The sequence below is a fragment of the Anoplophora glabripennis genome, unplaced genomic scaffold, assembly GCF_000390285.2.
Source record: "Anoplophora glabripennis isolate ALB-LARVAE unplaced genomic scaffold, Agla_2.0 scaffold819, whole genome shotgun sequence".
In the NCBI taxonomy this organism is placed as follows: Eukaryota; Metazoa; Arthropoda; class Insecta; order Coleoptera; family Cerambycidae; genus Anoplophora; species Anoplophora glabripennis.
The window spans coordinates 49,818-121,906 of record NW_019416922.1 but is presented as its reverse complement, the minus strand read 5'-3'; the positions used below and the strand labels follow the sequence as shown (position 1 = coordinate 121,906).

Sequence of the window (72,089 nt, the reverse complement as noted above, 5' to 3'; positions counted from 1 at the left end):
TGGGTCTGCCATCCCGGCGCTCAATATCCCCTGCAGCGACTCTCACAACCTGCAGACGAACTACGGCACTCTTCAGGGCAATATTTGGAAACAACCATCTAAATTTTTACTAACCTTTCGAATTGGTCCAAGGACGCTATCGTCAATAATTCGAAAAGTTATTGAGCGATTGGTGCCAAAATTTAATGCAGCACTCCTCAAGTCACTGTCATTATCCCCTTAAAGTCGGATGAGCCAAAACGCCGTTATACGGGGAAACGCGGATTTTACGTTTTCCGCGTTTTTAGCCGTTCTACTCATTCGATCTCGGCCGAACCTCAAAACCACACTAGAGCATCCCTTATCATATCCAAATTCGAGCCGAATCGTGCGACTACTAACGGCCAGCTAAGCCATCATAGGATTCCACGTTTTCCTAGCTGCCGCCGAAAGTGTCCGCGCGATCTCGGCCGAACCCTCCAACCACGGCACTACTTCGTGCCGTGCATCACCAGTCCACTGTTGAATCAGATCCATGCAGTATTAAGACCTCCGTAAGCCCTTTTACGAAGATGGGGAAAATTTCACCGATGTTTCCAATTTCCCCGTATTTGGGCTGAAAGAACCGTCTTCCGAAGGTCCCACCGCTCTGTCGGTCGAATACGATGCTCGGTAGCCTAAGCCGAGACCGCGGGTAGAGTTTTCTCAAAATGGGAGAAAACTCCAAAATCCCCGATGCCGACATCAACTATCTGGAGAGGCCAGAGGGGAACGAGATCCGACGTCGACGACGGCGACGGGCGCTTTTTACTGGAAATTTTGGCGGACGATTCACGAGCGTTCCGCCAAAAGTATGGAGATCAGAGAAAAGCGATCGAACGTCTACTTCCAGTTTGCAGTACTTCAGTGGGAGTGCATAGCGTGATTGAAGCGATACAGAGCAATATGTAACAATAAATATTCTATGGTAAATGTCTTGTCTGTGTTAATTAAGAGCACTTATTGTCTGTTAATTCTGTTCAATAAATCTTTTAACATATCTTCCACGGTTTGATTGGAAAAACCCTGTCATCAAACTCAAGAACTTTTGGAGCTCACAGTCTCGCTTCACGAGGCTTCCGTCAAGGCTGCCATACCTTCGACGAGGCAATTTATAGTGCTTAGCAACCACTACTCGCTTCACGAGACATACCACCCGAGGTAGCCTAATCTGAGGTGAAGACCCTGTTCGATAGCCCCCTGCATCGAAACAGTGGTAAACTCCAGGCTCCTTTTCTGAGACCTGCGATATCCTCCGAGACTGACCACCTCCGATGAAGATCCTGTTCGATAGCCTCCTGCATCGAAACAGTGATACACCAGGCTCCTTCAGAGACCTGCGTACCGCCCGAGGTAGCCCAACCTGAGGCGAAGATCCTGTTCGATAGCCCCCTGCATCGAAACAGCGATACATTTCAGGCTCCTTTAGAGACCTGCGTACCGTCCGAGGCTGAGAACCTCCGACGAAGACCCTGACTCCGATTGTGCCGGCTCCATCGAGAGACCCGCACCTCGGTACAGCGGTACCCACATAGGCTCCTACGAGTCCTATCATTCAGACTCTATGTAAATCCGAGGCAACTTTCCTCGTCAAATCTCTAGGCGGTCACTCGTCGAGGCAACCTTCCTCGTCATACCCCTACGAGGCATTTTCTTTGCGACCTACGGGTCCAAAGCAATAGTACTCACGTCATTGCGGCGGCGTACTCCAAATTTAGCAGAAGTTGTCCTTGCTTCTCAGGGCTTCTTCGTACGGGGTAAGATGTATCCCTGCGACGCGACATCCAGTGCTACGAAGATTGGTGTCCTCGAAGGTACAACAAATAAATCAGATCGTGATTCTATGATCAAGACTGAGCTGGACGAGACCTCATCACCCTCAAACGCTATCTCGGTGCTCCGTGAAGAGTCTGAGGATCCGAAGGTGGTAGCTCGTGGAAGCACGCGGTACGGCGACGCCACAGTGCCGTACAGGCTGAGGTCCGCAGCTGCGCGAGTTACCGATACCACCTCGAGTATCCCTCAAGACGTGCCTATGGAAACGAGTAGCTCTCAAGAGTTGCCACGAAGTGGGTCAACCACAAATACTCGGGGCGAGGTTATACCTACGCACCAACTGGTAGGGTCCGGGGAATCCCATGAGCCTGACCACACTTCGCGGTCCGGCCCCGATGTCGGCCTACCTCCGATATCGAGTGTCCCGGGACATGGAACCGTTGGTACCGGCGATACAGTACAATCAGCATTTTTACGAAATGGTACCCAGCGGGAGTAATGTGCATCTCGTTCGGGTGCCATAACATGCGAAAACCCCTTAGCCGACTTCGTCGTAGGTGACGTAGCCGACTCTTTCTATCTAAGCAATTTTGGTACATCGCCCGTCCACTCTCATGATTTCCCCCGAACATTCGATCACCGCCTAAGTGGTCCTTATTTAGAAAGTCTAACCCGACACGGCGCTCGACGTGGTGCTCGAACATCGTCTTCGAGATCTCCCCCACGAGCTCGTGTCCTAGACACAATGTCTGTAGGTCATATCCACCACAAGCTACAGTTGTTCGAGAATATAGCGCGACCTGGCGTCCAAAGTGACGATCCATTTGAACTTCTGGTGTCTCCACCGCGGACCCAGGTCGAGGAAACCAATACTTCCAATCATAGTTCACGACATGGCGCTCGACGCGGGGCTCGGAGCTCTGCTTCGACGTCTTCGCGACGTGCCCAGGTTGGCGAATCACCCCAAAATTCTCAATTATTAGGCACTTCAAATCATAAACCACGACATGGCGCCCAACGTGGGGCTCGATTAGAACTACCGATGTCCTCACCGAGGACCCATGTCGATGTTACAAACAATTCCGATCATAGATTACGACAATGTAAAGTTATGCCATAAAGTTGATTGTTACTTCAAGTCATATTTATAAATGAGTTAAATATATCGTATCTACGTATTGTGTTTTATTTATTTTTGTATAAAGTACTTATATTTACATAAATGGTGCAATTTAGTATTAACGATAAAAACAATTATCAAATATTCTACATAAAATATTAAATAAATGTAACTGTTTAGTGCATAGCGTCTTCTGCTTCACATGGATGGTCGACCAGAAAGTTTTTTTGAAACTCGAAATATATTCGGACTTGGAATACGACAACACATCAAAAATTCTTATTCTCTATTATAAAAATTTTATTCATTTTTATTTCGCTGTTATTTACAACTCGTCCACCAATCATCTACTAAATCCAATACGTCTAACCTGTGATGGATTGGTCATTAGGGATATTTTTGGTGGATTTTCACACATGTTTATATCATCAATCGATAGTCGTGCATCATTTTGATGAATTTACAAACAAATAAAATTTGTTTCAAGTAACAGGATTTACAGCACAAATTACCACTATCCAGAGTGTCCCAGTTTTAATATATCAATATATTTAATATTTTGTAAGTTTACCACTTACGTAGATATTCTGGTGTGCTTCAAGAATCCAAAAATGAACTACTATTTATTAACGATTTGCCCCTAAAATCATCTAAGATCTATCCTGTTCTTTTGGCGATGATTTAAAACTTTTTTTTAAATATATATTTTATTGATGATTGGTACTCGTAGGTAGCCAATTAATTTATCAATGTAAAATTTGTTCATTTACATTCAACCTCTTTTATTTAACTATAATCATAACGCTACAGCTCTCAAACTATGAATTAATGAAATTATGAATGAAAATGTTTCTATTTCTTCATCTTTCAACGATGTTGTTGCCCTATAATGTCTATTTTTCTCTAATTCAATTGAAACTGGAATATTCGATAGCATAAAACTATTCTAAAGGTATTCTTAAGATATGATATACCCCTATGTCCCAGAGATGTACGGTTTTGGCTATGCCATAGAATGTTCAAGAGAATGTTACAAATAAGGATGTTTTTCAGATATCTTACCATATGTCCTAGATACCTATCGTTTGAACAATATACAGGGTGATTCATTAACAATGGGAAAATCGAAAGCTGAAGATACTACACGTGAAATGGTGACCATTGGCGCAAACATGCCTTCTCCGAAAGTTGATAGTTTCGGAAATACAGGGCGTTGAAACTTTGAAAATTGAAAATTTTAAATAGTTTTTTTGCGATTATTCTGAAAATATGTAGGTTAGGAACTTGAAAATTTGTGAAACTATATTTTTTTAAGCGACGAATAAAATGCTTGTTGCAATTTCAGCGTTGCTAATAGAGGACGACTAATTTTAGCGAAACTTTAGTTAATAACTTTTTAGCCTGTATATCTAACATGAAACTTGTTAATTAATTACGACAATTAACAATAAAACAAATGAAATACGTAATAATGATTTAAAGTAATTGTTCGAAGAATACACCTTTACACAACGTTTACTGAGACAACTCTTCACGCGAACCAATAGATTTTTTGTGAACTATATCTTTCATTCGGGACCAAATAGAAAAATCAAAAGGATTGAAGTCCGGACTTCTGGGTGGCCAAGCAAAAATGTTTCCACAGCTTGACAGCTGAAAGAAGTTCCACTTTGTTTAAGAAGAGACATGTGGTTCATGCACGACGGAGCTCCACCACATTTTTCTCGGCCAGTGCGTGCATATTCAGATGCAATTTTTCCAAATCGCTGGATTGGCCATGTAAGCATTTTTGCTTGGCCACCCATTATTATAAATTTATTATTTATAACATTACGTTTTTGAACAAAAATTGTTCTAGGTCCAAAACGTCTCATTTCCGACTAGGGGTTTATATAAAAAAATTTTCTTCCGCAATGTCTTTTATAACGCTCTCAAGTTTGGCAAAACCTTTTTGCGAAACATCCCTGTATATATGAAAAATACATGTTAATTACTTTTAAGTAATTTTGCATATAGACACTTCTAATCTAATCTACTAATTGTAAGTGCCGAGTTCAATATAATATATTTTTTTTATTGGAGATAAAAAAAGTGTATATTTAATTAGTGGTAACTAAAAAATAAAAGTAATTTTAAAGATAAAATTAATTACAATAATTATTGTGCAATAGGTCAATCATTAATATATAAATAAGGCTAGACTTCATAATAATTATAACTTTTCATTACTAGTGCGTTAACATATCATAATTGATATAATAAATCCATTTTAAGACAGATTTTTGGAAAAAAGTAGATTCGTAAAAGTAGTGACAATTTTTATTTATAGGTAAGCTGTATTATAATATTTTTGCATGAAATATATATGTATGTAGGTGTGTCAATAATAAATTAATGTGCTGTTTTTTTAATTTATTTAATTAATTATTTATTATTATACATGGAGTTGGTTGCTCTTAGGTTTTTAGTGTGACTTGTACAAAATAATCTATTTTATTTGAAAAATAATCTTTGAAAAAGTTCCCGATCGGGAGCGAAACGTTAGAATTTAATAAAAAATTATTGCTACTGTTTTTTATCATTTTGACCAACGGTCAAACTAGAACCTGATACCTAAGAAAAATAATACCCAATTAGAAGACAAAAGGTTCAAGAAGTTTTCCATATTATATATAAATAATTTAAAATGGATTTTTATTTTTTAAGTAAGCTTTGATTTTAATTTCCAGGTATTGATAATAGTCAAATGTACTTTACTTAATAATGTTGTAGGAAATAACTATTATGTGGGCTACATGCTCCCAATATCTAGTATAAAACTAAAATTATTCGTCCCCGTTTGTAACTTATTAGTTCTCATTAGTATCTCACAAGTGTGACAATCTACGATTTGGTTGTCTATCTGCCAACAAGTCATGCTTTGATAGTACCTACAGATTAGCAGGTCACTGCTTACCAGTAGGTACAAAGTAACACTGTGCAAGTAGGCATTGAGTAGCAATGGCATTTAATGTACAGGGTGTTAAAAAAAGTGTAAAATATTTCAGGAGGTAATAGTATGAACTAAAATAAGCAGAAAAGTCTTAATAAACATGGGTCCGCAAAGTAACGGTTGCGGAGATATGGACCACTATTCGTTTTTAAAACATTTTATTTTATTAGGAATAAATCGACAAAGGAAGCTTTTAACAAACACACAGTGCCCTCCGTCCATTTCCAAGCAGGCACGATATCTTCGTCTCAACGATATTCGAACTCTTTCGAAAACATCCTCCTTAGTTTGGATTTCTTGACACTTTTGATTAATCCGTAGCTGCAGCTCTTCCAGGCTATTTACAGGAGTACCATGCACTAATGTCGTCAAATATCCCCAAACAAAGAAATCTAGAGGGTTCATATCAGGCGATCTTGGAGGCCATAAAACAGGTCCGGCCCTTCCTACCCATCTATGTGGAAAAGTTTGGTGTAAATGCTCTCTAACGGCCATGGAAAAATGAGCTGGGGCCTGTACTCATTGCACATGGTATGGATAAAGCAGTTGCTCGTGAAGGATTCTCCAAACAAGAGGACCACAAATTCCTACCTCGACTGATATTCTCCGCACACTCGTACCTGGATTCTGCTCTACCAGTGCTAGAATTTCTTCTTCTGCTCTGGGAGTGGATACCGACCTCGGTCTTTCGGATAAATGGCACTGTTTGCTCAAGGAACCGGTATCACGCAATTTTTGGTGAATTCTTCCAAACATGCGTTGTGAAGGAATCTGGCGATTTGGATAAGTGTCAACATAAAGACGTCGCGCTTCGGTGGCGTTCCCATTAGCACGACCATACATGAAATGCATGTCTGTTAATTCTGCGTTAGAGTAACCAGCCATAGCGAAAGAAAACTTGTGCACTGAGAACTACTGTCAAATATGTACTGTTTATTTCACTAAACATCAACACAAGAAAATACACAACGTTTTTGCAAAATAAAAAAAGGGCCCATGTTTATTGAGACTTTTCTGCTTATTTTGGTTCATACTATTACCTCCTTAAATATTTTACACTCTTTTTTTAACACCCTGTATATCACTTTTTAGGTTATATCTGACTCACACTTAACAGTAAAACATTTTCATAAACACATAAACAAATTTCTTTGATTTTTTAGATCCTATAAATACTACCTGTTGTTAATATTAACCCGTATAGCGCAACTAAATACAAGTGATTATATAAAGCAGTTAGTTGCAAAAACAAGTAATTATCTTCTTCATAATATGACTAACTGGAAACGGCCAGAAAATGTTCCATTTCCATCTATTTGGAGAACTTTTGAAAGAAAGGACTCTGCTGGAATTACCCGAAAATATTGGGTTCAGGATTTGACGCCTGAATATGAAGATATTTTTGTAGATAACTCGATAAAGGTTTTTTTAAAGGACGAACCTATATGCAAATATTCAAGTAAGTAATGTGAAAATTAAAAAAGTACCTTCAGTCATTTTTAGCGTAATAATGGGATCAAGACATTGGATGTACCTTCAATCTTTTTTAATAGCAGGAACATATTTTTTTGCTGATTATGGCACATTATTTGATTGGGGTAACCAAAACTTGTGAGAGAAAAAGTAAATCTTACTCTCGGCAACATGTGAACAAAGAATATTATTTATTTATTAAAGATAATTTTTCAAATATTAAAAAAATTCTGTTAAAAAATTTTCAATTCAATTCAATTTATTACAAACATGGGACACATGTAATATAATCATACATATACATATATACACGTACATAACCTAAACCTAACAAATAATCAATCAAATGAGTCACCTAGGCTTAGGTTGTTCTATGCATACATCTCAAATATGTATAAAATAACCTAATACGATATAATATGAGAGCAGTGATGAGAGACTGACAAATTAATCTTTCGTAGCTAGTACGTAATCAATTTTGTTATTTATGTATTATAAACTATTTTAAAATTATCGTATTTTTTTATATGTGGGGACAGATAATTCTTAATTCTCATTTCATTTAAAACAAATTAAAAAAATTTAAAATAAAAACGAATACCAGCTCTCTCTCTCTTGTAGCTTAAAAGTAAGTATAGTGGAAAATGTTCATTGTGACTTCTTGAATATCGAATTGAAGATACTGATACTCTAGGTTTAAAACATTGAATTTATTGCGTTGACATCTAATAATCATAATCAAAATTAACATTCTATTGATACATGTCTACTAATGTGAAATTCTTCTAATTGAATCCATATTTTCTATTGGAAAGGAATTATGAAGAACCAAAATTTCAATAATTTGTTTAAATACTATCAAAAAGTGAAATGTAAATAAATATTGATATAGGGCATTATTTTATCCATTTCAGATTTTGTGGAAGATCCACAGGCAGTGCAAGAATTTGCAGATTTATGGAGATATGCCTTTAGTCACAAATTGGGTATTATTTGCCTAACAGAAGATGAAAGTGGCAAAATAGAATTTGTAGGGGGTAATATGACTACCATAAGTGAAAATGGTGAAACAAGTGATTCAGAGGTGAGTCCTAAATCACTTTTAATTTACAATGTATTCTTCTTTCTACTTCAAAGTCTTCGCTCGGGCGAGTTTTCACAGTCGCAGGGTCTGCTATTATGAAAATATTTAGATTTAATATATACAAAATGTTCATATTTCTGAATTCTTCCAATTTCTCAATAATGTTAGTACTCGACTCGAAATAAAAAAGTTTCAAACGAATTACCGATTGTATTTGTAGTCATCCAAAAAGCGTGCATCATATAGGTATGTTTCTACATTTTTTTTTTTTTTTGGAAAATAAAAACAATTACAGCAATTCCTTGTGTCTGTTCAGACTGTACAAATATGACTAAATTCTAAAATATCTAAAAAAATCAATATACAAATTTTCCGTTCAAAATTAAAAGATCTTTTCTTTTGTGAGAATATTTTTGCGTGTTGGTCTTTGTCGTGATTAAATTATAACAAGTAATGCACCAATAAACTTGGAATTAAAAATATGTATTTCAAGAGACCAATTTTTTAAAAATTTTGTTGATGAGAGTAAGTCGAAATGTGAAACGTCAGACAGCAAAACAAGCATTTTCAAGAGAAAGCGCTGAAAAGATTATCTCGTTCTTCTTTTTGCTAGCTCTATAAAATATAACAGAAAACGGTAAAATAGATAATTATTTTTTTCAAAATCCCACATACATCGTATATCAGACATATTTAACAAAGTGCAAGTTTTACCACGCCAAACGTATTTGCGCGAACCATATTTTTGGCTCGCAAACCATGTCCTTCGGTTTGTACGACCATCCACACGCACGTACAGGCGTTTCACTATATTTTGACTTACCTTTAACTTTTTATTTATATTTTTAGAATTATAAAAAAATGTGAAATACAATAGTTGCACGATTTTTTATGAAGTTTCCGAAAATTAGAGTAGCAAATGAAGTCCAAACAAAATGGCCGCGGATATTAACTTTGTTAATTTAAATGGAGCACCCTGTATATTTTTTCATATTTGGATAGAACTTTTCCTATTATCGAGCACAGTCGTATCTATAGGGTTTGTTGGGCCCATCTCTATAGTGAATCACCCTGTACTTCTCGTTATGCGGCGGCTACACGACAGAGACTTGCCTGCACGGTATGGTTTGCGCAATAAACACGGAATACTGTGTTGGCCACACGATGCAGGTAAGACCGTGCAGGCAGCAATCAGTACGTTTCTCAGGAATATGTATCCAAGCGAAGAATTTTTGGTATTAGCCTCTTTCTATTTTATATTAGTAAAAAAAAATAATAAATAGACGTCATTGTTCAAGATGGTCAAAAAATGGCTTCTGAACAGAAATATACATTCACATGTAAATTTAATGGAGGATTTGAGAGAAGATCCCGACGATTGGCGTAATTATATGAGAATGGATGAAATGGCGTATACTGAATTACTAGGATTGGTGATCCCTTCATCAACCGACAAAATACTGTAATGCGCGAATCTATGTACAATGATGGGCAACTTAAAGTCCCCATCAGTTTGGTCGCTCTCATTCTATCGCACCCCACCACAAATAATTACGGAATGTTTCGGACTGAGAGTGGGGTGTGGAGATATACTACACCGTGGCACCAAAAACTCTGATAGTACAATAGGGTAAGTAATAATTATTAGTCTGATACCAGTTGCATTTGATATTTTTGAAAATTATTATTTTAGTGATTTGTAATGTAACATTTCCTTGGTTAGTTAAATCAGAATATTGAAAAAATTTATAAAAATAAAATGTTAAAAACCATTTACTCTTTTAACCATTGTTCACAACATTCACATACCTGCATATTTAATTTTTTTTCCTTTACTGGGGATATTCATTTATAAATATTGTCGTAAATTGAATACATACAGGGCGGGCCAATAGTGATTATATTACTCCTATGCCATGCGGATAGAAAATATTTTTTTGAGGCATTGAGAGGCGCCTTAAGGGGGACATTTTTAAAATGTTATGAAGTATACAGGGTGTTTCGGAAGGCCGCATCAAACATGGTTTTTAAACGCAATGGCCCCTTCTTTATATTTCATATTTTAATCATGATAATGAAATAATGATATATTTACAGGTATATACAAAGACTTTCAGATAAAATAAATAATGTTTTCGAAAATGAATCAATTATATACTACCTAAATTGCAAATAAAAACATAACATTTATTAATAATTTATACACCATAAACGTAAAAGATAAAGATGATTTTCTTAAAAAAGAAGCAATGTTGTTTATATTATACCACTTTGTTGTGTATTACAGTATGTAGATCAAACATCTCAACATCTAAATTCATTCATCATCTGCTATCTCTCTAACTATAAAACTAATATTAAAAATAATAAATGTAATTGTGCTTGGTGCATAAACAGCTAATATTTTTCAATTAATTTAGCTGTTAGTTATTAATAAAATAATGACACTTTTTTTATTCGATGTAAATAAAAACACATTTTTAACGAAGTATATACATAGATATATATTTTTTTAAAGAAAACAAATATTTAAACGAATCGATAATAAGTCGGTTGAAATTAGTAAATTAATCCCTGCAACTATTGAGTCATATTAGGCTGTTTGCAAATAAACTCAGTGATGTTTTACGAGCAACAGCAAAAAATCGAACAAAGTACCTGCGGGAACAATTGAAATTCACTTATGCGCGCATGCGCATGCGTTCTAAACTTCGAAGCACCTGCGGGAACAATTGAAATTCACGCATGCGCGCACGCGCATGCGTTCTAAAACTTCTAAATGCTACTACCATTTATTAGCCATTAGACAATACGTATTTGTCTATTACACGTGTTTCTGTCTAGATTGAGTTTTTTTATACAAATTTAAATTGTTGGTCAAATGGTAGTAGCATTTAGAACGCATGCGTGAATTTCAATTGTTCCCGCAAGTGCTTCGTTCGATTTTTTGCTGTTGCTCGTAAAACATCACTGAGTACTGAGCTTATTTGCAAACAGCCTAATATAACTCAATAGTTGCAGGGATTAATTTACTGATTTCAACCGACTTATTATCGTTCATTGCAATGGTCAGCTTAATTTTGAGTAAATTATAAACTTCATTAATTTGTGAATTTATATTATTATGATTATTATTATCTTTTATTATTATTATCGTCATTGTTAGTGTTACTGTTATTATTATATTCTTTTCGTTTAAATATTTATTTTCATTAAAAAAATATATATCTGTGTAGGTATATATTTTGTTAAAAACGTGTTTTTATTTACATCGAATACCAGTCATTGTTAATAACTAATATATCTAAATTAATTGAAAACTATTAGCTATTTATGCGCCAAGCACAATTACGTTTATTATTTTTGGTGGGGCGCGAGAGAATGAGAGCGACCCAACTAGTGGGGACATTAAGTTGCCCATCACTGTACATATGTACAGTGTGTTTCACTTAAAGTCGGGACACCTCCGTATTTAGGAAAAAGGCCTACTTTTTGATATTATACTTTTTGACATGTGATCTTTTCTACGGCCTACAATCATTAAGAAAAGACCCTCAAAAATTAAAAAACATATTAGGCATTTTTTTAAGAAAGAAATGGATAGCATTTTCGATTTGATCACACCTCAAAACTCTAAATACAAAATTTCATTATTATAGCTTTTACAGGGTGTTCACAAAATAGGTGCAAACTTCGAAAAATTCCACGTATTGCAGAGTATCCTGTATTAAGAGTGGAAAATATTTTCAAGATATTTTTCATAATTTTATTAACCGAAAGTATATCCATGCAGTTTCATTGATTTCACTCATACAGGATGCTCACAATAAGACAAGCAAATTATATATATATATTTTTTATTATACCAGAAATGAGTTTCACAACAAAATAATATTTAAATATTACTGTTTCCTGTTAGTCCACATAATTTGGTATGCACTGTTCAATTCGTCTCATCTTATTTCTAATAACTTTCCTCAACTGATGTGGTGTTATTTGTCGACATGTTTGTCTATTACATAAAAATCAAGTGGCGTCAAGTCTGCAGCTCTTGACGGCCACTCAGCTAACGAACTGTTGCGACCTATCCACTTTCTCGGGTAATACTCATTCAACCAATGACGTACTTACTATTACCGCATTATGAATAAGTACTCCATATAATTGAAGGTAGAGGTTCTGTCTTACATGATGAGGAAATACATGTACTGAACCCCAGAAATCATTGTTTAAAAAATTCATAAAAATCTCGCGTTTAGTTTAACGCAAAAAAGAAGGGCCTAATTATTTGATCACATAAAATCCTACAAAACACGTTAAATTTTTAATTAAGATTTATGTAATATAATTAGACAAGCATGTCGACAAATAACACTGCATCAGTTGACAAAAGTTATTAAAAATAAGAGGAGACGAATTGAAAAGTGCATGATGGACTAATAGAAAATAGTAATACATATTTAAATATTATTTCGTTGTGAAACTCATTTCTGGTACTTATAATAAAAAATATAGATAATTTGGCTGTCCTATTGTGAGCATCCTGTATGAGTGAAATCAATGAAACTGCATGGATATACCTTCGGTTAATAAAATTATGAAAAAATACCTTGAAAATATTTTTCACTGTTAATACAGGACACTTTGCAATAAGTGAAATGTTTCGAAGTTTGCACCTATTTTGTGAACACCCTGTAAAAGCTATAATAATGAAACTTTGTATTTAGGGTTTTGAGGTGTGATCAAATCGAAAATGCTATCCATTTTTTCTTAAAAAAATGCCTAATATGTTTTTTAATTTTTGAGGGTATTTTCTTAATGATATTAGGCCGTAGAAAAGATCACATGTCAAAAAATATAATATTAAAAATTAGGCCTTTGTGAGTACTACCACATAAAAAAAAGAATTTTGGAAATCGGCCAACGCCATCCTAAATACGGAGGTGTCCCGACTTTAAGTGAAACACACTGTATATATCTCCTCATGAAAGATTGAGTTGGTACTCTCAGATATTTGGCTACAGGGAGATCATATAGAGATTTAAGGTTTTCTGCCGCAATTTCTCTTAACTGAACACCGTGCGCCGTCCACACGCTCAAATTTTACCGTGCAAACCGAATTTGCACAAACAAAATCTTCAGCAAGTCGAAGTTTACGCAAGCCGCGCTTTTCAGTTTGTGCGAGATAACGTTTTGCCGGCCACACGTACGGGCTTCCCGATACAAACTGGTTTGTGCAGGCAAGCGCGCGGTAAAGCCTGTATGTGTGGCCGGCCCATTACAAACCGGTTTGTGCAAATAATCATTTGGTAAAGCCTGTACGTGTGGTAGGCCCATAAGACGATAATGTATCAATTATATCAGAATCATACTTATGAAATAATAAGTATTAGACACTAACAACTACCTGTCTTATTTTAGGGCAAATCTGAAACATATAGAAAAGGGTTATCAGTAATTATATACGTATCGAAAAAGAGGGATATATTCAGTGAATTAAATATTAACGAATATCTAACTGCTTTTGGTTTATACGTTCTGCCAAAATTTAGAGGGCAAGGAATAGGTACAGAAATTTTGAGAGCCAGGTAGGAAATCATGAAACAAATAATTTAGAAAATTGATTTATTAGTATTTTTGGTGTTATACCTAATTAAATTAGCATTTTATTTTTAGGCGTGAGTTATGTTTAGCGGTTGGAATCAAAACGTCAGCCACCGTATTTACATCTATTATATCCCAAAAGAATGCTAAGCAGGCAGGGTTTAAAGAGTTTGTTGAAATAGATTATGATAATCTGGAAAAGATCAACCCCATCTGGAATTTTCCCGGAATGACTTCCTTTACCAAATCTATAAAAAATATGTACATACAATATTCCTGAGATGTTATTAGTCTTTAAGAAAATCTGTTTATAATGCCTATTAAATGGTTAAATAAAGCAATTAAAATTTTTGTAGATACGGGTCCTTTTACAATGCAATCTTAACGGTTCAGAACCAAAAAGGTGAAGCCTAACTGACTTTAAACTATATCGATTTGACTGTTTAACGTTTTTATCATTAAGATTTTGTCATAAATTATTTTAGAAATATTATGATGACATAAACTTAATACTGCAAAGCTTAACAATGGAAGGCAAGAGTGAAGTTCAATTTGTTAGTCAAAGGCTTTGTCATTTTGGTGTTGTTCAAAAAAATTATAATTATAACATTATCAAACAAATAGCAATATTTAAAAGAAAGTTCCTAGTAATTCCATAACTAACTTTTAAGCAAAGTGTACAAAGCATATTTGAACATTACTAAGAAAGATTTTGAACGTTTTGAACAATTACCTCGTAAATAAAAGTTGTAGAGGCACACAAAAAAAAAATTATTTCAAGACCCAGAGGGTAGACCCCCCCCTTCCCCTCCGTTTTTAGGGTCGCTGAAACCGAATGACCATTAAAAAAAATTAACTAGCTATTTCCCCGTTACCACCCCCATACACCTCTTTCTGGGAGTTTAAATGTCAATTCTCATACAAAATCGAGTAGGGTCAGTATTCCTTTGTTTTCTGGGCCAATAAGAACGAAGAAGTCTACCAAAAATGAATAAGACCCCCACGTTACCCCCTAACGTCACTTTACCACCCCCATGCACCCCTTTATGCGAATTGAAGTGTCAATTTTCATACAAAGTCGACAGCGTGTCCCTGAAAAGTATGGACAACGCTTGACCACAGGTTCCTTGGATGAAAATAAGACTATTTAGCCTAACTTACCTATATACCAAAGTGGACGCCTACTGAGATATTAAAGATCTAGAGATCTATATTAAATATAGAATAGATAACCTATTTTTTTCAAATAATTTGAAAACTATTGGCGTATCATTTTTTTCTTTAAAAATATCTAAAGACGTGCCTGTGCGCACGGCACTGGTGAAATTAAAAACAATATTTTTATCGTAAAACATGTATTGTTGTTAATTGTCAAAGCTTGTAAAATTTCATTAATATTCTGAGCGGTTTCCGCAATATTTATAAATTTTAATTTTTTTATTATAACTTTATCACCCTGTAGATCAGAAACTAAGCGTTTTCGGAATATGGTATATTAAGAAAATATATCACACATCACTTACACTATAACCTCCTGCAAGCAATGCATCGACTTTCCAAACACCCTGTATATTTGTATATTTTTAACATTGGTATTTATCGAATTTAATTATTATCAGTTTGTTTTGTTTTAATTTAATCTAAATTTGATAATAATGACGTAGTGAATGAATGATAAGAACAAATATCAAATAAATATTCTATGTAAAATATTAAATAAATGTAACTGTTTAGTGTTTAGCGTCTTTTGCTTCACATGGATGGTCGACCAGAAAGTTTTTTTGAAACTCGAAATATATTCGGGACTTGGAATATAGTCCAGACGGTATCTGTTTCAAAAAGCCATATTTGGGTGAATCGTATATCCACGGAGATTTTTAGCTTTTTGGCTTTCGAATATCACTAGAAATTAAAATTTTTCTATGCGCATAAAAAAAACGTGGGCTTAACTTTTGGCGGCACGATATGTTAAAAAATTCGAAAAATGTCATGTTTTTCTTCCTATTTAATTATGTATCTTTTCAAGAGTTGATTTTAGGCGAAAATGGAAGAGGAAAAAAATGTTTGTAATTAATTTTTTTTACAAAACATGACTAGTTACAAATCGAATGAATCATGATTATTATGGTAAAAATCGAAAAAATCGCAAAAATGGGGTTAAAAAACAATATTTTTTAGGGAATTTTGCATAATAATTTTATAATTCAGATTTTGAAAAAAAAATTGCAAATTTTCAAAATTTTGCACAGCAAAAACCAAGGCCCTTAGATACTTGAAAATTTATTCACATATAGAAGGGCTCTCAAGCTTTCAAACGCTCTTTCAAAAATTCGAATCCGTCAATTAGGAGAGCTCTGGCGCTTGTTTAAACATTGGTCGAATTTTTGTACTTATAAACAATTAGAATAACTGTGAATATTCACTCAAATCAAATTTTTTAAAGCTGGTTTTAAAAGTTATCGGATAGACGTTTCTTTAAAAAAAAACAGATCGATTTGTCAATTAGCTACGTAGTTATGATCAAAGTTAACCGTCATTTACACTATTTTTTATTTAATTTTTATCTTAAAAGGAATTTTAATAATACTGCCATATTTAACTTTTCCAATGCCCTGCAAAATGAGGATTGGCAAAGTTTATACAACTTACACCAGATAAATGATGCATTCTCATTTTTTTATAATATATTTTTATACTATTTCAACCTCAATTTTCCAGTTAGAAGATATTGCAGCAATATACCTGTGAATAAAAAATGGATTAACGATAGTGTGAGAGCTTCTAGTTTGTATTTGAGAAATATTTATATATTACAAAAAACTTATCCGGTATTAATACCTTTTTACAAAATACAGAAAAAGAAACATCAGCACCTGGTTGAACAAACTAAACGAGCTTATTATCAAAATAAAATTATTTTCTCAGACAATAGATCAATTTCTACTTGGAAGGTTGTATCTGAACTTAGTAATAAAAATAAAGTTTACCCTAAAACTGAAATCACTATTGACGATGTTTCCTATAGAGAACCTGGGCTGGTGGCATCACTATTCAATGATTTTTTTGTAAATGCACCACAAAAGATTATTAGAGAAATACCCAGTACGATAAATAATTCCAGTTTTATTTCTTTGAAGGAAAACAACAATTCTCTTTATTTAAACCCCTACACTGCTGATGAAATTCTTAACTTATTGACAATAAAATTAAAAAATAAAAACTCATCTGGTGCTGATGATGTACCAATGTTCTTAATAAGACGTGTTATCGGTTGCATAATACAACCAATTACCTACCTACCTTGTTAACTTGTCCTTCGAATGTGGTACCTTTCCAGATGTTTTAAAATCTGGGAAAATTGTTCCTATTTTCAAGGAAGGAAATACCTCTTGTATAGAGAATTATAGACCTGTTACTCAGCCTGTTGTCTTTTCAAAAATATTTGAATATTGTTTTTTAAACCGATTAATAACCTTTTTAGAAAAATTTAACATTCTCTCAGTTAATCAACACGGTTTTTGCAAGGGAAGATCAACGGATACCGCTATGCATTCATTTTTGGAACGCGTCTACCATTTTCTTGACGTTGGTGAGTATCCAGTGGGTATCTTCTGTGATCTCAGTAAAGCTTTTGATTGTGCTGACCAGAAAAAATTAATATCTAAATTGTATGCATATGGTATTCGAGGCTTAGCTCTGGGCTGGGTAAAAACTTTTCTTGAAAATAGGACTCAATATGTTTCTATTAATAATAATAACTCTGAGTCACACCAAGTAAAACAAGGTGTCCCACAGGGCTCTGTTCAAGGTCCAGTGCTTTATCTATTGTATGCGAATGAGATAGATTCTCTCTCGAGTAGTACGCATTTTACAATTTATGCTGATGACACCTCCCTTATTACATCTAATATCAATGAGAATGCATTAGAAGCTGACTGTAATAGTTTATTAAGTAATTTGACAGAGTGGTTCTACCAAAATTCTCAACACATCAATATAAACAAAACCAAAATTTTGAGATTTCATGGTACTCAAAAAATTTGTAATAACCTTAATTTTACACCAAACAATGTTTGTTTGACTTCCAATGATGAAACAGTTAAATTTTTAGGTCTAAATATTGATAAAAACTTAAATTGGAAAACTCATTGTGAAATACTGTTGAGTAAACTATCTTCTTTCGCATACCTCTTTCGTAATTTAAGGACAGTACTTGATCAGGAACAGCTTGTGTGCGTATATTGCGTTCAAGTTTATTCTCGACTCAGATATGGTCTTTGTTTTTGGGGAAGTTCTACACTTTCCTCACAAGTTTTCATTGCCCAGAAAAGAATAATGAGATGTATGGTTAGGGTCACAAGTAATTATTCGTGTATAAATATTTTTAAGAGCCTTAATATTTTAACTTTACCCCTGTATGTTTGTCATTGAGTTGTGTTTGTATGTTTTCCAAAATATAAATAAATTTACATTAAATAGTTCGGTTCATCAGTGTAATACAAGGCAAAGTAAATAATTTCATGTTCCAGTTACTAGAAAAAAAGTAATTTTAAACTCTCCTAATTATTTAGGATTAAAAATGTATAATAAACTGCCTGACGAAATAAAAACGATTAATAATGTATTTGTATATAAGGGTGCATTAAAAGCGTATTTACTTGATAAGTGTTATTATTTTGTATCAGAATTTTTAACAGGTGTATCTTAGTGTGTAAGTATTTATGACAATTCCTATACATGTAATATGTCGAACGGAAATAAATTATTATTATTGTTATTGTTATTGTTATTCTTATTATTATTATCATTATCATTATCATTATCATTATCATTATCATTATTATTATTATTATTATTAAATTTGAAGAAAATCGTACGGGTGGTGGTGGTGGGGAAAACAGAGAACGCGGCCGCTTCGGCCTGCTCGAAATTGAATCGGCGAGTTCAAAACCGCGATGCGCTTAAAAATGTTTAATATCTCACCTTCTAGAGGTCCGATTTTGATGATTTTTTTTTAATTTTAGCATATTTTCAAATGCCTATCGTTAATATTTATTGGTCTTTCAACAGTCCGATAATTATTTATCTATAACTTCCTTTACTTATCAACTTTATATTTCTATTGTATCAAAGGTAAGTGCATAAACTTATATACTGTTTATCAAAGATCAAAATCAAATTTATGTAAATATTCTGAAATTGTTTAAACAACAATTATTTTCAAAATATGACGAAATTTAGTAATATAATGAGTTAATTTCTCATTTGCTTATATTTTAAACAATAAATAATATTTGAATTATACTTTAATCACAAAAAAAATTAATATTAAAAAAATATTCTTTCTTTCATTTCAATATATTATTTCGTATTCGAAAAATACGACCTTGAAAAAAATATAGATACACGTATATACCGTTAGGAAAAGAATCTTTACAACCTGTATACACAGTGTTTAATTTTTTTTAAATCTGACATAGGCCAACTTTTTTATTTGAAGTAATAGACTAGTACTTCCAAATGCAAAGTTGTAGGAAATAACTTGATTAAGAAAAATTTACAAATAATTTTTTCCGTTATTGCCAATTAGAAAAATATAGTTTTAGTAGCTACTGCAGAAATCTGGCACGTAACTAATTGACCAATCGATTTGTTTTTTTTTAAAGAAGCGTCTTTCCTAGAACTTTTAAAACCTGCTTTAAAAAATTTGATTTGATTGAATATTAACAAAGTTATTCTAATTGTTTATAGTATAAAAATTCGACCAATGTTTAAACAAGCGCCAGAGCTCTCCTAATTGACGGATTCGAATTTTCCAAAAAGCGTTTGAAAGCTTGAGAGCCCTTCTATATGTGATTAAATTTTCAAGTATCTAAGGGCCTTGGATTTTGCTGTGCAAAATTTTGAAAATTTGCAATTTTTTTTTCAAAATCTGGATTGCAAAATTATTATGCAAAATCTATCGAACCGATTTTGATGAAATTTGGTGTGATGATTCTATATATCATGAAGTTTTCTTGAGCCAAGGTCCTATAAAGGTCCTATACCCAATTTAAAACCCTAAAAAAATTCCCTAAAAGGTATTGTTTTTTAACCCCATTTTTGCGGTTTTTTCCATAATAATTATGATTCATTCGATTTGTAACTAGTCATGTTTTGTAAAAAATTTAATTACAAACATTTTTTCCTCTTCCATTTTCGCCTAAAATCAACTCCTGAGAAGATACATAATTAAATAGGAAAAAAATATGACATTTTTCGAATTTTTTTAACATATTGTGCCGCTAGTTAAGCTCACGTTTTTTTTATGCGCATAGAAAAATGTTCATTTCTAGTGATATTTGAAATCCAAAAAGCCAAAAATCTCCGTGGATATACGATTCACCCAAACCAAAACAGATACCGCCTAGTCTAATACGACACACATCAAAAATTACTATTCTCTATTATAAATATTTTATTCATTTTTATTTCGATGTCTTTACAACTCGTCCACCAACCGTCTACTAAAACCAATACGTCTAACCTATGATGGATTGGTCATCGGGGATATTTTTGGTTGATTTTCACACATGTTTATATCACCAATCGACAGTCGTGCATCATTTTGATGATTTTACAAACACATCAAATTTGTTTCAAGTAATAGGATTCAGCACAAATTACTACTATCCAGAGTGTCCCAGTTTTAGTGTATCAATATATTAAATATGTAGATATTTTGTAAGTTTGATTTTACATTTATCACTTATGTAGATACTTCTGGTGTGCCTCAAGAATTCGAAAATAGACTACTTCTTTTTATTTATTAACGATTTGCCCCTAAAATCATCTAAGATCTGTTTTTTTTGCCGATGATTTGATCAATGTAAAATTTGTTCATTTACATTCAACCTCTTTTATTTAATAACGCTACAGCTCTCAAACGATGAATTAATGAAAATATGGATGAAAATTTTTCTCTTTCTTCATCTTTCAACGATGTTGTTGCCCTAAAATGTCTATTTTTCTCTAGTTGAATTGAAACTTGAATGTTCAATAGCATATGCATATATATAATGTTCTAAAGATATTCTTAAGATATAGGATATACCCCCATGTCCTATAGGTGTACGATTTTGGCTATGGCATAGAATTTTCAAGGGATCTTATGTTAATAATATTCTCCAGATGTCTTACCATATGTCCCAGGTACATATCGTTTGGACAATACACAGGGTGATTCATTAACAATGGGAAAATCGAAAGCTGAAGATACTACACGTGAAATGGTGACAATTGGCGCAAACATGCCTTATCCAAAAGTTGATAGTTTCGGAAATACAGGGTGTTGAAAGTTAAAATTTTAAATCGTTTTTTTTGCGATTATTCTGAAAATATGTTGGTTAGGAACTTGAAAATTTGCGAAACTATATTTTTTTAAGCGACGAATAAAATGCGTGTTGCAATTTCAGCGTTGCTCATAGAGGGCGCTACTTACGACCAATTTTAGCGAAAATTTAGTTAATAACGTTTTACCCTGTATATTTAACATGAAACTTGATTCAAAACCTAAAAGAGCTATCATTTTTCCATTAATTATGTATCTTCTCTTGTTTTATCGATCGATTTAACGAACACCATGTTTTGATAATACGAGAAAATAAAGTGAAATAAACTAAGTGTTTCTTCATGTTATTACAACAATTAACAATAAAACAAATGAAATACGCAATAATGATTTAAAATAATTGTTCGAAGAATCCACCTTTACACAACATTTACCGAGACAACTTTTCACGCGAACCAATAGATTCTTTGTGAACTATATCTTTTATTCGGGACCAAATAGAAAAATCAAGAGGATGGAAGTCCGGACTTCTGGGTGGCCAAGAAAAAATGCTTCCGCGGCTTGAAGAAGTTCCACTTTATTTAAGAAGAGACATGCGGTTCATGCACGATGGAGCTCCCCCGCATTTTTCTCGGCCAGTGCGTGCATATTTAGATGCAGTTTTTCCAAAGAGCTGGATTGGCCATGTAAGCATTTTTACTCGGCCACCCATTATTATAAATTTATTATTTTTGTGTTATCCTTAATAAAAATTACTTAAATAGCGAAGCCTTTTGGGGTTAACGTCATCATAAACATTACGTTTTTGGACAAAAATTGTTCCATTTCCAAAACGGCTCACTTCCGACTAAGGGTTTATATACAGAAATTTTCTTCCGCAATGTCTTCTATAACCCTTTCAAGTTTGGCAACACCGTTTTGAAACATCATTGTATATATGAAAAATAGTTGTTAATTACTTTCAAGTAATCTCGTATATAGACACCGTTTTGGTTCAGTGAGCATTGTTTTTTTACCAAGTTTTTTTGTAATAAAAAATGCTTATTATAAAGATAGGAGGTATCTAGGGCTTAAGCACACATTCACCTATTGATTGAACTGTATTTTAAAATAAATATACAGGGTAGCCCATCGAAAACGTACCGCAAGGCATTACAAGGTAGTAAAGAACTTTTCGGCAAATTCCAAAAACAGGTCAAATTTGTTTCTGAGGGGGACAACTTTTGGCTCAAAAAGCATACCAAAATCTTCAACCCCCTAAGTGCTATCCCCTACATTTTTTCAAATGGGATGGGGGTCAAGTGGGGGGTCATTAGAAATGGCTTTTAATTCTCTATATGTCGATTCTTACTTTTTGAACATCGATTCATTATTTCAGAAAATATGCAGCTTTGAAAGTACGAACAATATTTTTGACGAGAATTGCGAAAATCGATTTAATTTTACTTCAAAATTTACGGTATTAGTCAAGTAAATGCTGGAAATGTTGTCCGCCAACTTGCGTACAATGATACAGGTTGTCTTCAAACCGTTGTCGAACATTCTGGAGCACTTGCGGTGTTACTTCGCGACATACATTAATGATTCGTCCTCGCAGATCTTCCAAGGTATCAGGTGGAGTGCTGTAAACTTTGCTTTTAATGTGCCCCCAGAGAAAGAAATCTAAAGGATTTAAGTCGGGTGACCGAGGGGGCCACTCAATTGCACCTCTTCGTCCTATCCAGCGTCCTGGAAACGTCTCATTTAGGTAATTGCGCACATTGAGCGAGTAATGTGGAGGAGCTCCGTCTTGCTGGAAAATCAGTTCGTGTTCATTGTAAGCAGGGTCGTCCTCTATGATATTTGTTAGAGCTGGGTCGATGACATTTTGTAGTAAATCCAAGTACATATCGCCTGTCAAATTTCCAGGAAGGAAAAAAGGACCTACAATGGAATTTCCAAAAATACCTGCCCATACATTCAACTTCTGGGGGTGTTGGGAGTGTGTCTCATGGAAAATCCTTGGATTGGTATCAGCCCAGTAACGACAATTATGGCGATTCACTAAACCATTCAAGAAGAACGTACACTCGTCCGAAAAACACACATTAAAGAGGAAATTATCGTTTATCGCTCGTTCAGTCATTATTTCGCAAAATTGCAAACGACGATCAAAATCGTCTTCATTTAGCTCTTGCACTAGCCGAATCTTATAAGGATGGAATTTGTATTTTTTTAATATTCGTTGGACACTTGTACGACTCACTCCTGTCGCAGTAGCCAATTGCATTGTACTCAGCGTACTATCCATTGCCACTTGCCCCAATACCGCTATTTCCGTAGGTTCATTTAGTACCGGATTTTCAACCTGCCTCTTTTTGTTATGAACGGAGCCAGTTTCGCGAAATTTGGCCACCAATTCGCGAACAATTTTTCCAGACGCATGTTTCTCAGGATGCCGTTGGTTGAACAGTTCGGCGACCCGATTTCCGCATTCATTGTTTTTGAAAAAAAGCTCAATAATTTCTACTCTTTCTGGAATTGAGTACACCATAATTAATCAATTTAAAAGACTCGGCAGTATTGGTACTCTTCAACTACAAGTCACAAGACAGTTATCTAGCAACTTCTTGTGGCCTATCTAAATACGAAACAAAAAGCGGACAATTTTTTGCTCACCAAAATCAGGCTAAAGAATTCGCAAATCAGAAAAAAAAACAGCGAATTCTTTTGAAGGAATTTACCAAGCTAATACCGTAAGTTTTGAAGTAAAATTAAATCGATTTTCGCATTTCTCGTCAAAAATATTGTTCGTATTTTCAAAGCTGCATATTTTCTAAAATAATGGATCGATTTTCAAAAAGTAAGAATCGATGTATAGAGAATTAAAAGCCCTTTCTAATGACCCCCCACTTGACCCCCATTCCCATTTAAAAAAATTTGGGGGATGGCACCCCCACTTAGGGGGTTGAAGATTTTGCTATGCTTTTTGCGCCAAAAGTTGTCCCCCTCAGAAGCAAACTTTACCTGTTTTTGGATTTTGCCGAAAAGTTCATTACTACCTTGTAATGCCTTGCGGTACGTTTTCGATGGGCTACCCTGTATTTAATTGTGCCTAACTCGAAAATCTTACATTTATCAAGATTAAGATAAGATTATTCAATTGACAGTATAAAATTGTATTAATAATAATAATACATATAAGAAAGAGCGAGACAGTGAGATGTTATTTTTTATAATTCCTAGTGGGAGGTCAAAAATAAGCCGTTGATAAGATGGTTACATCAGTTCAAATCTCTGTTCAAATGTAGAAATTTTAGTTGCCACTAGATAAATGACTATTTTGGATTCTTCTAATTGTAAGTGCTGAGTTCAATTTAATATATTTATTTATTGGAGATAAAAAAGTGTAAATTCATTTAGTGGTAACTGAAAAATAAAAGTTATTTTAAAAATAAAATTAGTTACAATAATTATTGTGCAATAGGTCAATCATTAATATATAAATAATGTTACACTTAATAATTGCAATTATTATAACTTTTCACTACTAGTGCGTTGGCATATCATAACTCATATTATAATAAATCTATTTTAAAACAGATTTTTTGAAAAGAAGATTCGTAAAAGTAGTGACAATTTTTATTTATAGGTAAGCAGTATTATATTTTGCATGAAATTTATAATATGTATGTAGGTGTGTCAATATTAAATTAATGTGCTGTTTTCTGAATTTATTTCATTAATTATTTTAATTGAAATTAGAACCATTGTAATAAGAAATTAGAAAATAAAATATCTAGCAGTTAGACAGGATGTATTTAAAATGCATAACTGAACATTATTGGCAGGTTATAAAATAACAAAAAATGTTGTATAAATGTGTAAATATAATACCTAATAATTTTGACTCGTTCTCAAATACATATACAATTTGAAGATAGATAAATAAATAAATAGATATTATTATTATATATGTTTCTTAAAACAGAAGTGATTTAATTCAAAGACGTAAAAGAATTTGATATAAATAGAGAAGCATAGTTCCAGGTGTGGACATTTTGAAATGCAAAAAAAATTACAAACCCTAAAATTCCAGTTTTTTGTGAATTTTCATTTTTGAAGAAATAAGACAATTATTTCGTTTTCGAGTGTTAAACTGTGTTACGACAAAACTACCACGGATTTGATAATTTTTTAAAATTTTATTTACTTTCTTAAGTTTGATTTTTACAGCAAATGGTTTTAAATGACACTACAAATAAAAGTCAACCAGATTACGCTCCGGAGATCGAGGTAGCCAAGTTTCTAGTCCCCTTGTCTCCTAAACCACCTCTCGAGATATCGCATATCTATGTATTATTGATATCCCCTAACAATAATTCTGTAATGTGTCGGGACATAACTCTATGCATAAATCAAACCTTCTTGGGGAACAAAAATAATCCGTATTATGTGACCACCAACAATACCAATATTCACATTGAACTGCTGATAATGCTTCTGTAAAACCGCCTCCTATTTTTTTTTGAGGTTTTCTTCTGGTTTAGAATTAAGCAGAGCGTACTTAAAAACATAAACTCGCAAAATTAGGTTCAATTTTAACTTACCGTTAGTGAGTAATTAATAAAGTTCTTTGCTTGTGCTTTTTTGGACGCAGAACAAAAAAGTCACTTTTTACCTGTACATTCCACCATTTAATTTTGTATAATTAGGCCTGAACATCCTGTATAAGTAGGTAATTATTGTTAAAAGTGCCATAATATCAAGTTGTTTTTAAAAATAATCAGTCATTTTTAGTCCTACTGAATAATAATAATATGTTTTCTCCAACCCCATAGAAGTCTTAGCCTCCTAGGCTATTCATTGCAACGAGTTGTTTTCGTGCGAGCTACCCTCTAGTATTAAGTATGTAGATACGAAATTTTTCATTTGCAACCTGCTAGCACTTACCACACTACCCAATTGTTCAGATCTCTTCTCGGACCGCAATGTCTTCTGAGGGATGTTGTCACGGTACATAACTGATTTCTGTAAAATTACAGAATTTCCTCAGTCTTCTTTTTTGTTAGTGGGCAAATTGTTCTAGTATCGGTTATATTGTACAGAGCTGGGTAATTACTTGTAATTTAAAAATAATTACAGTTACAAATTACTAAGTAGCGTGTTATATCTAAGAAATACTTTTTTAACCAATGGATAACTCTCTAGCATGGAAATACTTTGTGGTAACTCATATAAATACTGTAGTGCCTACTTTCAAATGTACCATGTACCCTATTTTTATTTTCTAAAAAAGGTGCTGCCTGTTCACTAAAATCGAGAAAATCTTCTCTAAAATCTTCATTAAATCATTTTTTAATGTTCACGAAGCATAAAGCTTTCTTTAAACGAAATAGAAACAAATAGGATGATGCAATTTCCAGAGACGGAAACTTACGCAAATCTGCAAGTCTGTTTTTGGCTCCAGTCTTAATTCTTCTAATAGTTTGACATGCGAAAAATTTTCCCTTTTTAAAAACCATTCCTTGCACCATTTAGAGCGGTACTTCTTCTTTTTAATTTTTCTTTCCTCCTTTTTAACAATAATAGCGCACGCCACTGCCACTAAACACATTTCTTCAGACATTATTTTCTAAAATTTGCACGACCGTGTGTATCCGTTGTTAATACAAAACTGCAATTAAGATTTAGAACATCTCTCATCGTCTGTGGTCAAAATTACGCTAACATTCATGCGCTACGTACATGAATGCGCGTTGAAACATTAAATCATGGACGTCCGTGTATGACGCCCTTTAAACCACATACGCTATTACGCAATTACGTAATACATATATTCTTAAAGTAATTGTTAGATAGTTCAAATAATATAATTACAAATTACAATTCCTATAACAGTTTTGCTGCAATTTACAATAAGAGAGAGGATGGGAGAAATATAAATTACAGGTAGAAATAGGTGCAATGAATTAATTTATTTCAGAAATATTTTTAATAAAACCGTTTTGTTACTTTATATTTTATTCTGATTCCAATTGATAAAAATTTAATTTTTTTAATTTAAAATTCCAGAGCTAAATACAAGGCAGATACTTCCCATACCCCACCCCCCTTGGCGACACACTTGACTGAATCTATAACACTTCATTAATTTTTAATATCTTGAAACTCGAGCACCAAGCGTTTCTGGAACCGTCATATTATTCTTATTTTTTTAATTAATTTTTAATATAGAATGTGCTATTAATGCAGTCAATGGGCATACACAGTATATAAATAACTACATTGTATCAAAAGGAAGAAGAATTTGCACCAATTTTTGCCTAATTGAAATATATGTTAGTATCAAAGAAGTTTAACAAAGTCAATTGTTATACTATTATCCAAGCACTATTCTTCTGTCATAACCGCTTATTGTGTTGAAATATTGACCAAAAATTATTTTAAGTTAATTTGAATTGAATACAGAGCATTAGCTAAATAAAAACAATAACATACCTACTTATTTATTTTTAGTTTAATATTGTGATTTATATTTTGATTTATGTAGATATCTATTTTATATCTGTAGGATTATATCTGATGTGAAAACACTTGATTAAAAAAATAAGTGATAATAGTATAATAGTAATAAGATAATGTTACCTTGAACCTGACATGGGTAGTTATCCTAATAATGAAAATATTATTTACAGCGGAAAAAAACGGGAAAGCATTTTAATTTTTCAGGTAAGCTTCGACTTTTTAATACATTGATTTCCATTGACTAAAAATGTGGAGGTATACACTTACACGGGTGGTTGTCCTAATAATGAATATAACGCATTAAATATATATTATATATATCGCAAAAAAAAATATATGTAATTTAAAATGGATTTTAATTTTTTAAGTAACCTTGATTTTAATTTCGAAGGGTTTATAATATCATCAGTATCTCACAAGTGCGACTAGCGCAAAACAATTCATAGCATTCCTTGCCAGTAGGTACAAAGTAACACTATGTGCAAGTAGACATTGAATAGCAATGACATTTAATATATAACACCACTTTGTAGGTTATATATGGTCCACACTCAATAGTCAAATATTTTCATAAACATAAAAACACATTTCTTTGATTTTTTAGCATCTCTAAATATTATAAATATTTATAATATCTTGTCAATATTAACCGGTATAGCGCAAATAAATAGAAGTATTAAATATAAATAGACCAGTTAGTTGCAAAAACAAGTAATTATATTCTGAAGAAGATGAGTAACTGGAAACGGCCAGAAAATGTTCTATTTCCATCTATTTGGAGAACTTTTGAAAGAAAGGACTCTGCTGGAATTACCCGAAAATATTGGGTTCAGGATTTGACGCCTGAATATGAAGATATTTTTGTAGATAACTCGATAAAGGTTTTTTTAAAGGACGAACCTACATGCAAATATTCAAGTAAGTAATGTGAAAATTAAGAAAAAATACCTTCGGACTAAGTCATTTTTAGCATAATGAAGGGATCAAGGCATCGGATGTACCTTCAATCTTTTTTAATAGCAGAAACATATATTTTTGCCGATTATGGCACATTGCACATTATTTGAATGGGGTTAACCAAAACTTGGGAGAGAAAAAGTAAATCTTACTCTCGGCAACATGTGAACAAAGAATATTATTTATTTATTAAAGATAATTTTTCAAATTTTTAAAAAATTCTGTTAAATAATTTTCAATTCAATTCAATTCAATTCAATTTATTACAAACATGGGACACATGTAATTTAATAATACATATACATATGTACACGTATACAGGGTGATTCATTAACAATGGGAAAGTCGAAAGCTGAAGATACTACACGTGAAATTGTGACCATTGGCGCAAACATGCCTTATCTAAAAGCTAATAGTTTCGGAAATACAGGGTAATGAAAGTTACAATTTTAAATCGTTTTTTTTGCGATTATTCTGAAAATATGTAGGTTAGAACTTGAAAATTTGTGAAACTATATTTTTTTAAGCGACGAATAAGATGCGTGTTGTAATTTCAGCATTGTTCATAGAGGGTGCCACTTACGACCAATTCTACCGAAAATTTAGTTAATAACTTTTTACCTTGTATATTTAACATGAACCTTGATTTAAAACCTGAAAGAGCTATTATTTTTTCATTAATTATGTACTCGATTCATTTCGGTATATCGATCCATTTTTGAGAAAAATCGATTTAACGAACACTATGTTTTGGTAATATGAGAAATTAAAAGCGAAACAAACCAAGTATTTCTTCGTGTTATTACAACAATTAACAGTAAAACAAATAAAATACGTAATTATGATTTAAAGTAGTTGTTCGAAGAATCCATCGTTGGCACTGATACACTTTACACGTTTTCTGAGAGATTTTCGAGTTTGTAACAACATATTGGCATTGCGTCTGACTTCGTTGGCAGCGATTTGTATTCTTTGCCCTTTGTACTCTTCACGCGAGCCAATAGATTATTTGTAAACTATATCTTTCATTCGAGACCAAATAGAAAAATCAAGAGAATTGAAGTCCGAACTTCTGGATAGCCAAACAAAAATGATTACATGACCAATCCAGTGATTTGGAAAAACTGCATCTAAATATGCACGCACTGACCAAGAAAAATGCGGTGGAGCTCCGTCGTGCATGAACCACATGTCTCTTCTTAAATAAAGTGAAACTTCTTCAAGCTGTGGAAGCATTTTTACTTGGCCACCCAGAAGTCCGGACATCAATGCTCTTCATTTTTCTATTTGGAAGAATCTATTGGTTCGTGTGAAGACTTATGGCAAATAATACAAATCGCTGCCAACGAAGTCAAACGCAATCATAATATGTCGACTTTAAATCATTATTACGAATTTCATTTGTTTTATTGTTAATTGTTGTAATAACATGAAGAAACACTTAGTTTGTTTCGCTTTTAATTTCTCGTATTAGCAAAACATAGTGTTCGTTAAATCAATTTTTCTCGAAAACGGATCGAAATACCGAAATGAAACAAGAATACACAATTAATGGAAAAATGATAGCTCTTACAAGCTTTGAATCAAGTTTCATGTTAGACATACAGGAAAAAAGTTATTAACTAAATTTTCGGTATTATTTGTCGTAAGTGGCGCCCTCTATGAGCAATTCTGAAAGTACAACACGCATCTTATTCGTCGCCTAAAAAAATATAATTTTACAAATTTTCAAGTTCCTAATATTTTCAGAATAACCGCAAAAAAACGATTTAAAATTTTAACTTACAACACCCTGTATTTCCGAAACTATCTACTTTCGGATAAGGCATATTTGCGCCATGGTCACCATTTCACGTGTAGTATCTTCAGCTTTTGATTTTCCCATTGTTAATGAATCACCCTGTATAACTTAAACCTAACAAATAATCAATCAAATGAGTCGCCTAAGCTTAGCTTATTCTGTGCATACATCTCAAATATGTATAAAATAACCTAATATGATATAATATGAGAATACATGTCTACTAATGTGAAATTCTTCTAATTCTCCATATTATCTATTGGAAAGGAATTATGAAGAACCAAAATTTCAATAATTTGTTTAAATACTATCAAAAAGTGAAATGTAAATAAATATTGATATAGGGAATTATTTTATTTCATTTCAGATTTTGTGGAAGATCCACAGGCAGTGCAAGAATTTGCAGATTTATGGAGATATGCCTTTAGTCACAAATTAGGTATTATTTGCCTAACAGAAGATGAAAATGGCAAAATAGAATTTGTAGGGGGTAATATGACTACCATAAGTGAAAAAGGTGATGCAAGCGATTTAGAGGTAAGTCCTAAATCACTTTTAATTTACAATGTATTCTTCTTTCTACTTCAAAGTACTTCGCTCGGGCGAGTTTTCACAGTCGCAGGGTCTGCTATTATGAAAATATTTAAATTTAATATATACAAAATGTTCATATTTCTGAATTAAGAAATAGATTCTTGCAATTTCTCAATAAAGTTAGTACTCCTATTAAAAACAGTTTCGAAAGAATTACCGATTGTATTTGTAGTCATATAAAAAGCATGCATCATATATGTTTTTACTATTTTTTTTTTTTTGAAAAACAAAAACAATTACAGCAATCCCTTGTGTCTGTTCAAAGACTGTACAAATATGACTAAATTATAAAATATCTAAAAAAAATTAATCAAATTTTCAGTTCAAAATTAAAATTTTTCTTTTATGAAAGTATTTTTGCGTGTTGGTCTTTGTCGTGATTAAATTATAACAAGTAAAACACCAATAAAAGGGGAATTAAAAATATGTATTTCAAGAGACCTTATTTTTAAAAAATTTTGTTGATGAGGGTAAGTCGAATTGTGAAACGTAGGACAGCAAAACTAGCATTTTCATAAGAAAGCGCAGAAAAGATTATCTCGTTCTTCTTTTTGCTAGCTCTGAAAATAACAGAAAACGGTAAAATAGATAATTATTTTTTTCAAAATCCCACATACATCGTATATCAGACATATTTAACAAACTGCAAGTTTTACCACGCCAAACGTATTTGCGCGAACCATATTTTTGGCTCTTCGGTTTGTGCGACCATCCACATGCACGTACAGGGCGATTCACTATATTTTGACCTCCCTTTAACTTTTTTATTTTTAGAATTATAAAAAAATGTGAAATACAAAAGTTGCACGATTTTTTATGAAGTTTCTGAAAATTAGAGTAGAAAAACAAATGAAGTCCAAACAAAATGGCCGCGGATATTAACTTTGTTAATTTTTCATATTTGGATAGAACTTTCCCTATCGAGCATAGTCATATAGGGTTTGTTGGGCCCATCTCTATAGTGAATCACCCTGTAGTTCTCGCTACAAGCCGATTTGTGCAAGTAATCATTTGGTAAAGCCTGTACGTGTGGTAGGCCCATAAGACGATAATGTATCAATTATATCAGAATCATACTTATGAAATAATAAGTATCAGACACTAACAACTACCTGTCTTATTTTAGGGCAAATCTGAAACATATAAAAAAGTGTTATCAGCAATTATATACACATCGAAAAAGAGGGATATATTCAGTGAATTAAATATTAACGAATATCTAACTGCTTTTGGTTTATATGTTCTGCCAAAATTTAGAGGGCAAGGAATAGGTACAGAAATTTTGAGAGCCAGGTAGGAAATAATGAAACGAATAATTTAGAAAATAGATTGCTTAGTATTTTTGGTGTTATAATTAAATTAGCATTTTATTTTTAGACGTGAGTTATGTTTAGCAGTTGGAATCAAAACCTCAGCCACCGTATTTACATCTATTATATCCCAAAAGAATGCTAAGCAGGCAGGGTTTAAAGAGTTTGTTGAAATAGATTATGATGATCTGGAAAAGATAAACCCCATCTGGAATTTTCCGGGAATTACTTCCTTTACCAAATCTATAAAAAATATGTACATACAATATTCCTGAGATGTTATTAGCCTTTAAGCAAACCTGTTTATTTGTGTTCTGAAATGCTTATTAAATGGTTAAATAAATAAAACCATTAAATTTTTTGTACATACGGGTTCTTTACAATGCAATCTTAATGGTTCAGAACCAAAAAGGTGAAGCCTAACTGACTATAAAATATTTTGCCTGTTTAACATTTTTATCATTAACATTTTGTCATAAATTATTATAGAAATATTATGATGACATAAACTTAATGCTGTAAAGCTTAACAATGGAAGGCAAGAGTGACGTTCAATATGTTAGTCAAAGTCTTTGCCATTTTGGTATTGTTCAATAAAATTATAATAATTATAATATTATCAACCAAACAAAAGGCAATATTTAAAAGAAAGTTCCTAGTAATTCCATAACTAACTTTTAAACAAAGTGTACAAAGCATATTTGAACATTACTAAGAAAGATTTTGAAGTTTTGAACAAATTTGCTAAATTAATGTTTCTTTGAAACATTGTTGGGTGGTCATTATAACTTTGTTACAAACTTCTTGCAAACTTGCTGTACACACTTCTTACAGCTTACAGTTTTATTTGTAAATGATGAACAATGTTGAAGCAATTTTATTTTTCTTAATGGGGGTAACACCAGGTGATTATTTAATGGTCTCTAACTAAATTTAAATATAGGTAGTGTTGTTGTTTATTACCTAAACGGAGACTACGTTTCTGATATTTCCAATTTACCCTCTGCCCCTTGGAATTCGGGTTAACGGCGCTGATGTCCATCATATGTCCCAAGGACATGGCTTGGACTCTTCAGTTTTATGACAGACATCTGAGGGATATCTTAAGTAGATACAAATCAGGGAATCTCCCAGGTATCCCACATGTCCCAGGAGCATATAATTTGTACTATGTATAGGCTATCTTCAAGACAGACAGAGGATGTATGTATGTCTGGATGTATGTATGGTTATCTTTTCGACCTCTGAAGGATGTCTTGTTACAGATTAATATAACCACCCAGTCTATGTCCCAAGAGCATACGATTGGCTGTCAGTAGGATAACCTGAGAATATCTGATTATGAGAGAACCTCTGGCTGACCAAGCGACACATTTTTATTGTTATATACAGTAGTTATCGAAATCACTTAGTTACTGTAAAAATTTATACCTACTTCCGAAATTTATAGGTTTTTGTAAATAATTATTTATTGTATTGTGTAATATAAGGATGCTTATTTATATCAGCAAAGAATGTCCCCTTTAATATAAAATCGACGGGTCTTAGCGTTTTTCTACAATCTCTACGCAGTTCTTGAAAATTACTCTGTTTCGTTTTCATTTGGCCACCCTGTATAAAGATGAAAGATAGAAATTGTAGGTATGTACCAACCCTAGGATGCTCAGGTATATACATCCAAGGGATATCCCAAGAAATGTTTGCTTTACCACAATAATGAGATATCTTCCATATGTTGCGAAATAAAATATCTGGTACATACGAAATTAAATGTCCGGAAGACATACGGTTAATGTTCCAGGATGTGTGCCATAAATAATAGGATAATAAAGGGTTATCCTGAGGCTAACTTGTGTTATTTTGGTACCTATAAGTAGTATTATAAACTTCCATAGTTTTCTTATTGTGTTTGTTATATTTATATTCTTCATTGTTATCATGAAATTGATATCTATTCATTTTTTAAATTAGAAGAATTTCCATATTATGTAACATTTTGAACACGAGTTGAATGTCGCAAAATGTCTTATAGAAGTTAGTGTTTACTTGGCATTTTCCATAATAATTATCTCAAATGTAGAATTTACAAATAGAAGAATTTCGCGCTTGTTGTATTTAGTAATGCTATCTATATTAGTATGAATGAAGGTGTTACAAATATTTTAATTGTTTGCTAAACTGAAGAAGTGTAAAGTATTGATGTATTTGCTTACGTTTTGAGAGGAATAAATATAGTTTTGTTTACATATTTTTTTGATCAATTGAAGTAATTTTACTTGAGAGGGAGTTTCCTGAAGAATTATCTTATTTTGGAATATATGGAAACATTTTTTCCTCACATGTGCATATTATTATAATAATTTCAATAAGTACATACATATGTTAACGGTGACGTAGAAGAGCGAGCACTGCTAAATATCTTTAGGATTAGGTACTTAAAATAGAAAATAATAAATAAATAGAATAAATGACAAATATTCAGTATTATAACCAGTACCTCTTTAGATTACATCCCTTAAAAAAAAATGAAATGAAAAAAAAGTAGTCCGCCAAAATATTCATCTGGAATTTGAAAATGATACAGCTAATGTATAATTTCTTTAGATATTAAAAACCACTCTGTAATTCTAAAACTAAGGCTCTATTACATGAGTCAAAAGCCAAGAATTATTCCGTCACTGCCTTTTAAAATGTGACATGAATTTTATTAAATTATTCAATGGAGTTGGAAAAACTGTTTCTTGTTTTCCTGTGCTATTTAAGAATTACAACAGTTATTTTTAATTTAACCGAGGACAGTCACAATTCTGTAGAAAATAAGGTTTTATCTCATTTTTCGAATGTTCACGAACTTAAATAAGTGCGAAATATTTTAGGAGGTGGTTGCCGAAGTTATTTTGTGAAAAAAAGTTCATATAAACATAGGTCGAAATATGCTTCTTTTCCGAGATACAGTCTTTAACTTTTAATTTTTCATTTATTTTTATTAATTATTTAAAAGAGTTTTAAAAATATTGACTCGAAATTTGATGGTTGTATCAGAGAACACTATATCAACGAGAAGCGACAGCAAGGCTTTCTGCGTTAACAGTTTTCGTATGCGCATGCGCGAATTGGGTTGTGTTGTTGTCAGTTGTCAGTGGCTGTCAGAGCCGTCAAATATAAATAGAAAAACGAGTAATAGTTTTTTGGCGGTGGACAGTTGTATTGTATAATGTTAATTGATAGTGGATTTATTTGTATTTTCCATCTACAATTAGAATCAACTTGAAATCAATAAAATGCATGGTTATTATTGTGCTTTTCGCGATTGTTCATCCAAAACTGGTGAAGGATCAACCCTATTGAGATTACGTAAGGATTAGAAAGGTAATTATTATTATTATTTTAAGTACCTACCTCTAAACTGTAAATCAGAAAAAAGTATTTTGATTTTTAAAATAATGTGGAATGTTTTCTTGTAATATGGTATTGCATAAGTACAGAGAATATCTTTAGGAGAATTTTTATTTTTGTTTGCAGTGCTCGAGTGTGGATAGAAACTTGCAATAGACTCGATTTATTGCCTAGGATTGTGGATGTATATAAGAATTATAGGCTTTGTGAACACCATTTCGAAACCAAATATATTGGTAAAGGGAATGTAAGAATAACCTTATTGCCAAACGGAATACCTATACAGTTTCCTCAACTTAGAAATGGGCAAGAAGAGCTAGAGGCAAAAATTGTGGAAGATTGTCCCAAAGAAGTTATAGCATTGTCAGGTACCTATTTTTAAAAAATTATTTCAAATATTGCAGTAAAATATTATATCTGCTTAATAAATATATTAGTTGTAAAACATCTTGTTTTATTTTTTTATATATTATACCTAATTTGTCTACATTTTACCACAATTATCCTTGTATTATATGAATAACGTTTGATACTGATGCAGTTCGTTCAGTGTACATCTATTCAAAAGTGTAACTTCTCTCAGTGTAAACGTTTGTGTTTCTGTCAAATCGGTCGACTCTAGCGTGACCACAAAACATCAAAGGAACCGCCGATTCTGTCGCTTCTCGTTGGTATTGTGTTCTCTGGTTGTATTTTATTTAGACATATTGACAGCAACCTACTAGATAATGTATCAATAGAAATTAAAAATACACAACTTGCAATAAAATATGTTTTATTTGTTTTCCTCAAAAACGATGCATCCTACGAAAAAAATTGAAGTGCAAATTTCATTTAAAATCGATGGCGGATTTCTAAAAAAATACCAAAACTAGAAAGTCAGTAGCGTTCATTTTTTTTATTAAAAAGTTTGTGGCATTCTTATACGAATGCCACTGGTGCAAGTAGAAATACTCAGATCACTCCAAAAAATGTATATTTATCCCTCCAAAGCGTTTTTCAAATTTCGAGTCAATATCTTTAAAACTGAAATAATTAATAAAAATAAATAAAAAATTAAAATTTAAACACTCTGTATCTTGGAAATGAAGCATAATTCGACCTACGTTTACATGAACTTTTGGCAGTTTTTTGTAGAAATAATGTTACATTCAGGTACCGTTACGTTATGAATGAATGAAGTGTTTCTTGTTGTTTTTCATTGTAGCAGCCGTTTAGGAATTAATTTACTTATTTGCAGACCATAAGCGCAAATTTAGTCCACATACATATTATTCGTTTAAAATCCATGTGTAAAAATTGATTATTTTCTCTGCATTAAAAGTTAGTGAGTTTTACAATGATCTCGTTTTAGTGTTATAATTAGCTTTGTTTATTTATTCTTGAAGCAGCAGTCTTTCTTGGGCTTATGAGCGCGAGAAGAATTGTGGCAAAGAATAGAGGAAAATTATAATCTCAGGGAAAATTATGTCATGATAAGTTCCTCCTGATTATATGTCAGTGTATATAGATACTGAAGGACTTTGTTCTGAACAATTGTAGGGCTCATTACTTAATTATTACTACTACTACTATTATTACTATTTATTAATGTTATTTATTATTTAGTTTGATATTTTTTCCAAAAATAAAATTATTTCTATAAATAACCGCCAGTGGCGTATTCTCTTTTTGGGAAAATTTGGCGGACGCTTTAGTAGCACGTCACTGGTTAAAACCAGGAGGTTTTCATCAAATAAACGAATAAATTTATTAGGAAAATTTAATAAAACGTAAAAACAAGCTCAAATATCCCCTAAACGTTTGCTACCATTAAAAAACACCAAGAAACCTTTTTCATTCATTTAATGTAACAGTACCTATTATTTGTACAAAAAAACGGCAGTGGCATACTTTTCTTGCGAAAATGAGGCGGCACTTCCAGTAGCACCACTGGTTAAAGCTGCAAGGCTCACATTACATTTAATAAAAGGTCTAATTATGTGAATACGCTGTAGTAAATTTCATTCAATTCCGTCAGCGCATTATGAAGATATGGCAGAAAAAAATATTTTTTTGTAAACTCTAACACCCTGTATCTCGAGTACCGAGACCCGCTGGAAAAAAGTTTATAAAGCAAACTCTACTTATTTTTTTGGTAATGAATCTAATCCAGTTTCTGTATTTAAATTTAAATCACGATGTATACGTGCATTTTAACATGCACATAAACTTCTCATATTACCCACTTTCCCCTATGTTGAACTTATTCTTGTTTTTCTGCAACTTGAAGGAATAATTCAAGGCAAAAATTTAGTTACTTCTTTTGTAATTATTTATTTGTGGTATTTTTTATTACTTTGTTTTATTTAATTGGATGTTTTGCCACGTTGAAGTAAACAAATTAAATAATTAACAATTTGTGGCAAAAGGGCCAATCAAAGGCAAGGGTTGATTTTATAAAATTTATGTATCTAAAAAAAAATCTGGGAAAGTAATTACTTTGGATTACACTACACAAGATGAGTTAACTTTTTAAAATAGTTTGTTAAAAAGATGGATTTGTTATTTGACCTATACCAAAAATAATAAATAATAGTATCATATGCAGGTACTTTCCAGAAAAAAAAAAGAATTTTTTGCATTGACATCTTTACTTCACATTTTGCAAGCATTTCTTTCATTTTACACAGTATTTCATTATAAATTTGTACTTCACAAATATGTACCTAAATTATATTAAAATAAATACATTTCATTAAACATTTGTTAAAATATAGGTACTTAACTAGTACGTAGGTAACATAATATCATTGAAACCTGAGATTCAAACTGTATTACTGCAATTAGCTGTACACAAACTAATACCAAAAAATATTACAAGGAATATGCAAAATATTATTTACATTAATTGACAGGGCATAAAAAAAGCATGTATTAACCATTTGAATCCTGGCAAATAAGCAAAAGAAATATCTTCAGCTGACAATTTTACTTTACACCCATTATGCAATAAAATAGTTCACAGTCTACTCCTGAAGATAATTATTTTGGCACTCTTGTCTTATGTATGAGGTTATTAGGTAATTCAAGTGATGTATTTAAATCGAAAGAAGTTACAAGCAATCTCTGTAAACAAAAATTTGTTTTTGAAACTTTTTCAGTGCTTGTAAGGCTGATTCGAGTTACAATATTAGTGAATTTCACTATTTGATCAATATCCATTTCATAATTTAATACATATTCGTATTCTGTAATTTGAAAAATACTCTTCAATACACAACTACGAGTATAATTACAATTACATTTTTACATATTTTTATAGAATTTAGATAATTTTGCACTATTTTAAAACCAGTTTAAAAAAATAAAATTGATATTATAAAAGGTACAAATATTATTACATTGGTTTTCAATATTTAATGCAACCAGTGACTTCCTTTTTTGTTTAGAATTATTTGTTATTCAAAAGGAGTGTATTCATTTAAAAATTTTTACAAGTAGGAACTATTTTGCAATTAAAACTGTGTATGATATTAAAAAATACTATACATTTAATATTTCTGAATTTCTACTTAATTTTAGAGTAATGACAGATTTTTTCTATAGACATTTTGACTTGGAATTAGTGATGGGAGAACTCTTATGAAAAATTGATTATGTCCAATTCTTAAAAGTATTTGTTCTTGCATACTTGCTGAAAGTATTTGAATACTTTATGTTCTCGATAGTTGCTAGGTTATCTAGCAAATATATTGCAGTGTGAGAAATATTGAAATTAATTTAAATCAGCTACTAATTCATCATACTGAATGAATTGGAATATTTTTTGGTTCTCGGTGGTTACTAAAAAGTTCTCACTTGGACAAACGAATGACTCGTAAATAGAAAGAATTTCAAATAATCAATATATCTACGCACATATTGTTTAAAAAAAATATTTAAATTTTTATTAGAAACAAAAAATATATTTTAAAGCAAAGGAGGAGGGGCCCTAAGACCGGTCTTTGGCCTAATTTACTTTTGGCTCACCCTTACCCTCCTTTCCCGCTCCACCACTTTAAATGCCGGAGAAACCATCGCTTATTAGAGGAATCTTTAAAGAGCTTAGAGATGTGAAAGACATTCAATTCCTATGAATCTTACATATGAAGAGTTTTTCGGGTCGCTGATCACGAATCTGGTCTGAGAATCACGAAATTCAAAATGGCGGATCCAATATGGCGGACAAGAAAATTGAAATATCTTCAAAATGCATGAATTTTTTTGTAATGGGGTTTTTTGGGTCTATAATTACGAATCTGGACACTAAATCACGAAATTCAATATGGCGGACAGGAAAATTAAAATGTTATTAGAATGAATTTTTGTGTAGTGGGTTTTTTTGGGTCTCTGATTACGAATCTGAAGGCAGAATTTTGAAATTCAAAATGACGTATTCCATATGGCGGACAAAAAAATTAAAAAGATCTTCATAATCCTCAAATATTTGTTTATAGAAACTTTCTTGGATCACTCATTACAATTATGAATTCAGAATCACGAAATTCAAAGTGGCTAATCGAATATGCACAAACATGTAGGTATGTATAATTTTTGATTTTTTCTTTTTCGTTTTATTGAACGTAAATGTTTCAGCTCATTTAAGGGGGTGGTGGGGGAAAGGAAGGTGAGAGGGTTGGTTCGTTTAGGGTGGAAACGATTCAGTATTGCTAGTAGGAACTAAAAAATTTTTTTTCAATTTTTTCAGACAAAAATAAATTAGGCCACAAACCGGCCTTGAGGGTCGTCCTCCTTTAAATGCTACACAAAACTTTATATAATGAAAATGTTAATCTACCACCGCACCGCGATTACAATGTGCATCAAACAACAATTAATCTTCCTCTCGGCACTTGGTTCTCGATTCTCAGTTTCCGGATAATCATTCGATTCTTAAAAGTATTCGAGAACCAGGTACTCGATTCTTAAGAATACCCAATTCTGCCCATCACTACTAGAAATACAGCGTGTCCCACTAGTACGAGAAAGTCCAATATCTATGTTAAAATGAGGAATATATGGATGTTTCTTTTTACTGTGTTACCACATTTCTCGGAATGTACAAATTAAAAATATATTCAACTATACAGGGTGTTCCACTTTTCCTGACCAGACACCAACTTTGGTTTTTTAAATGGAAACACACATTTTTTATATTTTTTTCGGATTCTACATCACAAATAAAGGGTACTTTGTGTAGAACAGTTCTATTCAATTATTCACAGTTTTTAAGATATCTCGCTTGAAAGGTTTTTCTAGTCAATATTGGTTGCTTACATTTTCTAATACTGACAGGTTATACTAATAGCTACTAAGCCCATTTTTTTATCAGATGTTTAGTAAGGATGATTCTTCCGAATCATGATCCAAAAACTGGCCTGCGTTATACAGGGTGTCCAAAATATCATGTCAAAATTGCCAATTTAAAAATTGAAAAATCTCGATTTTTTTAAATGCAACACCCTGTATATTTTCATACCATGAGATGCAGAATTAAATTCTCTACAACTTTGCTATACTTGCTCCTATACCAAAATTCATTAGTTTTTCATGAAATCTCATTTCTATGAAAAAATGCGAAGTTTACAAATAGCTTATATGTAAAATAACATAGTAGGCTCCTGTCAAAGGATAATCTGGAAAATTTTCGATTCACATAAGGTTTAATAGAAAAGCGACAATAATTGTGAAATGAATTACTCTAAAAAAGAATTAGTAAATAAATAATAGAATAATTAGTAAAACTCATGGTAACTGTTTATTGGCAAGATTATTTACCAAGCTAATAATCCAGATTTACAAAGATATCCTCGTACAAAGTGTTTTGTAAAACTGAAGGAGAGGTTTGAAAGAACAACAAATGCAAATTATGAGAAGACAACAAGAACACACGCATGCAGTATCCAAAACAGTAAATTAACATCGTGCATTTCTCACAAAAGTAATAAAGACCTAGTTAAATTAGTAATTAGTAATTAACAGGTAACCGCTCAAAATGTCTGCCATTTTTCTCTAGACATTTAGCAATTCCACGACGAAAATTGCTTGACACATTTCGCAGCATTTCCGGAGTTACGGTCAAAAAGCATTTCTTATCTTTGCCCGTAAATCTTCTATATCTGTCGGAGGAGTTTCATACAGCCTGTCTTTTATATAGCCCCATAAAAAAAAATCAAGACAAGACAGGTCTGGGGATCGGGGAGACCATGGAATTGGACCGCCTCTAACTATCCACTTATCTGGATACAAACCATTTAAGTGTTCTCTAATCTGAAACAGTTTTTCTATGAATTTACATAACTTACATAATGAGAAAACTTACCGTCAGTGTGGCCTGTGCTGGGGCACCATCATGTTGGAACCACTGACTGTTTAAGTCATCCGGAGAAATATGTCCCTGCAATTGGAGCAAGTCGTTTTGTAAAAATTGCAAATACCCATTACCCGTTAAGTTTCCTTCAATAAAATGTGGTCCAATGACATATTCTCCGCATATTCCCGCCCAAATGTTGACATTAAAGCGGTGTTGATAATCGTCTTGTCTTATTAATCTGGGATTATGATCGGCGTAATGGTGATAACTATGTCGATTCTCTCGACCAGTATTGGCAAAGGATGACGCGTCAGTAAATAACACCTTTGAAAAAAAAATTTCATATTGTAGCTTTATAGTTGCCCACTCACAAAACTGTACTCGCTTCTGAAAATCTTGCTGTGTTAAGAATTGGTGATGCTCAGAATGATAGGGGGGGGTTGATTTTCTTTAACGTTCTATTAACCACACTTTTGGAAATACTAATTTCATCACTAATTTCTCTGACACTTGTAGATGGATTTTGGACTGCACATCCCAAAATGTCAATTTGACTATTCTGATTACTGCATGTGTGTGTTCTTGTTGTCTTCTCATAATTTGCATTTGCCGTTCTTTCAAACCTCTCCTTCAGTTACAAAACACTTTGTACGAGGATATCTTTGTAAATCTGGATTATTAGCTTGGTAAATACGACTTGGCAAGTCTAAACAGTTACCATGAGTTTTACTAATTATTCTATTGTTTATTTACTAATTATTCTTTAGAGTAATTCATTTCACAATTATTAATGTCGCTTTTCTATTAAACCTTATGTGAATCGAAAATTTTCTAGATTATCCTTTGACAGGAGCCTACTATGTTATTTTACATATAAGCTATTTGTAAACTTCGCATTTTTTTCATCGAAATGAGATTTCATGAAAAACTAATGAATTTTGGTATAGGAGCAGGTATAGCAAAGTTGTAGAGAATTTAATTCTGCATCTCATGGTATGAAAATATACAGGGTGCTGCATTTAAAAAATTCGAGAATTTTCAATTTTTAAATTGGCAACTTTGACATATTTTGAACACCCTGTATAACGCAGGCTAGTTTTTGGAGCATGATTTGGAAGAATCATACTTACTAAACATCTGATAAGAAATGGGCTTAGTAGCTATTAGTATAACCTGTCAGTATCAGAAAATGTAAGCAGACAATATCGACCATAAAAACCTTTCAAGCAAGATATCTCAAAAACTGTGAATATTTGAATAGAACTATTCTACACAAAGTACCCATTATTTTTTATGTAGAAACCGAAAGGAATATAAAAAATGTGTGTTTCCATTTGAAAAACCAAAGTTGGTGTCTGGCCAGGAAAAGTGGAACACCCTGTATAGTTGAATATATTTTTAATTTGTATATTCCGAGAAATGTGGCAACACAGTAAAAAGAAAAATCCATATATTCCTCATTTTAACATAGATATTGGACTTTCCCGCACTAGTGGGACACGCTGTGTAATTTAAACGAACTTTTTAAAGTTCTATTAACATAATACATATTAACAAAATTGCAAAATCAAGTGCAAAATCGAGTGCAAAATTTAATAAAATCACTCATATATTTTTAAAACAAATTAGTTAATAGAAAATCTATGTTTGTGGTGTATTTTACACGTATTTACAATATTTTTTAAGCTGTTATATTCTTAATTTAATTCTAAAAATCCTTATAAAATGGTGCTAAACTGAATGAAATTTATTAAAAGACAAGGCAATATAAAACAATATGTGACAAAGTGATTACTGATTACTTGTGTTAATTCGGAAAGCTGATAAGAAAATATTTAGAGTACATGACGAATTAGAAAACTATTAATAATAAAATAATAAATATTAATTACTAACATTAAAAAATATCAAGAGACTATTCATAAGTTGTTAATTCGATCTATAATTTGTTTGAAATAGTAGAAAAATATTTCAATAATTTACTAATTTGTTTAATAGAAAAGTAATCAAAAAAATTAGTTTTGTATATTAAGGTAAACTTGTTCAAATTTGTTTCAACTTATTCGGTTCATATCCATACTGAGAATATATTCTGTAAATTTACAAGTTCATAATTTATCATTTTCATAAATGACATAAAAAAGTTTATAATTTGGACCCCACTGCAACAATTCTAATAGTGCTAAAAATCATATCCCTCAATGTTGTAATAATTATTTTGTTTTTTTTTATGATAAATTTGAATTTTCTGCTACATCAACGTTTTGTTTTAATTTTAAATCATCCTCAGGGTTGTAACAGGAAATAAACACAATTAAATAATTTCGCAAAGTTATAAAACTTACTAACAAATACAAGCACAAATTACAAAAAAATTTGCTATTTATTAGCTAATTTTGTGATTAGCTATATTTATATTAGTAAGTTTTATAATAACTGTAATCATTTAAGTTGCCTAAATATATATAAATTACAAATCTGAGAAAGATTTAAAATGAAATCGAAAAGTTAAAACTCAATTTCTATTATCCTAAAAACCAACAAAGTAATTATAACAATAATTGTAATATTTGTAAGTAGTTTCGTACATAATCAATAAATAAATACATAAATCAAATCTAATACCTAATTATAATTATCTCCTAAATTTGCTTTTACTATATGGTTTATTATACCTATCACTCTTCTTGAGGGGATGTTTGTGTTTGAAACTACTGATGGCGGTTGTCTGCGACTTATTATACTGATACTGTACGATAACAGGTGGTTTAGTTGCAACCGTATCATTTATCTTAAGTTCGTCTTCTTGTTTTTTCTCCATTAATTTTAGTTTAGCCTCGATAGCCTGAATTTGGGATATCCTATCAGTCTTTTTACCTTCTTTTGACATAGCTAATGCAGGTATTACTATTTCAGGTTTTGGTTTCTCGACTTCTTCCTACCATAAAATAGCCATTGTAGGTAATGCTCTATTAATAACACTGTTACTTACATTATTGACACTATGTGCCCAAGTTACTATGATATTCTTCTGTCCCACTAATAAGTTATGTAATGCATTCTTTGCAATAATAGCGTCTTCTTGTTTTACGTATGTAACAAAAGCATAACCTCTTGGTTGTCCGACTAAAGGTCCGTTTCGATGAAAAATTAGATCAAACTTCTCAATAACACCATGTTTTTGCACAAGTTTTAGAAGGTGATACCAGTAAAAGAAAGATACGTTTAAGTTAAAAATGTTTAGGGTTGAATATGTGACGTTAAAATGTTACAAATAAAATTTTTAACAATGAGAATATACAAATAATTAAAAAAAGTAACAATTAAAGCTGTTCTAAAAACAATTATATACTCCTTTGTTAGTAAAGCAGGTTTTGTGAGATTTGTGTTATTAGAATTTGATGAACACTTACTCAGTAACTCTAGGATCCAAATTACCGATCCATAACCGCTTGTCCTCCGTAGAAATAACTTTTTTAGCTGAATTATCCATATCTACTGAAAATGTTGGGGTGATAAAAATCAATACAAGGGAGAAAATAACAAGCGTCAATATAAAAATATTACTTACCCTAGTGTGATAAAACTTAGTGGTACAATTTATGCAATATAGGCCCCATTGAAATGTAGTTATTTTTAAAAGAAAAAAGCTAAAATTATTTTAATGCAAACATATCCATGTTTAGACAATTCCATCCGACTTCCCATAATTCCATTCCATACCAAGCTGTCGTCAATTCTCAAATCTCAACTGTCAATGTCATCTCATCTCTGTCAAAAACCAAGTCACAGCACCATGGAACATGTTATTAACATTGTAGAAACAGTTATTGTATTGGCCCACCTACGAAGGCTGTCCAGGCCTACACGAGATGAGGCAGGATAAAGAGGGATAATCCCCCTCGATCCCAAATCATTGAGGCCAATTTCTAGCCATAGAATAATGGCGCGCGAGTTATTGTATCCAGAGATTCATGTGAAAAAATCCGTAACACAAATTACACAAGATCTGTAAAAAAAATTCGTAAAAATGAAACATGAAATTCCCCTTCTGCGGTTAACAACTTCAAAAAGCTTAGAGTATATACTACATGGACGGAGCACGCTTGCTTATAGCGATAGTGTAGATGAGTAATAGAGAGAGAAAGAAATAGTTTGGGTATTATCCTTCTCTATCGCTCTTGTCTATTCTGGTGCTATTTAAATAAAAAATTTAAGAGAGAGAGCAGTACCCAAAGTATAGGTAGCTCTTTATGTCTACTGCGTTTACTGTTTTTAACACGCGGTGCTTCCATGTAGTATATGTTCTAAGCCAAGAATAATTGGTCATTCTCATTCTATTATTGTTGACATTGTTTAGGGCAAGTTAGATCGCCCGCGAATAGAGGGCAACAGAGTCGACGCCGTTAAAAAGAGAGGACGTCTCAAAAAGAGGCAATTTGTTGTTTAAATTGTAATAATAGTTAAAAGTGTGCGAATGTAATAAATAATATGACATTCGTAATTTATCACTTCTAATCTGATGGTGTCGATCGCAATGCCCCCATGATCGTGACGGCTTACAAAACGGCTTACAGAACAGACCGAAGATGTCTGCGTAGCACACTTAGATTTACCACAACAACAGACGACCTAAACTTTCCTAACTGTGGACAATGTTAAAAAGTAAACTATACCCTTTTTTCCAAACTTTGATTTATGACTGTTCCAGCAACACAAAAACATGTACACCTATATCACATTCACATTTTACAATTTACGAGTTATTTTGTGAAAGAAACATGACATGAAAAACAAAAATACTATTTAATCTGTATCGGTTATCAAAGTATTTTTGTAATAAAATATTAATATTGCATTTCTTATATGATGAAATAAATAAAAAGATTGAATAAAGTATAATAATTGTTTATATTAAAGAAATATCCAAAACAGATAATCTGCAAATATGTATATTGTAGTTATCAGAAAAAACGTATTGTAACAGACGGTAATTAAAAATGTTACATCAGACTTAACTACTTACTTCACCACTTACCAAACTTTTGTTTACAACAGCCTTTTGCGTTTTACAATTTGTTTTTAATTTTTAAAAGATGAATATCAACAACGTATCTATTTTAAATCAGCGTCAAAATGATTCATTCATTACAATCTTACAAAAAATCACAATTTTGTTTACCTGTATATCTTTAACTCTATGGTGTAACGGAAAAATGTTGACAATGTAGGTACCTAATATTAAACAAGAAAAAAAAGCTATACCTAGATAAAAATAATATTTTATTTTTATATTAATCTAGACAGATTGCCAATATTTCTGATAGTTTTTTCAAAATATCGTATTTTCTAGTACCATTTGTTTTTCATGTTTGTATGTACAAAGCAGTAGATAACTTTTGTGCCGAGCGGTTTGAGTTTTTAAAAACAAAATTTCTTTTTATTTTAAAACTTTCACAAAAGTATGAATGAATATAAAGTCGAAATGAATACAATAATCTCAAAGGTATGAGCTCTGTATTACCTCTATACGATAACTGATTAAACAATGAACTTGACCCATATTTACAATAAGTTTAGCAGAACAATGAAACTTCAAGGGTTGCAAAGTCAGCATCGTGTCGGGATTGATAACACAGGTTGCTTGGAAAAGCAGGGCACCGTCCTGTCGCCACACTTATACACCATTTACAACTCCGACATCCCACATCCCCCCAACACCAACATATACTTATACGCCGACGACCTGACTATCACATCCCAATCCGTAGATCCTAGATATTCCGTCTCCCTCCTCCAAAACTCCTTAGACCAACTTGAAACCTGGTGCAACAGGTGGAAAGTCAAAATTAATCCCAACAAAAGTTCGGCTATCCTTTTTACCAAACGAAAAATCCCACAAAACCTCGACAGACTGACATATCCCAGGAACCCATCTCCTGGAATCGACAAACACGATACCTGGGCGTGACGATGGACCAGCGTCTCACGTGGAAACCGCACATCGTGGAGACGGTGGCGCGAGCGAAGACCACCAGGGCTAGGCTCTATCCCTTACTCAAAGGTGGAAACACCCTCAGTTTAAGGAATAAGCGAACGCTTATCAAGGTGGTACTTCAACCGCAGCTAACCTACGCCTCCACGGCGTGGGGTCACGCGGCAAAAAGCCACTTAAAGTCATTACAGGCTGTGGAAAACATAGCCCTACGCACGGCCACCGACGCGCCCTGGTACGTAAGAAACACTGACATATTACGAGACTTACAATACACAAACGCTACACAGACAATAAGACAAAACGCGGAGAAACGATTTGACGTAGCCGCTAGACATGACAATCCCCTCCTCAGGCAAGCCGTTGACTACGTACCCGACGTGACCGACAAACACAAAAGACCTAGACACCAACTTTTTGACCCTGGGTGAACACCCCAATGCCCCCCCCCCTGCCCGCTAACCTTTTCTGTTTCAGAGACAGCTAGGATCAAGAAACGAAGACAACGACACACACACACACATACACACCCCCCCATACCCTCCTTACCCCTCCCCGCCGCGCTAGCCTAAGGGCCACCTTAGCAAAGCGCATCCCAGGCTGCATAGCCGCACTACCCTACCCAACCATACCACACATAAACATGACACTACCCCCGGGGTTTACACAGACGAGCCGGCGAAGCAAGAAGAGCGCCAGAAGAAAGGGCCCTAGCCGGCGGGGCCCAGCCAGGACAAAAGGAGGTCCCACAAAGCGCCTACACCGGCCGCAATTGCGGTCGGGGTAGACGACGGATGGGGCCCACCTACGAAGGCTGTCCAGGCCTACACGAGATGAGGCAGGATAAATAGGGATAATCCCCCTCGATCCCAAATCATTGAGGCCAATTTCTAGCCATAGAATAGTGGCGCGCTTGGAAAAGCAGTTCATAATATACGAAAATGGGTTACTTAATCAATTTCAAACCGATTTTGTTTTTTTTTCAATAGTAATTAATAGACAGATTATTTTTTATTTTAGATTATTGTTATTTTAGATTATTGTTAATGACCAAATAACAAAAAGTAAAGGGTTTATACGCGCACAACTTCACCTAATAGTTTATGAAAATTTATAAAAATATGAAAGCCCTAAAATAACTAAAGAATTCCTGTCAATAAATTGATTTAAAAACAAAAAATTGTGATTTAAAAAATTATTACACCTTTCATTCTAGTAACCTTGTATGAGTATCAAAACCGGTAGTGAGAATACATGAAGTAGATTTAAAAAATAGTATTATGTTAAAGAAACTATTTAACTTGATATGTCGATATCAATTCTATGTGGAAATGTAGTACTAGTAATATCAGTCATGAGACTGATAATTACGGTTCTATTACTGAAACTTCAGATAGCAAAAATTAATTGATACTTTAGTTGTGTGGTCGGAAACTCATAGGTATATCGATGCGATTCTACAAGCAGATACAGAAAAATTAGATAATAGTACCTACCTATATCGTGGTTTTAAATGTTATTGATTTATCATCATCATAATGTTTAATTTACTACATAATCTGATAGATATGTCAACGAGGAAACTTAAATTTCTTATAGAAACAAAAAAAAATAGTATACTAATTAATATCAGTACCTACATTAACATTACTCAAAACCTGCATACGGGACTGTAGTAGGAGGGCAAACTATTTTCTCATCAGGGCACGAATCTGAGAATTAGAGATAGATAGTGGCTAATTACTCGTACACTGGTAGACATGATTCGTGTGGATTCAGTACGAATGGTCATTTCGCCAAGATTTTGCCTCACTGAAACCGAATCTGGCATCAGAAATGCTCGATCACCTAAGATTTTTTAGATATCACGTCAATATGATTTTTACACATATTTGAAGTTATATAATATCGTTAGGTAATTTTTTTGTACATCTTTACTTAAGCATCTTAAAGTACAATCCTTCCCCTTCCCAAGCGAATTTTGAATCGTCCAAATATCGTTTTTTTTTTTTCACCGAGATATGATGATTTGAAGTTACCGTCTCACCAAATTATGCACTCAGATGCAAAGTCCATGACAATGGCTGGACAGTTATAGTAACCTGCGACGCTATAACCTCGCGGGTTAAGGAAATTGGGGTGTAAGGGTCGGGGATTATAACGTCGCAGGTTACAAGGATGGAGGGTTCAGGAAATCGGGGTGTAAGGGTCGGAGGTTATTTCATCGCAGGTTATAAGACACGAGGGTTAAGGAAATTGGGGTTTAAGAGTCGACAGTTATAGCGTCGCAGGTTACTACAGAGAGACCCAGAATGATTAAAGTGTTTGGAGCTCGCAGCATGTGCTTCTCTCTGTCAATACTACAGATTTTTATATGCTAAAGATGGTGTTAGAAACAGGCTGCGTTCCCCAAACGCTTCAAACATTCTGGATCTCTCGGTATAACTGTCTAGCCGCATTGTCATAGACAGTTTGGTGAGACGGTAACTTCAAAATATCATATCGGTGAAAATAAAAGATATTTGGACGATTTAAAATACGCTTGGGAAGGGGAAGGATTGTACTTGAAGATGTTATTCTTAGTTCTGCAAAAAAAACACAAAATATGTGTAAAAATCGCGTTTTTGGACTTTTAGGTTAGGATATCTTAAAAACAGTTGATCGAGCATTTCTGGAGCCAGTTTCGGTTTCAGCGTGCCAAAATCTTCGCGAAATGACTATTCGTACTGAATCCGCACGAATCATGTCGACCAGTGTTATCTACCAGGCAAAGAAAATATTTTACCAGACTTACCAGGCAGGGATTTTGTAAGGCAGAGCAACATCCGTTTCCTCTCTTTTCATTCTCTTAGACTGGTCTCATCTGCATAGAGCTGTAGTAGGAGCTCCTTACTTTAAGTCGCAGCCTCATGGACAGCAATTAAAACGTTTTAGCAGAGTTTGGCTTCGGCTTCAGAGAAAATTATTACAGTGTTTCGAGCGAGTTTGACTTATCTACCTAATATAAAATTCCTCCTCGCTATTGTAATACAAATTTAAAATAATGCGTTTATTTTTCTGATGGATGCTTTGTGAATACAGTGAATTACAAATAAATATACAGAATAAGTTTCCTTTAATTTTATGTGTGTTTATTATTTAACAAACGTTGTGGTCAAAGCCCTTACTAACATTTAATTGCACACAATCTGCTTCTATTATCAAAATATTCTTTTCCTATCACAAATGTATTACAAATAAAATAAGCAGGCGCTTCGCCCATGGTTTTGCATGAGCAAAACGTAGATAGGTACGTTAGAAAAAGATAAGAAAAACATTAATCAAAATTATTAAATATACTAAATTTTGCCTCAAACTTCTATAAAGATAAAATTGCTTCTAAGGTCAGAACGTAAATTATTTAATACTATCAACATCGCAATTCTTATTTAAAATAGTATTTTCCGGTTCAATTCTTATTTTTAATACATCCTTAAAAATATTTATAGAATCTTATTAAATCTGTTTCGTTAAAAGTTGTTCAGGAAATGTGAAGTTGATCATGAATTTTTAATAAGTATTTTGTCTTATTTATTGGCTTTAAAAACTACTTTATAAAATGCAAAGTACTGGGCAAGTAATTTGTTTAATCTATGATATTAAAATTTCTACTCTAAAAATTGAAAAAAATATTTCATGACGAGATTTTTTCATTTTTTGTTTTGTTTAAAAATTAAGTCATTTTGTTAAATATATGTTATGCATACCGCATAGTATAGGTGAAACCCTTAAATACAGAACACATAGCTTCTGTTAGTTCTGTTACGTTGCCAATAAAAAAATGCTGACAAATGTGATTTTACTATACGGGGGTGTTTCAGGATTAAGTCGACAAACATTTAGGATATATTCCTCATAAAAAATAAGAAAAAAATCTAGTATAAATTTTTTTCCTGAGACGCTTCATTTTCGAAATATAGGGCGTTAAAGATTTTAAAAAAATTCGAATTTTTTAAATAACTTCTAAATGAAGAAGGCTATTTAAGCCAAATTTGGCACGACAGATTTTCTTATAAGATAAAATTTTCCCATAGAAGTAGAAGTCCCGCAAGCAACCAGTGGCGGAGTTATGGAGACCCAGATTCATTAAATTATAAAAAAATTAATACGGCCCTACTGAAAATAAAAAATGATGCTGTTTTTAGATAGAACAGTGTTTGTTATTGACAAAAAGTGTACATTCACTTTTTTCCTAACTGTTATAGTTTCATGGCAAAATTGATTTTTCGGAAGGGTGCTTCTGGATTCTGTCGATAAACTTTAAAATGAACCCCAACAAAAATTTTCGAGTAGGCTGCTGTTAAGCAATGTTAATTTGACATTTTAAATTATATTTTGCGAATTACTGCACAAATTATTCATTAGATAAAGTGTTCAAACTAATAATAAAAATAAGTTTAATAATGCCGTCCATATTTTCGAACAATGAATATGCTGTTATGGTCTTTGTAGGTATATGGTTTTTGTGATGGAAATGCCACGGCGGCTCGCCGTGAATATGCAGTAAGATTTCCTCATCGCAGACTACCAGCAAAGAAAACATTTTCAACGACATTCACTCGTCTCAGACAAACTGGGTCTTTCGGTATTCCAACTTATGCTGATGGACATTTTGCCCTACTTCAGGACGAAGTAAGATCGAATACCTACTATTTTAAACCATTTCGATGAAAATCCATCCACGAGTGTCAGAAGATGAGCTAGGTATTTCGTCAAGTTCCATTTGGCGGACTCTTCGAGGTGATGGACACCATGCGTACCATATCCAGCGTGTGCAACATTTATTTCCTTAGGACATACGATGCAGGCGCGTGTTTTGCGACTGGATGTTAAATCAAGCAGAGAATGATGATCAGTTTATGCAAAAAGTAATGTGGACAGATGAGGCAACATTTACTCGAATGGGAATTTTAAACCAAAGGAACAACCATATTTGGTCCTACGAGAATCCACGGGCGGTAATAGTTTTTAGCATGAATTCCTATGTTGGTCCCTACTTCCTTCCGCATCTGTTAAATGCTGACATGTTTACCGAGTTCCTTGAAAATGGTTTTCAAGATCTGTTAGAAAATGTTCCGCTTAATACTCGAATGAACAGTTGGTTTCAACTAGATGGTTGTCCTGCCCATTTTGGTAGAGGTCCTAGGGAGTGGTTTAAACACTAATTATCCCAGGAGATGGATTGGTCGTGGAGGACCTGCAGCGTGGTCCGCACGTTCACCGGACTTGACACCGATGGATTATTTCGTTTAGGGTGCTGTTAATCAAAAAGTCTACGAGGTGCCAGTTGATACCCTATAGTACGATCGTATACGATGCAAAGTAGAGCAAAAAATTGTCGGTCTTTTATCAAAGGAAAATCGTGTCATCATTTTTAGGAGGCGTAAGATGAACAGTTTCAAATTTAAAATGAAATTTAATGTAAAATCTGAAATACCGCCGCATACGCACTGTGTTCTGGTACTAGCTGTAGTCGGCCAGGTGCATCGAGTGTACGAAGTGGTCGGTTATACGTCAAATACTAACCTGGCGAGCTTGATCGTAGAGCAGGGAACAATAAACAGTGGCGCGTACAGAGGTGAAATGTAGTACATATGTGGAATTTAAATAACGAATTGGATTTATAATAAATTACATTTAAAACAAATAGTTTATGAGAATAAAGGGATTTTTGTAGGAACAGGGTTCCAGACGTGAACTGATCTCTTCATCGCACCCCATTACGATTCTTTTTTTTATAAGGAGAACGAAGTTTCAAAGCAAAAACCTTGTATAACAGATATACTATAAATATTTACAGAATGAAAACAAAATATAAATCCTATGATATGATTCTATCAAATGAAAACACTAACAACAATTCTCTACCAATCTCAACAAAATAAGTTATTTTTCTATCAAACAAGAAAAGTTAACAAATTATAAACAAAATATAAATTCTATGATTTATGTACTGTACGCCAAACTGCATTTTTCTCATCTTCATTTAATATTAATTTCTTCTTTGCACCCCCTTTTTTAGGTTTCTTAACGTCTCCTTCAATTTTCTTCTCTCTTAAAATTTTGAAAACAGATAATTCGCTTACTCCAGTATATCTAGAACACATTTCCACCAAACCAGTCTTCAGTTCCATGGGATGATCCTTTTCTAAAGGGTTATAGACGTTTAATATTATCGTTTTTTCTCTGTAACTTAATATAGATTTTTTTGTACCCACGGCAGTACATCCGGCTCGCGAACATCCATGCACCGCCTCCATTTATCCATATAACGACAACAGAGCAATAATAATACAAAAAACTTCACTTCACTAGCACAGAAAATATAATAGCATTCACGATACACAAACAACAGCCCGAAACACACACAGTACACAAATAAAACACTAAAAACACTTTTGTTACGGAGCACAAGAAATATGATTTCACTCACAAATTCTCAAATAATAGCGCGAAACACACATATAGCCCGAAAGAAATATAATTGCACTTATAACAGTTATAACCTCACAAATATCGCGAGCGAGAAACACGCAGCACCAATACAACCGAAACGAAACTGACCACGCCAGGCCGGCACGCGCGCCGCCGCAAAAAACACAAGACACAAGTCATATGAGGGATAATGAAGGGAGTAATAAAAATGTATTGTTGTCCTGCCGCCCAATGTGCGAAGGAGATGCCTTTGTTTTTCATTTTGTCCTTCATAAATATATAACTGTTAATCCATAATGCATAAAGAAATTATTCAATTTCCAAAACCCCCTATAAAATGTGTTGCACTGATTCCCTTGACAGGCAATGATTTATTACTTTGCATCGAATGCGATCGTACTATAGAAGATCTAAGACAGCGAATAGTCCAAGCGTGTCGAGAATTACCTCCAATTCAGTGTCGATCGGCCACTACCTCCATAATTAGATGTCGTGCTTGTCTACAAAATATTTTTTAAATCATTTCATTTTTTATTCACTTTTCGCTTTGTCTAGGTATAATATTAATTGGTAATTTTTTGGTTCTTTCGATTTACAAATAAATTTTCATGTATTCTCAGTGACTACAAACCGCCTGAAAAAATTTAGGAGTATTAAAAGGGTCGTTACGTTGTCGCGTTACGACATAGTCACATTAGATGTTAGGTACTTAAATATTTCTATTATTTTCATCATTTTTTTTTTTCTAAAAAAACACCCTATATCTATCTCAAAAACGAAGCATCTCCTAAATAATTTTAATACTATTGGTTAAATCCAAGGGAAGGGGAGACAAAAAGGCTTATTTGACTCGCACATACTCGAGACTAAGACCAATTTTAATAGGTACTATATTTTTTTAGGTTTTATGAGGAACGTCTTCCTAAAGTTTATCAACAGAATCCAGAAGCACCCTCCCGAAAAATCAATTTTGCCATGAAACTATAAGAGTTAGGAAAAAAAGTGAATGTACACTTTTTGTCAATAACAAACTGTTCTATCTAAAAACAGCATCATTTTTTATTTTCAGTAGGGCCGTATTAATTTTTTTTTTATAATTTAATGAGTCTGAGTCCCCATAACTCTGCCACTGGTTGCTTGCTACTTCTATGGAAAAATGGTATCTTATAAGAAGATGTGTCATGCCAAATTTGGTTTAAATAGCCTTCTTTATTTAGAAGTTATTTAAAAAAATTCGAATTTTTTAAAAAACCTTTAATGCCAGGTATTTCGAAAATGGAGCGTCTCTGGAAAAAAATATACTTGATGTTTTTCTTATTTTTTTATGAGGAATATCTCCTTGAAGTTTGTCGACTTAATCCTGAAACACCCTGTATAATCATCACGAATCATGAATATATTATGGTAAATAAAACAAACTATGGACACAACGTTATTTAAACATAACTAATAGTTTGTTTTCATTTCATTATTATTCTCTTTTAATTATTTAATTTGTTTTCACGTCAGGAGAAAGATATAGTTTTATATGACGCATGAATTTCCACTTGATGGAAACATGTTTCCAAACATTTTCAGACTGGTATTGCCAAATAAAATTAATCTGAGAAGATTGGCAAATTATTTGTCCGATTAACAGCGTAAGTAAAATAAAATGTACAGAGTGTACAGCTTGACCAGCTAGAACCCGAGCTGTGTAGATCAAGGAGGGAGTCCGCATTAGGACTGACAAAGAAACTTAATAGTAGGGCAGTGGGTTCAAACAAAGAATGTTCTTCATAGATTTGTAACCGTGAGATTTTTAATGAGGTCTAAGTGTAGATCTAGGTTCAGGAACAAATTCTACATCGAAGAGAGAAGTTTTAAATAGTAATGCTTATTAATTTGTTTAGTGATAAAGATAAAGAGGTGGGCGAAATGTCAAAACATCGTCTTCCCAAAATTATAACATCACATTTTTTTTATTTGACAATAGAAATATCTACCGAGTTCAAGAATATGTTTTGGCTTTTCTAGTAATTTTTCAGATACCCTGGATCCATGAGAAAAATGGACAAGAACAATCTGTATGCATCCATCAAGGTATCTCATTATTATTAAATTATTATTTTATTAGCATTGGTCACCTTGTATGTTTATTTTGACTAATAAATTTTAAATTAACGTATCTAAAAAATGATTTGTTTCGCGCTAAAATGTGTTGAAATTTTGTCAAGATAAGAAGCGGTTACATTGATAAACGTAAATTTATAATTGTTTCATCATTCAAATACTAACTATTTAATCAAGAAGAAACTAAAATTAAATCATTCACTTTTACATCGCGAGATTGGAAACAGTGTTTAACGTTTTATTTAGATAATATAGAATATATTTGTACGTGAAATGGATAAAATGTCTACGATTTTCACATCTGATTTGTTTACAAATACAACAGCAGCGACAACCAAGGTTGAACCCTATGCAAGCACCACTTCTACATCCATCTTTGAAGACTATAAGACTTTCAGTTTAGAAGAAGTTTCTTGGCACGACACCCTTGGTGATTGCTGGATTATAATATACGACAGAATTTATGACGTGACCGATTTCCTGCAAGAGGTAAATTTTCTATTTAAATAATTGATACAACTATTATTTTTTTAATTTTAGTTCATTCACATTTAGTTAGTAGGATAAAGGATGATTTTTAATATCTTAATATTGATTTTAAATTTATTGCCAAATAGCTTTTATGTAGCGTTGGATGAAAATCATTAATTTTTATGTCGTTAATATCAGCTAGGCGTTATTTAGTTCACTATAAAAATGTGCTTCACGTTGGACTGATAAGATTCGACTTAAGAAGCAGTTTTACTCGAATGGTGCAACTTTTCCAAAATCCTTATTGCTTTTATTATTACAGCATCCAGGAGGCGCAGATATCCTGCTGGATTACGCAGGAAGGGATGCAACAGTGGCCTTCCGGGGTTCCGGGCACAGTTCTCATGCCATAAGGACCTTGGAAAGATTCTGCATCGGGGAGTTACCCTTGGCAGAACGTATTTTCAGAAAGCCGTGTGGATTTAGGCTTAGCGATTTACCTGATTAGCATTTAGAGTATTTTTAAAGCATTTATGATTGTATGAATTACTGATTGTTGTTTATTATGTTCAGAGAATATCTAAAGATGTTGTGGAAGAATTGAGAAGATTGAGGAATATGCAAATAACAGTTTTTTAACATGTCGACCATGCATGCGATTACAAGATTTGTTACTTATTTTTAAGTACGGATGTACCGACCTATCTTTCTGAAATAAAAAATGTGTATGAAATAATTTGACAATATTTTTTGCACCAATCATTTAACCTTACTCAATGATAAAAGTTGTACCAAATGACAAACTATAAACTAATGTTAAAAGTATACATACCTACATACAATATACAATATGCAGATAAACATATAATATACAATATTCAGATAAATATCAACAGACAAGTAGGTACTAAGTACAATAAAAGTTGCAAAATTACATATTGGCATGGGCCTCTGCAGAAAATTTGCGGGGTAGCAAGAGTAAGTACAAATCATAAAAATCAATTAAAATTATTATACAGGGTGATTAATTAACAATGGGAAAATTGAAAGCTGAAGATACTACACGGTATGTAATGGTGACCATTGGCGCAAACATGCCTTATCCGAAAGTTGATAGTTTCGGAAATACAGGGTGTTGAAAGTTAAAATTTTAAATCGTTTTTTTGCGATTATTCTGAAAATATGTAGGTTAGGAACTTGAAAATTTGTGAAACTATATTTTTTTAGGCGACGAGTAAGATGCGTGTTGTAATTTCAGCATTGCTCATAGAGGGCGCCAAGATCAATTTTACCGAAAATATAGTTAATAACTTTTTACCCTATATGTCTAACATGAAACTTTATTCATAACCTGAAAGAGCAATCATTTTTCCATTAATTATGTACTCTTGTTTCATTTCAGTATCTTGATCCGTTTTCGAGAAAAATTAAACACTTTACACAACGTTTTCTGAGAGATCTTCAAGTTTGAAACAACATATTGGGATTGCGTTTGACTTCGTTGGCAGCGATTTGTATTATTTGCCATAACTCTTCAAACGAACCAATAGATTCTTCCAAATAGAAAAATGAAGAGGATTGAACTCCGGACTTCTGAGTGGCCAAATAAAAATGCTTCCATGGCTTGAAGAATTTTCTTTATCCTCTTGATTTTTCTATTTGGTCGCGAATGAAAGATATAATTTACAAAGAATCTATTAATATAGATACCACAAATAAGAAGTGGATCTTATTTGTGGAAGGGCGAAATGGGCGGTGACTATTAGACGCCTTCATTATAGCCATCTTTCTCTATCGCACGGATTTCTATGACTTTCTTTATCGGTCTCACGTAACGGCCGATGAACCATGGGGACTTTCCGACCCTGTATATTTTATACCATAATTATCAAACAAATGTTCCTATGTTTATTTGAAGAGGAACATTAAAAAATATGCCTACCTATATTATCTGTTTGCTCGGGTGACGGAGCTTATAAAATCTGTAATAAGAAACACGTTTCAAGGATATTATTGGTATAAGTATTTGCAAATTAGATACGTTTTTTACACAGTGACTAATTTTTTGTAACTTACGCATATATTGACAAAAAATTATTTAAATGCTGAATTTTTATATTTAATAATGTAGCCAAGTACATATTTTGACAACAAAAGGTTTAAATATGTTTTACTATTATAGTGAGGATGAAATAAATACTTATTAATTCTTGACTTTTTATTATTTTTACTATTTATTAGTTGGCAAATGCCATAGCAAAAAAAAATATAGTAGGTATTCACAAATAAAATCTATTTTTTTTACATAGCATATGCCATTTATTATCTTCAGTTGTAAAATGTGATTAAGTTACAAAAAAAAGTAATTTAAGAAGATGACTTCTTACTTTTTTTATGTATGAGGATATTATATCAATGAACGTTTACAGATGTTCATCACGTGAAAGAAATATTTTTATTATCGTTTACATTCAATTTCGTAATTTACGTGATCTACTAATTTTTCATTAATTGCGTACTTTTATTTAATTATTTCAATGACAATAATGTTTTCAAAATTTTATTTCTAAATTTTTTTCTTTTATTGAAAGTACAGATTCTAATAAAATGTTTAAAATATCTTATTATTACTAGTTTCATGTAACTTGTCATCAGCCAATTAGCAATTTTTATTAGGTGGTTTATTAAAGTTTATAAAATTAACCTCGTTTTCTTCTTCTGGAGGGTGGCAGAAACACTAAATTATACAAAAAAAAAGACAAATGAATAGTAGCAGACAATAGATTAACAAGTTATTTCAATTTACCATTTTTATTTTGAATGGTAAAACGTTTTCTGTAATACCAAAATAATAAATGAAAAAAAAATTAGAATATCTTATTCTGTAGCAAATGTGAGTGAAAAAATATGTAGCTATATTATCTTAAAATCATGTAGTAAAAGATTAATATCTAAAGTGTATTTAAATTGAAGTCAAAATCATATCCATCTTATATACCAAAAAATGTAAAAAATATTTTTTTAAATCAATCTTGGCTTACACGTACGTGAAAGTGTATAATACAGACTTTATTATTTAAATCGTTAAGATATGTGTTACTAGGTACATAATAATAACAAGAACTACATACATATATATTTATAATAAACAACTATAAGGTATCAATTTTGTTATTTAAAAAATTTGGTAATAACATCAGCCGAGTCATCGTGCACAGTAACAATAATAATTTTACAAAATAACAGTGATAATGCGCAAGAAATTGTTTAATTGTTTTGTTATAAATTATTATTCAACAACAATACGCTACTGCACACGCAAATCGAAAAATATACAGGGTGTCCCAAAAGTGACGCCCGTCCTTCTAGGATTTGATTAAGGAGACAAAAACGAATTGAAAATCAAGTGGAAAATTTTCCGATTGTTTTCCGTTGTTGAGTTATTCAAAAAAGTATTCAAAAAACTAAAAAAGTGAAAATCCATTTTTTTGTCTCAAAACTGAAGTTATGGGAACCAAGACATATAATTTATAACCAATTGTAGATAAGTATAGTTTTCGATTGTCGGTTGTATCTGGATATAAGGAATTATTTTAACCTGAAAAGGATAGAGAAAAACATTTTTATAATAAAACATAAACTAAAACCATAATGTGCTTAAATAATAGAAATTGTTTTTACAAAATGTGTTCAAATAAGTTGCCTTCTACTTCAAGACAAAGATTATCACGATTCAGCATTGAAGCATGAACTCTTTGTAGCATCTCTTGGTCTATTAACGCGACAGCAGCGTATATACGGACTATGAATATTTTCTTTTAAATAACCCCAAAAGAAAAATCTAGGGGATTCAGATCTGGTGATCCAGGAGGCCATGGTCCACCTCTTCCAATCCGTCTGTCTCGGAAGTTTTGATTCAAATAATTTTATATTCGTAAACCATAATGTGATGGGGCTCCATCATGTTGAAACTAATAATTTAGTCTAACTGCTAACGGAACGTCATGCAACAATGGCAATGGTAAGTGTTCATTTAAAAACATACAGCTGCAGCAAATACAGCTTTGAACTACATAAATATTTAATAACCCAGCCCAAATGTTTATTTTTAGTTTTTTGATTAATTTTTTGAATAACTCGGAAAATTTTCCACTCTTGATTTTCGATTTGTTTTTGTCCCCTTAATCAAAACCCATAAGGATGGGCGTCACTTTTGGGACACCCTGTATATTTTTTTAATTTTGTGGGAAGTAGGAGTGGGGAGTGATAATGAGAAGCCGTTTCGAAAGCGCGCTAGTCGATTTAAAGAACTTAATTCTTTCATCATGCATGGAAGCCTTACTATTTAAGCAGAAGGACGTTCAACTCAAACCATTTATCAATACCGCGTACAACTGAAGACATAAATCAGTGATAGTGTTGACAGAGGGCACGTGTTTTTTACAAATATTTAACTATTCTTGTGACACTTTCAAAAATAGAATTAATATCATCGTTTTTCTTCTAATTCAATGGCGGCAACAGTTAACATCGGCAGAAGTGTTGCAGAAACCATTCCTGCTTTTGACAAGACCATAACTTTAGAAGAAGTATCCTGGCATGATCACGCCAGGGATTGTTGGATAATAATATACGACAGGGTTTACGACATCACTGACTTTCTAGAAGAGGTAAATATTTTTATTGCACTTAAAAATATTTGTTCAAACAATAAGGTATTACTACTAGCCAGGATAAAGAGGATGTACTACAAAAAGCTCTAGCACTCCCCTAATTTGAAAATAAAGAAAATATGTTTAAAATGTATCTGAAATTGGTCTTGCAGATAAAATTATTCCATCATAGGAAAAATTTATAGAAGAAAATGTCCCTTGTCGATAACATGATGAAACTATTGTAAAACGCATAATTTTGTTCATGATAAATAAATCAAAATATTGTTCAAACGCTCAAAGCATGGGCATGGCATGTATACATATATCACTGTAATCAGGAAAAAGGAGAAGATTCCAATAAGCGACAAATATACAGGATGTTCCAATAAAAAATACAAAAGTTTCGAAACGTAACAGTCAATTGCTTTTTAAATATACATATAAATATACAAATTTGCTATAACTTTGGTCTTCACTATTTGTTCCAGGTTAGAATAGTAAAAATGATAATGGGAAGTAGTACGTTAAGAGAAAAGCTGTCAGAACTGAGCCACGGGACTTAGGCGTATGCATTATTTATTAAAAAGGAAAAAATTAAATTGTCTACAATACACCACCATAAATACGAACGGATAAGAATTAACTACACAACATCTGCACGATAACAAAGCAACAGTATATTAACCTGACGTGAACGTGAAAAGCATATACGCAGACAGGGGCTAACACATGGCTCGATTGATCCGCTTGGCACGCCATTGAATAGCGGGTCTCTCTGACAGTCTTAGTTATGAGTATTTCCTTTAAAAAAAATCTTTTTATTTTGGTTAGATTCTGATAGAAAGGTCAAAAAAAATTAAGTACAAAATAGAAAAATTCGGCTTTCTTAAAATAGTTAAAAAATCTGACAAGCTATCAGAAGATATAGAATCATTCACAGTTTTCAATGTTCCATTATTTTCTGTACCTCAGAAAATTGACATGGGTCAATTTTTAAATTCACACATTTTTATTTCTATAACAGACTAACAAAAATTGTAAACATTTTTTGTTTGCGTTCTAATTATGCAAGCGATATTTTTTAAAACATGGATATTTAAAAGATAAAAAGTTATTTTCGTCAGAGGGTCACATACATTTGTTTATGATAAACTTCTTTCTGTTTCAGCATCCTGGCGGAAGTGACATCCTTCTAGAATATGCGGGCAGAGAAGCCAGTGTGGCCTTTCGAGGTTCAGGCCACAGCGCGCAGGCCATAAGGGCGTTGGACAAATTTTGCATCGGGGAATTACCCATGCACGAACGTATCTTCAGAAAGCCTGGAGGCTACCGACTTAGCGATTTACCCGAGTGATTTCTAATTTTTTTATTTTACAAAAATATTTTATTTCAGCATGTGCAGGTTACACTGAGGAAAATATTGTTTAACCATAAGTAGAAATTGATTCACCCTAACAGAATATCTGCTTCAAATAGGCTCCAGAAAAGTTATTGTCGGAGCCTATTAGGGGTTAAATAATGTACTGCTAACTTTTTATTTGTTGTTCCAAGACCATTATTATTACGGTAGTTATAGTCAATTTTTATCATAGCAAAAGTTTTTATTGCAGTTGTTAGGTTGTCATTCTAGGATGACGAGTTTTATGACAATATCAGCAAATATCTTTTTTTTTACTACAAATAAGTTACTTTGTAGACACTAATAAGTGATTTTTTTGCCAACTATGTGCATTTACCTAGATTCAATTATTAACTTTGTCTTCAAATTTTCCCTTCATATTTAAAAAGTTACAAGTAAAAATACAAGAAATGTATAATTGGTCAGTCTCACTATTTCCCGCTCTTCAGTTTTAACTTTTCAAATATAAAACAACAATCAAATAAATCAAAGTTGTCAACTTGTAAACATACTATGGGCACTGTCACGACACATAGGTCCTTCGTGTTTATATATCTTTATCCACGACTATTGTATAATGTACCCATTATACGTCTGTTTGCTTGACCTTAATAATACCCATTAATCACGGCAGTGATTAATGAGTCATTAATCACTACTGTCAGATGCTTCCTTAATTTAGCTATAATATTATATTGTTCTGCTACAAACAATCCGTTTTTAAAATTTTATCGTGTAAACCACTAAATATTTTCAATTCAGTGCTGTACATATAAAAAAAAAAATTAAAAAAGTGAGTTTTCCTAGACCGGATTCGAACCCGGGACCCGCGGTTGGAAGGGAAAGAGCATCTACACTGAGCCATCAGCGACTTCATTTGTGAGAGTCGTATATCTGTTTCTTAACATACCATGTTTTTCGAAACATTTAAAAAAAAACTTCAACAAAAATATTTAGTAGTCGTGGATAAAGTATAGTATTCTACTCCCGTTTAATGGGTATTATTCACTCGGTGATTTAGGCCACTCGCCTGCGGCTCGTGGCCGTAAACTTCACCTCGTGAATAATACCCATCATTATACGTTCGTTGAATAATATACTATTAACATAACATTTGTATGCCTAACATAATGTTAAAGCTTTGTTGGTTATTATTATATTACTAATATACCTAATATTATACGTTATTTGTATGAAAAGCGGACAAGACGCCATTCCTGTTGCAATGTTAGACAAAAAATGGCTTCATACCATGTGCCTCTCGTGTCTGATACGTGTCAACTATGATTACTACGCGGTAAAATTTATTTAGATAGTCTTATACAATTTTTACTTCGTCATAATTATTTTTAACTAAAATCAATAATTATCTAGTGCACTAAGTTATCTACTTACCGTTACTGGATAGATAAAAGGTATTTATTCACCTTAAGAAAGTGCCTTCTTGTCTTCGTAACGCATCGACTGAAGGTAGTAAAATCGTGTTAGCAAAATAATTTTGATTAAGCTTTGCATATGATATTATAAAACTAATAAGAAAAATTGCTATGCAGATTATAATAGCAAAACTTTCTTATTGATTGATTTTCCCCAGTGTACTTAGATTTAAAAAGCTAAGAAGTAGATAAGCTTAATTTATGAAATTATCAGTATTTCTGAATTTTATTACCTACAACTTATTACGAGTGTAAAACATTTGACTACCTACCTCTTTTGTTGAGCTTTAAAATGTTTATGTGCGTATCAGTATTTCATATTGCTATCTAAAATTTAAGTATTATTAACCTTGTGTATGTACAATATATTGAATTTATTGTTGTTATAACAACGAAATAAAAGTGCATCATTGACAAAAGTTTATTTATTTCCTTTCATACCCGATATTATTGGCTATTTTTTACTCTCCTCTCATAATAAACAAGTCTCAAAGGTTGCCTACCAAATTTAATTACGGGATTTTTATTCCATACCGTCGTTTGTGAGAATGGTTAAATGAAATCTATTTCATTCTGAACAATATCGGTAGAAATATATAGAAGTCAAAACTACTGAATCTAACTTTGTGGGTAGTTTTTTCCAAGATTTATCATGAAATTTAAAGATTTTATGCAAGTCTTTAAAAATTCTATTAAAGAAAACATAATATGGAATTGTCTGTACTACGTATATTGAAATATGAATTTAAATACTTCACTATATACCTACTGATATACATAGAGGTAGGTACTTATCTCACTGTACAATATCAAAAAGTTAAAAGTTATTCTTATTTAACACGTCAAAATTTGATAAGCAAACATGAAAATGCGCTTTATCAATAATTGTATATATTTAAATTGATTTTCGATGACTTATGCAATACCTATATATTTTTAGACTTTGAGCCATAAAAAATTGGTGCTATCAAATTTCATACGTGACGTCAATTAGGACCGTAAAGGTTAAGTTGAACTAAAGACTAGCTAAAATATGCGATTTTGGTAATTATGTTATTATAAAATAATAATTCAGATAACTTGTTTATAAGACTATTGATAAATCTGTATTTCTGTAATCCTAAGAGGCTAATAAACTCAAAGAGAGCCCAAAGAATAACGATCTTTGGGAAGTAAATATATTATGAAACTTATCATGTATGAAAAACTATCCATGCGCAAACTAGAGAGCTTAATAAAAGGGCATTTAGTTAAAAAAAGAAAGGTTTTATCGAGGCTTCCCTGATACCATGAAAAACTAAATTTGTCTTAAATAATAATCATTTAAATTGTTTTACTGCTATTTTAATTTATTAAACAAAACTGTTTTACAGCCATAGAAGGCAAGTCAGTATTCAATAGATTTGTAGACAGCTGGATAAGAATGTTGATAATTTCAAATTTTTAAACGACAAACAGTTTACTGTTACTACATATATTTAAATTATATTTAGAATTTTATGAAAATTAATAAGTTAAAAAATTATTCTTTGAAAAATCGATGTTTTGACTTGTGCTTTGATTACACAAAAAAAGAAATGATCCGCTGTACATGGATCTGACTGAAGTCAATTTCAAATATACCATCGACACCTTGTATCTTCGCCACAGGAGCAACTAAATTTTAAGAGGTCTCAGATTTTGGACAATGTTTACATAAATACATATGCCCCATTTCAAATTATTTCACATACTAGTTTTTAAATTATTTAAAAAAATTACAAATATTTTTTTAAGTGTAACACCCTGTATCTTTTTAACGAAGCGTCCTGGACAAAAACATTATATGAAAGACTCCCCACACCAAACAATACGAGGTTTCATTTTTGGTCACCGTTTGTGAATCACCCTGTATATGTGTATTTATAAAAGAACAAAACTCTATAAATAAAAGATTTAAATCTACAGTGTGTTTCACTTAAAGTCGGAACACCTCCGTATTTAGGATGGCATTGACGTAATCTTTTCTACAGCCTACTATCAGTAAGAAAAGATCCTCAAAAATGAAAAAAACATATTAGGCATTTTTTTAAGAAAGAAATGTATAGCAATTTCGATTTGATCACACCTCAAAACTCTAAATACCAAGTTTCATTATTATAGCTTTTACAGGGTGTTCACAAAATAGCTGCAAACTTCGAAAAAATTGCAGTTTCCTGTATTAATAGTGGAAAATATTTTCAAGGTATTTTTCTATACAGTGTCTACTAAATTTTTATTTTCGGATTCAAGGAGTTTTCAAGGTGTTCAAGGGTTGTAAAAGCTGATCGACGTTAATTTACTCGAAATTTTTCATATTCTTTACTCAAAATATAGTTATTAACTTGAAGATGAAGGTGCACTCCGCGTTGACGACAGATAAAAAAATTAAACATCTATCTGACCATCTCTCTGATTCTCTTTAAAAATTTAAACTCGAGCGCATACGAGCGATTATTAAGTATCGCATTAAGATAGAATAAGATTGTAAAACTTTATAATTCCAAAGATAAAATATATGACTGAAAAATTGACAATTTAAACGTGATGATATGGAATATTTAAGTAAAATTGATCATCATAATTTTTACACTTACAACATACATTGAAATTATATTATACTGAAGGAATTTAATTATATTTATTAAACAAAAATAACAATACAATATCTGAAATAAAAATTTTATTACAATAATCGTTACAAAATTATATTAAATTGGTTTTGAGAACTATAAAAATTAAACAAAATTAAAATATTTAAGTAATTTCTAAAATAATAATCGTTTTTTTAATTGTTTATCTAACTCTTAAATTTTTTGGTCATATTGTACAACATTTTTCTGATTTTCACTTATTATCATTTCTAATTCTTTTTTTCTCACTATTTTAAATCTGCTGCTTCTTCAACCAATTTTCATTTTCTTTTTTTCTTCACTTTCATTTTCTCTTTTGTCTTGTAAAGCTTGTTTTCGATTTGCAGAAGAGGATTTAAAAGCAGCAATCATTGGTTTAGTTATTTTAATATTTTTTACATCACCGTTATTATTAACGATAATAAAATCATATACAGATCTTTGAGATATAAGACTTTGTTCTTGTAGATTCTCAACTAGGAATTCTTTGTTGAAAGAAAAACTGCGTTCTACAGCAGCATTTCCATGAAAAAATACTAATATTCGTTTTACAAATTCGACAAAATTCGCAGATATTTTTTGCTCAGCACACAGTTTCATAAAAAATTCATCTAGCTGATGTTTTTTTTCTTCAACTTTAATAATTCTTTTTTTACAGCGTCATTTTCTATAAATTTAAGGTAATCCTTTACAATTTCTTCAGCAATAAGTTCACCAAAGTGGTTATGCTCGACTAAAACTTCTAAAGCCAGTTGAATTCGAATTTTAGCAATTTTCGGCTTCAACATAACATAAGGAGAAAGAGAACTTGCTCCTCTTACGAATTTATAAGCTAAAGCACATTTCTCTTTTAATTTTTTACAAATACACAATATTATGTTATGGCAATCCATTTTAAATCTCATTATGTCAATTTGTAGTTAAATAAAATGATTGCGAAAAAATTTTTCAAGGATCGTTAGTTCGATTCAAGGTGATTTCAAGTATTTCAAGTAGATTAAATCCATTCAAGGAGTTTTTAAGGTTTTCAAGGGATTCAAGGAGCAGTAGACACTGTCTATAATTTTATTAACCAAAGGTATATCCATGCAGTTTCATTGATTTCACTCATACAGGGTGCTCACAATAAGACAGCCAAATTATATATTTATTTTATTATACCATAAATGAGTTTCTCAACGAAATAATATTTAAATATTACTGTTTTCGACTAGCCCATCATCATTTGGTATGCACTGTTTAATTCGTCTCATCTTATTTCTAATATGTCTCCGCAACTGATGTGGTGTTATTTGTCGACATGCTTGTCTAATTCTATTACATAAATCTTAATTAAAAAAATTAATGTGTTTTGTGGGATTTTATGTGATCGAATAATCGGGCCCTTCTTTTTTAACGTTAATCTATACGCAGAGATTTTTTTGAATTTTTTAAATAATGATTTTTGGGATTCAGTACATGCGCTTCCTCTTCATGTAAGACATAATCTCTACCTTCAACTAGATGGAGCACCTATTCATCATGAAGTAATAGAACGTTGGGTGAATGAGAATTTCCCGAGAAAGTGGATAGGTCGCAACAATCCGTTAGTTGAGTGGCCGTCAAGAGCTCCAGACTTGACGTCTCTTGATTTCTTTTTATGGGCAACTGTTAGAAATAAATTGTATAAAACAAGGCCCCAGAACAGAGAAGAAGAAGATAGAATTAGACAAGCACGTTGACAAATAACACCGCATCAGTTCAGGAGAGTTATTAGAAACAAGAGGAGACAAATTGGCAGTGCATGATGGTGGACTAATAGAAAACAGTAATATTTAAATTTTATTTTGTTGTGAAATTCATTTCTGGTATAATAAAAAAATACAATGAAACTGCATGGATATACATTCGGACAATAAAATTATGAAAAAAAACATTGTGTGAAATTTTTCGAAGTTTATTTTGTGAACACCCTGTAAAAGCTATAAAAATGAGGGTTTTGAGGTGTGATAAAATCGAAAATGTTATCCATTTCTTAAAAAAATGTCTAATGTTTTTTAATTTTTGGGGGACCTTTCTTAATGACAGTAGGCTGTAGAAAAGATCACATCAAAAAATATAATATCAAAAAGTAAACCTTTTTGAGTACTACCATATAAAAAAATAATTTCAGAAATCGGCCAATACCATCCTAAATACGGAGGTGTACCTACCAACTTTAAGTGAAACACACTGTATATATAGAAAAATTAATTTCAGAATTCTTCCAGCTTTTCCAAATTCTGTCACTTTACGTATGCTTATGCTTATTTTTACATAATGTAAAATTTTTTGATAAAAAAAAATTATATTCGAAAATAAATTATAACTATAATTTCATTAAATGTTCATGGTCATTGACACTAACAGTCATATACATATTCAGAAATTGGTTATTTTAAATGCCATTCACATATACCAGTCATAAATACATTCAATTTTTTTTTTATTACTACATATGCATTATTTTTACTTTTATGGTTAATCCAGTTAATACTAGTAACAGAGAGATACAAATTGACCTTTTGATAAAATGCCATTATTGTTTTTTTTTTGATAAGTTCTAAGACATAAAGCATGATTAGGACTAATTTAAAAAAGTAAAAACAATAACAAACACCAATTTTGTAACATGTTGCATTCAGATGGCAACTGCTCTAAAGTTACAAGAAACTTCATAGAAATAAAGATTCAGGTTGATTGATGTTGAAGCAAACCCCAGATTTTCTTGTAAAATTATATTGAAAGGTTTTTAACATCAAAATTGAGAAAATTTATTTATACTTTGTTTTATTATAAAAAAAGAAAAATTATATTTACACTTACAATAAGAACTCATCATGGTGTGGCATAAACTTTTGGAATGGAATTTTCAATTAAAAAAACTGTCTGTTCTGCATAATGGCAGATTTATTTATTAAATAATTACACCAATTACATATATAAAATCAGAAAAATGGGTATATATATATAATTTCATATAGATGGTAGATACAAGTATTTGGCACACATATTTTTATTAACAGGTACACGTTTTTGGTATAATAAATATATTTTTATTAAATTGCTATAATTAAAATGACAATAAAATATTTATATCAAAATGTAATTACAGAGGATTGTGTGGAATTAAGAAATTTTAAAGTCATTTAATATATTTCTGGTATTTCCAAAAAAAATTTTAATAATTTAGACCTATTCCAAAGAAATTAATGTTAGAGGTTAGATAAATGCATGGTATCACAATATAAAACGCATATATTGATCAAATCAAACTGTGACTTAAAGATATCCATTATTCGAACTTTACTTGCAACATATAAAAATAAATTACAAAAGTGACACATTCCTTTCATTAGTTTCCAATAATTTAGGCGCTACAGGTTATTTTATGTCCTTGACTCGATTCCGTTAAAGCTAGTAACAAATCAGTAATTTGGCAATTGCTGCACATCTATTTGTCGTCTGCTGATTATTAGTTTGTTCTATCATTTTGTTTTTGTTCAAACTGTTATTTTAGTACCACAAAATATTTTAGAACTGTTTCGATCTATCTCTATAACTATGTTTTATCTTTGGCTTCCGTCAAAAATTTTAAAACATCTTGTTTAGTAACAATTTTAGGCTTTGTAAGTCTCTACCCAACTGATTTAGGTTTCAAAGATGGTAAGTATATGAATATGTATTTATTAATATCAAATATATTTTTTTCATTGACAAGACATTGAATAACTTGTCCACAGGGAAGTAATGTTTTTTCTCATGTGTAACTTTCCCAGTACTTTTACTTGTACACCATTCCTCGTAATAAGTAAATGCATTCTCATGTGGAATTGGTGATTTTTTTGGTAGAAGAGAATCCATCACATTTTTAGCCCCTTCATCAATATCGTAAGGTAAACCACTTCTTTTATTAAATTACAAAGAATATTCACTAACTTAACAATAAGTAAATACAGAGATGCTACTTTCATATTTAGAAATATTTTTTCAGAATATATAAACAATTCAATCATCAACAAAACAATAAATTGGCTTACTGTTTTCAAATTATATAAAATTATACAAAAATGTATTATTGCAAAATGTAGATATTCAAATTTAAAGTATGGGTATTAATTGATGCCAGCAAATAAAGTTGTGTGTTTGACATGGATCATAATAATCGTTATGGTGTGTGGCGGTTGTTCACAGCCAATAATATAATAATAATTCTTTAAAATAACTAACTATTACGATCCAAATATATTCTTATAAAGTGACAATTTGAAAACAAAAATAGTAATAGAACAGACCAATAATCAGCCGATGCCGTGGAAATGGAATCACATTATACAGAGTGATTCAAAAATGGTGACCAAAAATGGATTCTTTGGTGAATTTCAAGTAGTTTCTTTCCTATAAAGTTTTTATCTAGGACGCTTTGTTAAAAAGATACAGGGTGTTGAAACGTCAAAAAATATTTTTATTTTTTTAAAAATAATTTAAAAACTAGTAAGTGTAGTAATTTGAAATTGGGCATATGTATTTATGTAAACATTGTCCAAAATTTCTTTTTTCTAAAATTTACATACTCCAGTGG

General features: G+C 32.1%; 5 protein-coding genes across 7 annotated transcripts; 4 read left to right on the top strand and 1 right to left on the bottom strand.

Annotated features, from left to right (window-relative positions):
* Positions 1–5,181: 5,181 nt before the first annotated feature.
* On the top strand, positions 5,182–14,399 carry LOC108913833. Of its 2 annotated transcripts, XM_018719472.2 has the most exons (5): positions 5,182–5,243; positions 7,070–7,365; positions 8,294–8,463; positions 13,885–14,051; positions 14,140–14,399. In XM_018719472.2, the coding sequence occupies exons 2-5, from the start codon at positions 7,179–7,181 to the stop codon at positions 14,345–14,347; spliced, it is 732 nt and encodes a 243-aa protein (XP_018574988.1). In that variant the 5' UTR covers positions 5,182–5,243; positions 7,070–7,178; the 3' UTR covers positions 14,348–14,399. The 2 variants fall into 2 exon arrangements, with proteins under 2 accessions (XP_018574988.1, XP_018574987.1); XM_018719471.1 differs by lacking the exon at positions 5,182–5,243 and having other exon boundaries at positions 7,069–7,365.
* Positions 14,400–24,625: 10,226 nt separating this feature from the next.
* On the top strand, positions 24,626–32,931 carry LOC108913832. The gene is made up of 6 exons (XM_018719470.1): positions 24,626–24,735; positions 28,075–28,108; positions 28,509–28,822; positions 31,030–31,199; positions 32,383–32,549; positions 32,634–32,931. Exons 3-6 carry the CDS (start codon positions 28,636–28,638, stop codon positions 32,839–32,841), a joined length of 732 nt encoding a protein of 243 aa, XP_018574986.1. The 5' UTR covers positions 24,626–24,735; positions 28,075–28,108; positions 28,509–28,635; the 3' UTR covers positions 32,842–32,931.
* An 11,097-nt stretch (positions 32,932–44,028) lies between these two features.
* LOC108913834 (probable RNA-binding protein 18) lies at positions 44,029–46,023 on the bottom strand. Of its 2 annotated transcripts, none has more exons than XM_018719475.1 (4): positions 45,868–46,023; positions 45,710–45,794; positions 45,289–45,502; positions 44,029–45,234 (listed from the first exon to the last, which is right to left on the bottom strand). In XM_018719475.1, the coding sequence occupies exons 2-4, from the start codon at positions 45,787–45,789 to the stop codon at positions 44,932–44,934; spliced, it is 597 nt and encodes a 198-aa protein (XP_018574991.1). In that variant the 5' UTR covers positions 45,790–45,794; positions 45,868–46,023; the 3' UTR covers positions 44,029–44,931. The 2 variants fall into 2 exon arrangements, with proteins under 2 accessions (XP_018574991.1, XP_018574989.1); XM_018719473.1 differs by having other exon boundaries at positions 45,710–45,791.
* An 11,028-nt stretch (positions 46,024–57,051) lies between these two features.
* On the top strand, positions 57,052–58,084 carry LOC108913829 (cytochrome b5-like). The gene is made up of 2 exons (XM_018719465.1): positions 57,052–57,366; positions 57,671–58,084. Exons 1-2 carry the CDS (start codon positions 57,151–57,153, stop codon positions 57,854–57,856), a joined length of 402 nt encoding a protein of 133 aa, XP_018574981.1. The 5' UTR covers positions 57,052–57,150; the 3' UTR covers positions 57,857–58,084.
* Positions 58,085–61,739: 3,655 nt separating this feature from the next.
* LOC108913827 (cytochrome b5-like) lies at positions 61,740–64,027 on the top strand. Its single transcript, XM_018719463.1, has 2 exons — positions 61,740–62,018; positions 63,172–64,027. Exons 1-2 carry the CDS (start codon positions 61,860–61,862, stop codon positions 63,355–63,357), a joined length of 345 nt encoding a protein of 114 aa, XP_018574979.1. The 5' UTR covers positions 61,740–61,859; the 3' UTR covers positions 63,358–64,027.
* The last annotated feature ends 8,062 nt before the right edge of the window (positions 64,028–72,089 follow it).

Excerpts from the sequence above, each read along its gene's own strand:
- LOC108913832 (XM_018719470.1), top strand. The coding sequence starts at position 28,636 with ATGAGTAACTGGAAACGGCCAGAAAATGTTCTATTTCCATCTATTTGG. Across the intron at positions 28,823-31,029 it reads ACCTACATGCAAATATTCAA|ATTTTGTGGAAGATCCACAG; the intron begins GTAAGTAATGTG and ends ATTTCATTTCAG. Across the intron at positions 32,550-32,633 it reads ACAGAAATTTTGAGAGCCAG|ACGTGAGTTATGTTTAGCAG; the intron begins GTAGGAAATAAT and ends TTTTATTTTTAG.
- LOC108913829 (XM_018719465.1), top strand. The coding sequence starts at position 57,151 with ATGGATAAAATGTCTACGATTTTCACATCTGATTTGTTTACAAATACA. Across the intron at positions 57,367-57,670 it reads TGACCGATTTCCTGCAAGAG|CATCCAGGAGGCGCAGATAT; the intron begins GTAAATTTTCTA and ends TTATTATTACAG.
- LOC108913833 (XM_018719472.2), top strand. The coding sequence starts at position 7,179 with ATGACTAACTGGAAACGGCCAGAAAATGTTCCATTTCCATCTATTTGG. Across the intron at positions 7,366-8,293 it reads ACCTATATGCAAATATTCAA|ATTTTGTGGAAGATCCACAG; the intron begins GTAAGTAATGTG and ends TATCCATTTCAG. Across the intron at positions 8,464-13,884 it reads GTGAAACAAGTGATTCAGAG|GGCAAATCTGAAACATATAG; the intron begins GTGAGTCCTAAA and ends GTCTTATTTTAG.
- LOC108913827 (XM_018719463.1), top strand. The coding sequence starts at position 61,860 with ATGGCGGCAACAGTTAACATCGGCAGAAGTGTTGCAGAAACCATTCCT. Across the intron at positions 62,019-63,171 it reads TCACTGACTTTCTAGAAGAG|CATCCTGGCGGAAGTGACAT; the intron begins GTAAATATTTTT and ends TTTCTGTTTCAG.
- LOC108913834 (XM_018719475.1), bottom strand. The coding sequence starts at position 45,789 with ATGGATAATTCAGCTAAAAAAGTTATTTCTACGGAGGACAAGCGGTTA. Across the intron at positions 45,503-45,709 it reads TTGGATCCTAGAGTTACTGA|GTATCACCTTCTAAAACTTG; the intron begins GTAAGTGTTCAT and ends TTTCTTTTACTG. Across the intron at positions 45,235-45,288 it reads GGGCACATAGTGTCAATAAT|GAAGAAGTCGAGAAACCAAA; the intron begins GTAAGTAACAGT and ends ATTTTATGGTAG.